At 39.3% G+C, this 72,089-nt stretch overlaps 2 protein-coding genes across 6 annotated transcripts; one reads left to right on the plus strand and one right to left on the minus strand.

The window, feature by feature from the left end:
* Nucleotides 1–16,559: 16,559 nt before the first annotated feature.
* LOC110368250 lies at nt 16,560–20,767 on the minus strand. The gene is made up of 4 exons (XM_036136347.1): nt 20,450–20,767; nt 20,180–20,239; nt 19,299–19,356; nt 16,560–19,090 (listed from the first exon to the last, which is right to left on the minus strand). Exons 1-4 carry the CDS (start codon nt 20,530–20,532, stop codon nt 16,826–16,828), a joined length of 2,466 nt encoding a protein of 821 aa, XP_035992240.1. The 5' UTR covers nt 20,533–20,767; the 3' UTR covers nt 16,560–16,825.
* A 436-nt stretch (nt 20,768–21,203) lies between these two features.
* LOC118562971 (eukaryotic translation initiation factor 5B-like) lies at nt 21,204–27,160 on the plus strand. 5 transcript variants are annotated; one of them, XR_004930929.1, is made up of 14 exons: nt 21,204–21,649; nt 21,924–22,066; nt 22,265–22,354; nt 22,464–22,556; nt 22,719–22,784; nt 23,925–24,072; nt 24,626–24,669; nt 24,830–24,886; nt 25,007–25,093; nt 25,278–25,313; nt 25,542–25,686; nt 25,857–25,928; nt 26,026–26,431; nt 26,810–26,845. XR_004930929.1 is itself a non-coding variant. In XM_036136350.1 (14 exons), the coding sequence occupies exons 1-14, from the start codon at nt 21,436–21,438 to the stop codon at nt 26,865–26,867; spliced, it is 1,275 nt and encodes a 424-aa protein (XP_035992243.1). In that variant the 5' UTR covers nt 21,204–21,435; the 3' UTR covers nt 26,868–27,160. The 5 variants fall into 5 exon arrangements, 4 of the variants coding, with proteins under 4 accessions (XP_035992243.1, XP_035992241.1, XP_035992242.1 ...); XM_036136350.1 differs by having other exon boundaries at nt 26,026–26,047; nt 26,810–27,160; XM_036136348.1 differs by lacking the exon at nt 26,026–26,431 and having other exon boundaries at nt 26,810–26,980.
* Nucleotides 27,161–72,089: the final 44,929 nt, after the last annotated feature.

Raw genomic sequence — 72,089 nt, forward strand, 5'->3', positions numbered from 1 at the left:
GGATGGAGTTTCACTGCCCTTTATGCTCACACTTGATATAGATATTTGTGACTGAGATACTAAGGTTCAAGGACAGTGGTAGGGTCATTGCAGGGATTTTTTTCCCTTGTCAAGTCCAGCTTAATGACAAGCAGAATGGTGCTCTAGCTGCTGTAGTTATGCCACAAAATATTTGCTTTACCAAGAGAGGCTTAATACCTATAAACCCTCCCTTGAGGCCCGACCCTCGATGATATATTATGTTGCTGTTAAGATATTATATACAAACTGATGCCAAACATAACAGGGGGAGAAGTGAAGAAGGATAACAAGAACAGAGTAAAAGAATGCGAAAAAGGAGAGAGACTCGAAGAAAACAGAAGAAAATACAAAACCTGCCAACTACCAGTCCTCAGGAGAAGGCCTGTCTCATACTTGAGAGGACCCACCTCTTTGACCGCCAGCCAGCTAGGGCTGGTCAGCATGAGCTGCAGGACCCTCAGAACAGCACCAATGAGTCTACAATGATCGCAGATAGGTGCTGTAGTGAACAGCCACCTGCACCAAGGACAACAAGCCCCAGACCCATGGTCAACTAAGTGCAGCAGAGTGGGTACACCTGGGGCCAACATCATACCCACTGGTGCAGCTACTCACAACTCCCCACCCCCGGAAGCATTCATGGAATGAGGTTAATAATACATTTTCTTCAAACTCTAGGGTCACTTGTGGAGTATCACAGGGTTCAGTCCTTGGGCCAATTCTCTTTACTACCCATCCATCCATCCATCCATCCATCCATCCATCCATCCATCCATCCATCCATCCATCCATCCATCCATCCATCCATCCATCCATCCATCCATCCATCCATCCATCCATCACACTTGTCCCTTGTGGAGTCGCGATGGGGGCTGGTGCTTGTCTCCAGCATTCAATGGGAGAGAGGCAGAGTACACCCTGGACGGGTTGCCAGTCTGTCACAGGGCAACACAGAGACAGACAGGGCAGTGAACCAGTAACACACACACTCACACCTAAGGAGAACTTTGAGAGGTCAATTCTCTTTACTATATATATATATATATATATATATATATATATATATATATATATATATATATATATATATGTGTGTGTTCCCGATTGTTGAAATTATCAGACAGCATGAAAATCAGTATGAGGGGTTGCTGCAAAGCCAATCATCAATAAAGAATTTGACTACTTTGAGATGATGTGTTGTCAAGTGGGACTGTATAAATGAAACTGAATTTAATTCATGGGGCGAGGTTAGAGAACCCCCACCCCCCTTTCTATCTCCACAGTCTTGCATGTAGGAGGAACTAGCGTGTAATTAAATGGGAGCAGGAATGTGGAGGAATTTGCCCTACCACTGGGAGACAGTAGAGCTTCTCACCACTCCCACCCAACTAGAGAACTTCAGTTTTAAGCAATGTCAGGGGCAGGGAACCCTGCAGAAGATAGGATAAGACAAGATAAGAAACTCCTTTACTGTCCCACAACACATTAAACCAGTAAGTATTGAACAGTTATTTATAATAAAATAATATACCATATTTAGTTAGAAATAATATTCAAGTTAAATGGAGGAAAGACAGCAGCAAATTTACACAATGATGTGAGAAAATACATTGTATTGCCAAATATATTTGCTCACCCATCCAAATTATTGGAATCCGGTGTTCCAATCACTTCCTTGGCCACAGGTGTATAAAATGAAGCACCCAGGCATGAAACCTTTTTTGTATAGTTTTCAGGTCCTCCCTCCTTCCTGTCCTGAAAGCCGTCTTCTTCTTTTTAGCAAATCTTTTATCTAAGGATTTACCCAGGGCTTGCTGTTTGAGAAGCACCTAAAAGTCATTGGGGGTACAGTAGTTGATATAGTCTGTGATTCATTCTGTTATTGCATCTATGTCCTCCCCGTGAGGACAGCAGAGTTTATTCCACGCAGTGGAGCTGAAAGAGTCTCTCAGGGCTTCTTTGGCCTCCTCATAGCATTTCCTCAAAGTGCATGTTACAACTGGTTCTCTGTGTACAAGGGGAATATACACAGGCTGGAGGTGAATCAAGTTGTGATCTGAGCAGCCCAGGGGAGGGAGGGGTGATGAACAGTATGCCTCTTTGCAACTTACATACAGGGAGTCTAATATTTTATTGTTTCTAGTGTTGCAGGTAACACACTGATTAAAACTTGGAATTGTGGAGGACAGTAATACATTGTTAAAGTCCCCTGAGACTAGAAAGAGAAATGCTTTGTTTTCATTCTGTTCTGCTCAAAATGGTATGGATGACATCATTGGCTGCTTCAGCATTTGCAGATGGGGGCATATGGAGCAAAACCAGTGACAGTTTGCAGCGATATTGAAAAGAGATTAGACATTGAAAAGTCAAAGATTCAAAATACAAATATCGAAAAGGAAAAGTCAAACACTGAAAAGTCAAACATTGATAAGTTAACATTGTTAGAAAGTAAAAACTTATGATATTCTGATTTTATTTTTTCAATGAGAGATGTTTTCAGTGTCACTGCAGATTTCCTTCAGCTATTATGCCACTACAAGGTGGTAGTGTACTGTTTTGCCGTCGGGGCTGGGGCTATATTCAAGGCCCCTTCATGGGCCTTCCATTTGTCCGTTACTCCTCGTGATCTACCTGCAGTGAACTTACGGAAAGCTCCGGTCTGCTTGACCACATGAAAGGGTATTATTTTCATGTCACTGCTAATAAAGATAATATAGGACACCGGACTCACCACAGTGATCTCGTCCGGAAACATCACTACCATGTTTCTGGAGTGGATAGCAGAACAATCGTTGATGAAGAGGTTGAAGAGAACAGAGCTGAAGACACGAGCCTGTTGCATGCCAGTTTTGAGGATCAGTGGGGCGGATGTACGTTTCCCTGTCCTCACCACCTGGGATCTATTGGAAGCAAGGTGTTGAAGGCTTAGTTCAGCTCATATGTAAAAGGGGACCTTCAGGCTACCAACTAATGGTTACTGCTCTGATGACTGCTTATTGTTTCCAGGCTGCTGAGTCATGCTCTCAGTAACAGTATTGTAAGAGGGAGACAATTGGAAAACTAATGATCAGTTGGTAGCCTAATGGTCCTCTTTGCAGCTGAGCAACCAGTTTTGGTTGTCACAGTTAAACATGATGCACTACTATGCAGAGGTACTTTTTATAAGGTTGAGTTTACCTAGAAATCTTCAGACTCTTAGAGAAGAGACAAAACGTTTCAACAAAGAAGAACTTATCCAAAGGACGTACTAAATTTCTTTCTTTTTTTTAGGTTAAACATATTGCAAGCCGGGGCTGCACAGTGGCGCAGTGGTGGTAGCACTGTTGCCTTGCAGCAAGAAGCTCCTGGGTTCAAGTCAGCCATAGGTCTTTCTGCATGGAGTGTGCATGTTCTCCCTGTGCATGCATGGGTTCTCTCCGGGCACTCCAGCTTCCTCCCACAGTCCAAAAACATGACTGTTAGGTTAATTGGTCTTTTTAAATTGTCCTTAGGTGTAAGTGTGAATGGTTGTTTGTCCTGTTTGTCTCTGTGTTGCCCTGTGACAGACTGGCGACCTGTCCAGGGTGTACCCTGCCTCTTGCCCAGTGAATGATAGAGATAGGCACCAGCACCCTGTGACCCCATGAGGGATAAAGCAGATCAGAAAATGTATGGATATTGCGAGCCAAAAGTCCCTGATGAGTTACAAAATAGATGTTGTAGATGTAATTCAGGAGCAAAGCGGAGGGGAAAAAAACAAACTTTTAGCCATCTTTTCAATTCATCATGATAGGAATTGTTTTTATTGAACTGTAGATGTGCCAACATTGCACATTGATGCATATATTTCTGCTAAGCATTTCCACAGCACTTGAATGCAATTATAGTCACCTGGTGACATCGTAGAGCTGTGTGTTGTCTGCATAAGAGGTCCAGACCAAAGGGGAAAACAAATTCTAGTCCGTATAAAGTAGACCAAATGTGGCAGGTGTGAATATAGCCTAAAACGTTCCTTTTCCACCTTAACTATTTTATCCTTTACCAAGGTCATGAATCCTGTTGCAGCTCCAATGATTTGTTAGACTTAGAGGTAGACAGACTTTATTGTCATTCAACCGCACATTCACAATGTACATTTGAGCAAAATTTTTTTTGCAAGGCTCTAGCTAAAAAAGACCAAAGACAAACATTACAAATTTATGTCCAATGTAAAATAATTAAAAGTATAAAATTTAAATAGAAATAAACAGCCTAATGAAAATATTCTGACATTTGTGAGGAATGTAGCAGCAACCATAAAATACATTTTATATGTACAGAAAAGTTTTGTGTAAGAAAATATGAGTAGTGCATGTATATCTAGCAGCAAGATGTATTGCAACAATAAACAATGAATGAATATGCAGATAGTACAAAAAACAGGAAGAGACGATAGCTTGGGCCAGCGAGGTGTTAAATATGTCCGCGAGGACGTCAGCCAGCTGGTCAGCACATTCTTTGAGTGTTAGTATGTCAGGATCCCCAGCCGTGTGATTACTTAAGTAAGCTCCCTGGGGATTTTGCAGTCTGTTTATATCACTGTTTATTGTTCACCCTGAGATCCTCGTGTTTGTCACCTGTTTAGCTTTCTGTTAGTAGTTAGTTTATGTTTAGTTGTTCTGCTAGACCCTTTTTTTATGTTTTTCCTTTTATTCACTTCCTTTCAACATTAGGTTATTAGATTATTGTATCTGTTAGATCCAATTTATGTTAGGTTATGTCTTCTCATTAATTCTGTAGTTTTGTCATATCTGTTTCTTAGTTTAGTTTGATTCCTTCCCATGTCTGGTCCATTCTCTTTCCCCTGTAGGTTCTGTTATTTCCCTGCATCTGTGAGTTCATTACCCCTCCTTTGCTTCAGTCTGATTGCTTCCCTCTGTTCACCTGTGCCTAATTACCATCATATTGCTTCCATCTGTCTCTTCCCCTTTAAGTTTAGTTCACATTGTCAATAACATTGTCAGGTTGTCCGTATTCTTTTGTGAATCCACTATGTTCTGGTCTTTATTCACCATGTTCCTGGATCCTGTTTTGCTGTGTACTTTTAAGTCTTTATTTATTAAAGTTAATCATCTAATCAACATATGCCTCCAGAGCTCTTGTCTGGATTTCGATCCAACTCCTGAAAACCTGACACCATCCTGGTATGTGGTCAAGGCCCACTGCTTTCTGTGCATTGAGTCTTCTCAATGTTCTAAAGGACATCAGCTGTCTCAAGTCTGAGTGTTTGTTCATCTGGGTGGTGTGTGGATTTCCTCACAGGAGTGTTGAGTGCTTCAAACTACCCAAAGTGATTATTGGGTGTGTTGAGAAAGTCTCTGTTGTCATCCCAGGGAAAATGAGCAGCCTTGTAGTATGTGGTGGTCTTGAATCCTTGCCACATGCATCTGGTGTTTATTGGGTCATGGAAGAATCCCTGGATTTTCTTACCATATGCACTTTTTTGCTGTTCTTATGGAAATGTTCAGGTTGGCTCTGGCTGATCTGAGTACCTCTCTGTCGCCTGTGCATCTCTTTAAACATATAGGGAGATGCTGATGCTCCCTTGCTTTCCCATCACACATATCTGATACTAGTAATCAGATGAAAAACAAGAATAAGGCTGCAAGTCCAGATGGTGTAAGCCCTAGTGTCCAGAAGGCCTGTACTTACCGAGACACTTCATTCAAACTGAGCCTTTCCAGAGCTACAAAGGTTGCAATGCATTAGAAGACACCTTGCCTCATTTCAGTATCAATGAAAGCTCATCAGCCAGTTCCTAATACCTACAGACATGTGATCTAACATCACACAAGTCCCAGATGTCCTCTTATTGTCCTACCCGAGTAAGCGAACCAACATCTTTCAGGACCCTCTGCAGTTTGTTTATCATCACAGAGCTGTAGTTAAAGACTCTGTCATGCACCTGGTCATTTTCATCTAGACAAAGCGGGCAGCAGTGTGAGGATCATGTTCTTTGAAAATATTATTGCATTTAACCACCTGGTTTACTGTACAAGAAATGCTAAAGGACACATATGGATGCCCTCACAATAACCTGTATTAATGCACAATAACCTGTATTAATGACTACCTGACAAAAAGACCACAGTTTGTGAAACTTAAAGACTGTTACCTAACCAGATGGTCAGTAGAGCAGGAACACCACAGTACTTTTACCTTATACACTTCATGCTTCCAGTAAAAGTTAGAGTCCGGTTCAATCCCTTGCTCTGACCATCTCAATTGTGACCTTGGGCAAGACACTTCACTCACTCACAACCCGCCAGTCACAGGTCAAAATCCCTAACTCTTTTGCCACCCACATAAATACAACAGATTGGACTTGAGGTGCCATAGTAAAGTTGTATACAAGACAGGGCAGAGTAGTCTGTACTTATTAAGGAAGTTAAAGAGAGGTGGCTTTCTTTTGTGCACTCCTCAAGAACCTTCAGCGCTAATGGTGCTGTTATAGATGGATATTGATGATGTTAGCCTCTACTAGGTACTTATATGTGAAGAGACATGATTATACACTCTGTATTTCTATAGGATATATGAAGAATTGCTTTTGCCTTATTTGAAACAAGTTTATGTTTTTGCTTTGTATGCACTTAGCTGCAGTCCATTTCCTTTGAGGAAACCAGTTAAAACCTTAGCTGTGATACATATAGATAAGGCTAACACACACAAAGAGAAATATCCTGACATGATGAAGTTTATAGCATAACAAAAGGTGGAGTCTGATGTTTTGTGGCATAATTCTGCTAGTTCTTCTAAAGATAGCTTAGCTGTGGTCCAGCGTTGAGGGTAAACTGATTCTCTGTATTAGTCACATTGTGTACTTATTTTGTTCTTATTATTTAAAGGCATACTATGCAGCATTTTTCAGTTAATGTGTTCCATACCGTTTTGGATGATTAAATGAGTCATTTCAGGTCGAACAAAGGTTTTCTCGGCCGCCCTGGTGGTCTGTGGGGGAAATACCGTACTTGCAATTGCAGGAGCCCTCGGCCCGCACACACAGTCTCGTGCAAGACCGCGAGAGTCGGTCTTGCTTTACGGTGAGAACTCCATGTGTTTTTGCCCTGCCATTCACTATATGCACGCGCGAAAGCAACAACAAAGAACCGCGTGTTAACGTCAAATAAACATGCAAGCATATCAAGGTTTTTTTTTATTATTTATTTATTTATTTTATTTATTTATTTATTTTTTTTTTTAATGTTGGCGAGGCGGTAGCGGGAGTTTGCGCTGCGGGAAACCCTGATGTTCATGCTTTCCCTGTGTTAGTCATTGTTTGTACTGCCGTTTTTTCGACTTTTCGTTGCGTTCGCCTGTCTGCTAAGTTCAAAACAACCGCGCCTGGCTTGACGGAGAAACCAGAACAGCTGAGCATCTTTATGACAATGCACTTTTACTTGCGCCCTCTGGGGGGAGCCTCGCTGGAAAATCAACCCCGGTTGCATAGTATACCTTTAACCTATTATTGTCATGGTGCAGCCTTGCCTGCTGCACCATGGACATTTCATGGCACTCTCCACCTTCCATACAGCTCCTGATTCCATGCTCAGTAATCATCTACACCTGTCAGTCGCTAATCAGCCAGTACTCAGCACACCTGTCAGCCTCCCTATTTAAGCTCCCTGCATTCAGTCCTCCCTTGTCGGTTCGTTCTGTTGGTTTCTGATTACTCTTGTGGATTTTGCTCTTTGCTGCTCACCTCATCTTGTTCTCATCCAGCCTGAGTTCTCCGCCTGTCTGCTGTGACTCTGGTCCTGCTCTCACTCCAGTCGTGCAAGTATTCATCCAGTCATGCTGCTGATCAAGCCTGGTTCCCAAGTCTCCATTCTGCTGTGCTGTTGATCAAGTTCCGGTTCTCAAGTCTCCATGCTGCTGTGCTGCTGGTCCAGCTGTCTTCATGCTCCGGCTCCGTCCTGCTCGCCAGCTCCAGCCATTTACAGCTCCAGCCTGGTCTGAACTGGTCATCTTCCTCCACAATTCATCATCTTCAATAAACTCTCTTTTTAACTGTACTCTGTGTGTGGTTACGTTCGGGTTCATCTAAAAACATGACAGAATGAACCGACCATTTGAACCCGAAACCCGAACAGAGTTTCACTGCAGGAACCGGCAAAATGGATCCTGCTCTGTTCCCGGACAGCAGCGCAGCGGAGCACATTCTCCAGGAATGGAACATTCTCCTCATGGAACAGGTTCGAGGTTGCCTGGATATGATCGCCACGCTCAGTCCACCTTCGAGGCGGGTGAGTGCAGTGGCTCAGGTGCGGAACATGCTGAAGAGTAAAACAGAGCTCTTACCATATTTTGAATTCTCGGGGGTGTACGAAGAGCTCGACTGGAATCAACGGGCTGCAGTTTCCCAGCTCTTCAGCAGGCCACTTCCACCCAGACCTCCGCCCTCCAGCCTGTCCGTCTCGGCAGCTGTTTTTGGCTCTGCTGATTTGGCCTCCTCCACGTCAGCGGCCCCTGCTGCACCTGTTGCTGAAGCTGCTGCTGAGTCTGCCGCTGTTCCAGCCACGGATGTTCCAGCCACGGATCTGTACCTCTCGCTGTTGAGGCTCCTACTGCTGCTGTCTCTGCCGCAGCTCCTGCTGCCTCATCACCACCCCGTCCCTCCCGGCGCAGACGGCGGGTCCGCCGGCACATGACCTCCCAGCCAGATGCTGCTGTTGCAGCCGCACCAGCTGAAGTTGACGTCACCTCTCTTCCCCTGGTGAGTCAGTCCGACAGCGTTGCGACTGTCCCAGCAAGCCAGAGCAGAAACCATCTTGTTCTTCCTCAGCTCGGTCACCACCTCCACGACACTCAGCTTGCTCCCCGGGTGAAGTCTTCAGCCGCTGCTCGGAGGTCCACGCCTCGTCCAACCAAAGCGCCCCAGATCCATGAGATCCAGCTGTGGGACTTCTTTTACGGGGATAGGGATGACCTGCTTCCCTATCGGGCCACACCAACATCAGAGGCTGAGGTCTCCGTAACCCCGCCACCGGCTTCATCAGAAAGCCCTGTCCCTGCTCAGCCTGCAGCCAAAGTCTCAGTTCCTGTCCAGCCCGCAGCCAGAGCCTCTGCACCTGCTCAGCCCGCAGCCAAAGCCTCTGCACCTGCTCAGCCCGCAGCCAAAGCCTCTGCACCTGCTCAGCCCGCAGCCAAAGACTTAGTTGTTGCCCAGACGGCCACAGAAAGCCCTGGTCCTGCTTCGCTGGCTGCATCAGAGGAGCATGGTACAGAGAATCTGGTTGACGCCAGTACGGCATCCGACGCGGGCTCAGAGCAAGCCTTTCTGGCGTCTAAGGCGGCTTTCGAGCACGGCAGTCTGCCGTCCAACGTAGGGACCCAGGAGGGTCCGTCGCCTGTCTGCGATGTGGAGACCCAGTAGGGTCCGTCGCCTGTCTGCGATGTGGAGACCCAGGAGGGTCCGTCGCCTGTCTGCGACGCGGAGACCCAGGAGGGTTCACCGCCTACATGTGACGCAGTAACCCAGGAGGGTTCACCGCTTACCATCAACACCGGGACCCGTGTGTCCGCCGCCCGCCGTCGACGCAGAGACCCAGGAGGGTCCGCTGCCTACCATTGACGCGGGGACTCAGGCTGGTCCGCCACCTACCATTGACATGGAGACCCAGGAGGGTTCGCAGCTTCCTGAAGCCTGTAGCCAGGCGTTTCCTGAAGCCTGTAGCCAGGCGTTTCCGGAAGCCTGCAGCCAGGCGTTTCCTGAAGCCTGCAGCCAGGCGTTTCCTGAAGCCTGTAGCCAGGCGCCTCTTGTATCCTGTAGCCCGGCGCCTCTTGTATCCTGTAGCCCGGCGCCTGCTGAAGCCTGTAGCCCAGGGCCTACAGGTGGACGGTGAGAACTCCATGTGTTTTTGCCCTGCCATAAAAACATGACAATTATAGAATATTATTAATCATAACCTTTCTCTTTTTTGCATTATTCGGAGAACTGATCCCTCTGGAATAAAAAAAAAACCCAGGACAATATTAGTGAAAAATCGTATAGAGCACAGAAAAGAAAAATCTGAGGCTCAGTCCACACAAAGACAGGTTTTCCTGTATCCAACACAATTTTTCGTCGGATGTGGGTGGCACTCAGATGAAGTGGACACAAAACTGACAACATTTGACACCGTCTCCCAGACTGAGAAAGGTTGAAGCTGCCCATCATGGCGGTCCCATCTGGACACCCCTATCTGCATAACTGGCTACAAACATGCATACGCTAACACAAACAAAAACAATGTTGGTTTTCAGAGTTGTGGTTTTGTTTCAGACACTTTTCAATTCATTGTGGATTTTGCACCAACACATTTTGCCCCTTTACGTGTTTTGTGGACAAATGGACAAGGCTGTCCACACAAACAACACTATTCTCTCTCCTGCATTTATTGTTTTTGCCCTTCTCTTCTTCTTTCTTGACTTCTGTGGCAGCATTACTGCACCACTCACTGGTGTGGCATAGGTAATACAATGCCTACTGTGGCTCCTCCAGCTTTGCATGGTTTCTTGTTTACGCTCAAAGCTTTTCTGTGCGGATGCAGCATTTGACTCTGTGAGGATGTAGTCAAAGTGTTTTCAGTCAAAGGTTGCTTCAGATTCTTTGTAATGCAGGCTGCTATTGCAAATCCTCTTTTCAGAAGCTTAATGAGAGATAAAATATTTAATTTCCAGTCAGGATTAAGAAATTATTTATTTTAATTTAAAAAAACCTTTATATCTTGTAATCTATGATATTCAGTTCAACAAAAGGCTTTTATTTGATAAAACCATTGGGCAAATGGTTACTTTTGCTAGTGCATAATCATCCACCACTGAAATTGACTGCATACCAAATCTAAATCATCCAATCCCTTGTTTAAGAAACAGGAAACCAAAAAGAAAATATCAGAGAAGTTGCTAATATTAAGCATGATCAGATTTAGGTTAATTCATGTTGTAACTTTTATTTCTTATATGTTTTTAAATATGCAAAAAAAAAAAAACATATGCTAAAATGTACTATACAGATGTATACAGTTTTACCATTTTTGCCTGTGGTTTCATTTTCTTTTCTTTTTTTTCCTTTTTTACATCCAACTCTTTCTTGTATTTTGAAAATCAATTTTGCTTTTTCAAAGGAGATAGGCATGATAATAAAAAGGGCACAAAAAAGTCTCTCTGAAGCGATTGCTCATTCCGCACTGCTTTAATGGCCTCTGAATCAGAAGGACACCTTTAATATTTGGACTTTCACGTCACTCTAGGCTAAATCCCTAGCAACCACCATAGCAACATACACGGAGTTCAACGTGAATTGCATGCCAAGTTGCCTCCTGCCATCAACCAGAGAGAAAAGGAAAGAAAATAATCACAATGAACAGAGGTATATGTGAGAAAGGAGGAAAATTGTGTGAAGATAAGAAAAAAACACCACACTATAGATGGGTCCACATAAAGAAAACAATGCAAATATTTGCCACAAAACTTAAATAGATAAACAGATAAGGGTTTATTTCATTTAGATAAATCACAAATTTGTTCAGTTAATGCACTTTATGATAAAGACCCCAAGAATGACAACAATAAACATGTTTCTGAAAATTAATGTTGCAATAACAGAACAATAATAGGTTTACAGAATAACAGAAACATTGCATGTATGAATTTGTTTTGAGACAGAGCATATAAACACCCAAATGTAGACCGACAGCCAAAGACAACAGACTTTAATTTAACTTTAATTAAATCCAGTCCAAAAGTATTGCTGGGCAGAGTATTAGCAAAAAACTGAACAAAGGAATCCATTTTTGTTGAGTCAAATACTTGTAATTGGAGAAAACAAAACAGAAAAATCAGGTTGTTATTTTGTAGTGCAGAACACAGGCCAGTTGTGACAATTTGCAGTCTATTGCCTAGTGTGAGAGAGAGCTGAAAGCAACATAAACTAAAATACATCAGTAAACAGCTGAAAAAAAAAAAAAAACGAATCACAAAATGTGCCAACACAACATAACATAACATCAGCCTTACATTTTACAAGCTAAAACAACAACACCAAATAAGTGCCTAGTCAAAAACAAACAAAAAGCTTCCATAATTTTTCATAAAAAATAAGACTGGTGCAGCTGACAAAGCTGTCAGCGTTAAAGCCACAAATTACAGCCAAAATTGATTTTTTTTTTCACATACATCAAAAAAACATTACAGTTAACTTTTTGTCTCCCACTTTGGAGAAGATATGGAACAGAGCAATACCCAAAAACTGCTACTGGAGCAACACCACAAATAGATCTACATCTAATCTTACCAATAACACCTTTTGGCCCTCCCATTTTTAAATGCACTTCAGAACAACATGCAACAACACAACATTTGAGCAGGCGGTGGCCGGCTTGGGGTCTTTCTCACACCTCAGGTTTCCCACTGCCATCCAGTGTTTGGAGCCTAGAGGAGGTGCAGGCCACCTAGTCGGGGTCTGGGTTGGGGATGGGTGTTGGGTCCCGGGGGTCGGCTGGGGCAGGCACTTCTGCTCTCTCCCGGAATATTGGGATAGTATTTAAGTATGGAGGGTAGGGTGTGGGGGAGGCAGCATCTGCGGGATCGCGAGGTGGGCTCTGATTGGCTAGCCCGTTTGGTTCATGTTGGCCCTATCTCTGGGTGGATGGGCTTGTGTGTCTTCTGGGCTGGGATAAGAGTGGGGGTTGGGGCAGGAGTATGGACCAGGTAGGTTGGGTTGTGGGGACTGTTGGGTTCGATGTATGCATCTGGGTGCACTAAAGTGGGAACGTGTGAATGTGACTGTGTACGTGGTTTTCTGTCTTTTTGTCAGGTTGCGTTTGGACTGCCCCCTCTCCTGAAACATCTCAGGTCTCCACTAAGTGTGCTCCCCTCTGTTGGCAGATGCCTTGACCTGCTGGTGTGTTTGTGGTCCTTGGTGTCCGGGGCTGGGTGCTCAGGTGTGTGCTGACTCACTCCGGGCAGTACAATAAAGTATAACAGGTACCCCCTCTATCCTGGCCTGGGACAATTGACCCGTCTAGCCCCCCCTGTCAGCGGGCGTGATCACAATTAGGCAACATTTTTACTTTCTTAATAAGGGCAGAACCAATATCTAAAGGACAATTCAGCCATCACTACTCCCAGAAATTTGGCCTGATCAGTAATTACTAGGTGAAGCAATAAAAGCTGTCTGATAACTTTTGATCGCCCTGTTGGTCCAAAAATAATACTAAACTGTTTGTTTCTTATAAAACTGTAGACAATTGTGGCACATTCATGCATTGATTTCTTCCAAACATTTACTCAGCGCTTGAATGGGTTCATAGTCACCTGGTGACATTGTGATGCAGTGCTGTGTGTTATCTGCATAATTATGATAACTTATGTTGTTGTTCTGCAGTCTCTGAGCTAGAGGGAGCATTTTTTAAATTCTAAATACAATTTTATTTATGTAGTGCCAATTAACGACACATGTGATCTCAAGGCACTTTACAAAGTCAAATTCAATTAAATCATACAGACAGATTGGTGAAAAAGTTTCCTATCTAAGGAAACCAAACAGATTGTATTGCACTTTGAATCGTCTTGTTACAGAAAAGTGCTATATATAAATAAACTTGCCTTGCCTTGCCTTGCCTTGAGTCTTGGCAATCAGCATTTATTCCTCATGAAATAGTGTAGAGCCACAGGGACAGTTATTTACATTGTCCATGCCTTTGCAGCAATGAAGCGACAGTGGAGAGGAAAACTCCCCTTTAATAGGAAGGAAAACCTCCAGTAAAATCAGGATCAGTGTGAATGGTCCTCTGCCTCAACCGACTGGGGGTTAGAGAAGACAGAGCAGAGACAAAAAAGCACAGAAGCACACATTGATCCAGACCAGGTATATCTACTATGGAGAGAAAAAAGACAGAGGCAACATAAAGTTAAAAGTTGAAATAACAACCAACAATGCAAATTGTGAGAGAAGTGAGAGAAATAGATCTTCATGTCCTCCTGCAGCCTAAGGCAGTAGCAGTATAATTAAGGAGATAGATCAGGGTAACCTAAGGCACTCTAACTATAAGCTTCATCAAATAGGAAGGTTTTTAGCCTAGTCTTAAGAGTAGACAGAGACCAAAACTACGAGTTGGTGCCACAGGAGAGCAGCCTGATAACTAACGGATCTGCCTCCCATTCTACTTTTAGAGACTCTAGGAACCACTAGTAGACCTGCAGTCTGAGAGTGAAGTGCTCTGTTAGGAACATACGGGGTGATTAGATCTCTGATATATGATGGACCTTGATTATTAAGATGCATAGACTAGTTTTTCAACATCACTTCTGGACAGAACATTTCTAATTTTGGCAATATTCCAGAGGTGAAAAAAGGAGAACATAGAAACCTGTTTAATATGGGATTTAATATGGGAGCCTGTAGCATGCACTGTAGATATTGAATAGGAAGGGACCTAGGATGGACCCTTGGGGAATCCTGCATGTGATTTTTGTGGTCTCTGATGTAAAGTTACCAAATGAAACAAAAAGCTTCTGTCCTTTAAGTAGGATTTAAACCAGTTGAGTGAAACAGTCATGTAGATGAGACAAGAGAAAAGAGGAGTAACAAACAGTATCAAATGTCACTGTAAGGTCCAGAATCAACCAAGCATCACAGAGCACTAGTGAGTCAACTAACTCAACAACGTTATTATGAACTTTTATTGAAGCAGATTCAATATTATGCCAGGACCTGAAACCTGACTGGAATTTTTCTAAAACAGCATTCAGTGAGAATATTAACTATAATGAAAATTATTCCTAACTGTCCTGAAATAAACAGGAAAAGCAGCAGCGTCAATCTGAAGATGGCAAACTGTTATATTCAGTTTGCAACTGTACACACTATAGTGCATCAGTACAAGTTAATGCAATAAAAGGCAGTTTACATTTACATGTAAATCAGAAAGGATTATTTGGCAAAACATTTAGCCTTTGAAGCAACAAAGTCTTTACGAAGAAACAGATGAGAAGGGTTGAAAACCAAGGCCTGAATCAAATAGATTGCATCCAATTTTAAATGTAATTAATGAGTCTCACAGAGGAGGATTATACTGACAGGATTATTTCTGACAACAATGCCACACCCGCTACCAGCCACTGACACACATACTTGCTAGTCATGCAAGCACTAACCCTCTTTAATCCAAGATCACAACAGCTTTCTAATGAAAGAGCACACATGCCTTTTAAAAGTTGAATCTCTGTAAAGTGACCATTTAAATACTTTCCTTCTTACTTACACTGATAATTTTTTTTAATATTCTTCTTGTGTTACGTGACTCCAATTCTGTGTTTTTAACTTTTTACTTGGCAACACAATTCTTTAAAGGTCTTGCCAACAACAATCTAATGCTCAAACAGTGAAGTGCAGGGAACTCAGCCAAGTCCTGTGAACTTTGCAGACGAACAAAAATGTTTGCTTTGCTCCGATATTTGATCTCATGGCCCAGACTAGGATCTCAAAACTGTCTGCAGGCAAATGAGAGCTGTCTGGTGTTTGTCAGGGCAATACAAAATCAAATTAGTGAAAGCCATGTTAATTTCAAGCGCCATTTCATTAAAAAGGAAAACATGATCAGAAACAAAGAGTTCATGTGTGTCTGATTAATCTAATAATGCTTAGTTTGTTTGCTTTAATCACATTTAACAATTAAGAGGCAGAGACAGGTCTAAGTCATCTAGACTGAGGGATTTCGTAATCTGCTCGTCATGGCAACTGTCTGATTTCCTGCCATTCGTCACAGTTTGGATGGGCGGGATGAGTGGATGGTGTTCCAGCACTCCATTTACACTGGAGAGTTGCTCTAGCCTCCCCACATGGAAAGAACCTATATGAGGATATATGCGCATATATGAAACCTATATGCGTCATATATGCGCATATATGCTGCATATATACAGCATATATGTGCATATATGACGCATATATATGCACATATATGCTGCATATATGCTGCATATAAGCTAGATTGAGGCGCATATATGTGCATATATGACGCATATATATGTACATATATGCTGTATATACGCTAGATTGAGTTGCATATATGTGCATACATATGTCCATATATGCTGCATATAGGCTAGATTGAGGGGCATATATCCACATATATGATAATATATATGCATTTATATGCTGGATATAGGCAAAATTGAGGTGCATATACAGGCCATGTAGGTCTCCGGTATTGCCTCTTTATATTCACATATAAGCCCTATACAGTATGTGTATGCAAGATGTTGACAGGATCTGGTCATTTTGTAGCTCATATCTCACTTTGGCAACTGTCATACATGATGACTAGCTAATTTTCTATTATCAAGGCAAAAATTATGCAAGGACTTATGTATGTGCGAACACATGAAATTGGTATCTCTTGTAATTGGCATGTTATGGAATTTAACAATTGTGAGAAAAGTGAGAGGAAATGGAAAGCTATGATGTCTACATGTTTTCCTGAAACATTTACAAGGTCAATTCTTCTGTAAAGATAGTGGAAAAGAAGAGAATGTATAGCAAAACGGTTTGTCATTTTTTTATTTTGTCAATCAAGGGCCCGCCCCCCCCATTTCAAGTCACTTCAAGATTCACATTACAGCTCACACATATCCACAAATTAACCATTACATCCACCAAATGCAATGCAAAATGAAATGTTTTCTGTATTGTTTTGATACATTTTATAGATGAATTATGCAGAAAGATCATTAGAGTCTAAATGTATGACAAAAAAAGAAAGTACATAGAACCTACATTCAACTAATCATCATCCCACATCTATCTGAGCATTTCACTGTGGTTAATGAATTTGAAGACAATGTCAACATTTCTGTTCACAGTTTTAATAAACAGACACTTTTCTTTTATCTGAGATGCTTGTACAGCAACTAAAGGCCCAATACTTTTCCCTACAGGGATGAAATAACAAGGATTCTTAAATGGACTGCAGATGTCTTGTTTCACTTTTTGGTAGTACTTCCCCACTGCATAACATGTCTCCCCCTGCCCCAGATCACAGACAATAAATGTCTTCACAGAGAAAATACTTTCCTCTCGATCAGAAAGAATGACAGTGTATGAGTTTCTCCGAAAAGTACGCGAGTAGTTTTGTGAATGAACTATTTCAGCATTAACAACTACTCTGCTAAAATACTTCACAGTGACTCTATTTTCAAGGTTGCTGATGCTATTCAATGCCAGAAAATCATCATTTCTGATCATACAAATCTTAGGCCTACCCAGAGATGTAACACCATGAGAGCGACTTACTTCCTGCACCATTTTTTTCTCAACTGAAAAAGACTCTAAGAGAGCCAAGTAATCATCAGAAGCTGCCACCATGGTTTTTTGGGAAAATGATGGAAATGCAACCTGTAGCCAAACTGTTTTCATTATCTGCAGAGAAACTCCCTGGCTGCTCTTTATCATATCTAAAAGGATCCCATTGTATGACTCAAACACAAATGCAGACTGTGCCCAGAGGGGACCCCAGTTTCTCACAGTATTGGGCAGATGAAGGCACAAATGTACATTGAAAGTGACATTATTAATCCCATAAATGGTCTCCATTTCCTGAACAAACTCTGTTAGCAACCCCTCAGATTCTGATAAGTGCAGTGTTGATATATTCTCACCAAGTAGAAGAGAAACCCCCTTTACCAACTTAAACCAGTGCTTCAGATATTTTTCAGGCAAGACGTCTTTCAATGTTGGTATGCTGTAATAAAACAACCACATGCTCCACTCGTGTGCCTTCCAGAACTTTTTCTCTTTCACTGAGCGGGGAACACGGGAAACATTACAGGGGGGTTTAATAGAAGTTAAAATGTCATCAATCTGTTCTGTTGAGCGTCCGATATACCATGGTGATTGGTGGTTTTCAGAATTAAACCACAGAGTGGTGATGCTTCTTGCTACACCCAGCAGCACACTGTGCATATAATCTGGAACACAGCCATCAATGATATTAAAATCAGGTAGGCAAGACAAAATGCTAGGCCCTTTCACTCCCTTAGTGGGGTTTCCAGCAAGAGCTTCTTCAACAAGATCATCCGTCTGGGAGGGATTCCTCAAATCTGTTTTTTCATAGGGATAAGCCCTTACACGTCCCCTGCGTTTTAACACACTTGTTCCTTTCTGCATACAAAAAGAACATCCAAACTCGCCATTAAACTGTTTAAAGTTCTGAATCAGTGGCCGAGCAACTGAATCTGCCACCATGGTAGTAACAACTACTTTACTTGTTACAACTTCCCCACTTTCCCTTTTCCATATAAGACCATCAGAGTACAACTCTATGGATTCATCGACAAATGGTTTCATGTACGTGTTCATATTTGGTTTGTTTTGACCAAACCACAGGCCACTAAGCATAACATGTTTTGCACGTAGTTGTATTGGCAGTTCATTAATAGTACACAAAATTGGCCACAAACTTTTTGTGTTTGATTTGTGTACTGGCACTCCGTCACAGTTGAATGTCAGAGATATGCTGTCTGGGGATGCAAGGTGCGATTGTTTTTTGTATAAATGTCCATCGTATATATCTTTGATGGAAGCATCCTTCTTCTCAAAACGGTGTTCCAGGTGTTTCCCTAATTGGTGGTCCTCAAGCAGATTTTTAATTTGGTATTTTAGTGGCAAGTACAAAAAACACTGGTCTTTTTGTGCATGCACTTTTGATGTGTCCTGGTCACAGACTGGGCACGTGACATTAAAGGGACCTTCCTGCATGCTTACATTGCAACTCTTGCATACATAATGTACTTCTAATATGTCTTTCACTGAATCAAATGCTTTATAGAAAAGGTACTTTGAGCCACTAACCACTTCCCCACCAGGACCAGCACTAAAGTTGATAAGATGCATGATGTCCTCCAAGGCTCTATTTGTTAATCCGTGTTTGAGTTTTAAAGCAAGCAGCAGGAGTTCCACCTGTTCTTTTGTTGGTTCCTGATCTAAAGTTTGACTTGTGGGGTCTTCTAGATGTTCCTCTACTGGCTCCCCAGGTAAAGAGCTAGGTCCAGGTATGGGTTGGTTCATCTGGGAATTTAAAACATTGGATTAGCAATACCAAATTTGAACGGACTCATAAAAACATACCATTTCATGTGGTTGGTAACCACCTGCATTTGGAAGTTTGTGTTGTGGAATTATCTTATGATGATTTACAGTAACTAGTGTGCATACACGAAAAAACAAAAGCAAAAAACACCTAATTTGAATTTTTTTGCTATTTTTTGTAACTTACTATGTCATCAGAAGCAGTAGACACCAGGTCATCCTGACTGTCCTCTTGGGTGAGATTCCTAAAATAAAAATACATAAACATGAAATATGTTAAGTTATGCCTACGTGTGTTAGGGGTGGCGAAAAAAATATAGATTATTAGATGCATCACGATTCGGACATGCAAGATTCTGAATCGATTAAACATCAAGCATCGATTATATAATTTTCTTTCTAACGTAATGCTGACGGAACGCAAAAGACGGAACTCGTAAGTGCGCGACTGCATTGCCCGGACGGTCTGCATGCACACACTCACCAGACGAGAGATGGCTCAGCAGGAAGTTTGACCTGCTCCCTCGGGATTAAAAGCAACTGTATGGAAGCATTTTGGATTCTATGAAAACCAAGCGAAGCGTCAGTTGGACAAGAGCAATGCTGTACGCAAGTTGTGTCAAACTACCTCCCAGAGGAAGAAAAAAGCTGCCGGTTGTAACGTTAGCTGCAAACCAGACGACATGAAGCAAGCGATGTCAAAGCTTCCACCCGGAGGAAGAAAAGGCTAAGAGAATTACACATTCGATTGCAATATTTAGTGCCTGGGATTTGCGTCCCTACTCGGTTGTTGAAAACCAGGGTTTTTATCTGAGCAATTCATATGTTATTTATTGTAAAATGCTTCCAATTGTTGTATAAATAAATATTATTGGGAGTAAATTAATCGTGAATCATTACAAATATTTTGCTTTAAAAGTACAACGCAGTCGCTGATAAAATTCGGTATTGGAAAAAATGTATTCATCAAGATGTATTGATAATCGTTTTATAATCGAATCGCAGTCGTCAGAATCGTAAATGCCCAGAGATTCCCACCCCTAATGTGTGTGCGTGTTTTCTACTTACGGAGTTGTAGAAGAAGAGGCCACAGCTTCTTCATCATCACCAATATCTTCAGAAAAGTGCCTAACAAAAAAGTTGTGTTAATGTTAAAACACTTCATGCATCACTCAATATAATGGGATTCAAATGGCTGATTGATTACAACTATAAATGTTTTATTTGGAAATTATGCCACATACGTTTAAATAGTATAAGAAATGATCTGTAACTTTATCTGGTAATTAGCTCGCTAACTTAGCAAGCTAGCTTGTAGCACGTTTTGTTAATACTTACTTTCGTTTACGTCTTCTCTCTGTTCTTTCTGGAACAGGTGCTTCGTCGTCAACGAGGTACCTTTTGTAACGTACTGGATCCATATGTACTACTTTTCTTTAAAGGACCTTCTTGTGCTGCTACCTTGTTCTGATGCTACCTTCTTCTTCTTCTTCTTCTTCTTCTTCTTCTATTGAGTTTTCTGGCAGTTTACATGCTTTGTGCATTACCGCCATCAACTGGACGGAGATGTAATTCAGAAATATATTGCCTATATATCTTTATATTAGCCTCGTGAGACCATCCTGATCTCGCGAGCTTTCAAAGTTTCACTCGCAGATCAGTCTGGCTACTCTCCGTTAAAGAAAATGTGGAGCCGTTCACCAAACGAACGTCCAATCAGCGTTGGCTTTGAGGCGGGTTGAGGTGTGACGCAACGGGAAGCGCGTCAGTTCAGTCTAAACAACATGGCGGCTTCAGCCGATGAAACTAGCGTTAGCGTGGCTATCGAGCAAGTTTTATCGGAATTACAGAGTATTTATTTGCTGAGCTAACGAGCCTTTACCTGCAGCAGCAAGAGTAGCTTGGCTTGTGGTTGTGTTTTCGTCGTCGCTCGTAACAGAGCGACGACGAATCTGATTGGTTCATTTGGCCCGTCTATCACCAACATAGGCCAATCAGCTAACCAGTATTTTCGCCCCTTCCCAAAATTACTTCAACGGAAGGTTTCCAGATGGATATGCGGAGCAAATTCATCTGGCGGACTCAGGTAATCTTTATATCTTCATGAAAATAAATTATATCTATACTTACAAAGGTTTCCACTATCACATGAAAAGATCAGAAATAAAACTATTTGATGTAAAAAAAAAAAAAAGTATGAGGCCAAAAGGCACCCAATTCAGAGACGATCGACCGCTACGGCTTCCCGTAGTTTGATGACGTCATCATCCATTTGACTTCATCGGATAACATTTCGCGCCGAAAGATAGCCGTTGGGAGCAATAATGGCGATATCAGCGGGAGAGATCCGTTATGTTCTTCTAGAATGGACTGAGGGTGAGGACGGAGGGGCGCATAGTATTTTGCCCATCGACTGTGTCCGAAATTTTTCATTTAAAGAATTTCTTATGAGGACCGAAAAAACGGAGAAGCTGGTGGAATGGCGAAAAGGCCGCCAACCGTGGCCGGTGCACCGAGCCAGAATTGTTGAAGTGGCAAGTATGTTACATGCTAACTTCATCTGATGTTATGTAGTTAACGTTATATAACGATACAATATTAAATGGTTTTGCTCGCACTTGAAAAAGTGTAAAATGGATCTTGCTGTGCCGGCTTGCAAGCTTAGCATTCTGGCTCATGTGAGCTAACGTTAACATTACTTAATTTGCTGATGTTAGCTTAGTCCAGTTGGGAGTTAATGTTCGATTTGGTAACGTTAAACATGATTAGACACGTTTGCAGTTCATGATAACGTTTCTATTCTTTGCACCAGAATTTGAAAAAACTCTCAAAACTAAACTGCGTGAGATCGAGATGGAGAAAGAAGACACACAAGGGCAAACAAAACGTCCTCACATCCCAAATTCTAAGTACAGTGAGCAGCAGGGGCTAACTGAGAAGGCTTCAAAGAAAAAGGTAACATAAACTGACTATGCTTAAAGTTATCTCCACCTCTCTCTCTTGTTCCTTAATGTGTATGCATGTGTGTAGGTTTGTAATTGTCTTATCTATGATGATTTCATGTGCTTTGTTGACAAGATGAGCAAGTGCAAGGTCATGTAACATAAGTTAACATAAGAGTTGGGATAAAAGTCAGTCTCTCTGTCACTCAAGGTTGACAATCAAAAGGGAGGGGCTTCCAAATCCAAGCACCAGGAGGGTGAGAAGCAGGAGGAGGGTCATGACATACTTTCAAAGAACAAGGTACACAACCAGTCTGCATCCTGTGTGTTTTGTTACATTACAAAACAGCAGCTGTTATAAGGTATGAAAGCAGCACAATAGGGAAATTTGTCCCCTTTGTCCCGAGAAGCAGGAGAAGGTGGCAGAGGAGGAGGAAGAGGAGGAGGGTGAGGTAGAGGGTGAGGAGGAGGAGGCGCTTCATTACAGATCTTCAAAGAACAAGGTACACTAGCAGTCTGCAACCAGTGTGAGTTATTACATTGCAATACAGTAAAGATAAGTAAGACTTTTATAATAAAGTGCATTACCAGTAGCTGTACCAGGTATGACATCAGCCCAGTAGGCAACTTTGTCCCCTCTCTCTCTCTTTCTCTCTGCCTACCAGCGGGCCAGCGAAGAGGAAGAGTGCATTGGGGATGAAGAGGACATAATACCACCCTCTAAGAAAAAGGTAGCCTAAATGATGACATCCATTGATTGGTGTATTACATACATAGATTACATGAAATACAAGATGTGGAAATTTCAAATTGTGTTTTAAGTAAGGAATAAACACAAGGAGGCCTGACAACCAGTTACATATAGCCAAGGGGAGAGGTTTATGCCCTAGACTCCTAGACATCCTCCCAGCCACTCTGAATCAACAAGGGCTGCACGATATTGGGAAAAAAATGCATTGCGATATTTTCTCCCCAACGATACATATTGCGATATTGTGAGCCATATCAATTCAGGCAAAAGTCAATAATTACCATTCCATGATATTAATAATTTAATTAATAAGCAAGCTTCATTACAGTGCAAAAGTAAAACACTGTTGGCCATCATCATAATTGCCGTTTTAAGTGATCATACAAATTGTCAGCGTTTCCCAAAAAATCCAAGCAAAGTAACGTTACCTCTTTTTGGTGAACATCCTCCTTTTTGTAGCCGAAACAGTCCCAAACAATGTTCCTCGAAGCTGCGCGCCTGCGCAATCGTGCATTGCTCGCACATTCTCAGTGCACAAGTAAAACTATGTAGTACATAAAATATAATTCACCATAGACGCATGAATTAATATTTAATTTAGACCTAGTCTAATCAAAGAAATGAGACTAAAAATGCGCTTTTCAGGACCGTTTTTCAACGTAGCAGTGAGTGACAGGTGTCCAGCCAATGATACGGTCTATTTATGCTACGTAGCCAATCATAGCATTGATAGTGCTTGTGTATGTGCCCTTCCCGTACATGCCGAGCAGGTTAGCTACAGCTAACAACAACACAGCGGAGTTATCCGCCGTTATAGACGTTATAATAGATCATAGAGGTTATAGACGCAACCCGTTATAATGGCGAAACGAACGGGCAGGAGCACACACACACACAAAGCTAAAGTTAAAGAGAACGAAATGCCTGTCGGAGTGTGTGTGTGTGTGTGTGTGTGTGTGGCGACAGCGTGCACATCACATGTTGCTTGCAGTGGTCCTCAGTTTCCTCAGGGGGCTTGTGAATATCGTTCAGCCCTAGAATCAACCATCCATTTTAGAAATGAAGTTATAGAACGTTTCAATTTTGTTCTTCTCTCTGTCTCTCTGTCTCTTTTTCGTAGACAGCTGCTGAAGTTAGAAAACACCTGGACGAACAGATGTGGGAGAAAAGAAAGCTCGACCAAATGCAAAGAAATTTGCAGGAGTTGAGGAATGAACTACAAACTCTTAAAAATGAAAATAAACGTCTGAAAGACATTATCATCAATCGTAAGTTTTTCTAATTTTATTATTATTAGCAGGGTTTTTTTAAGGAGATGGATTTTTTGGTGGCAGAGAAGTATAAACTTAAAAATTTTATGGGCTGAAACACATGTTTGGAAAAATAAATGCTATGTTGTTAGCTGGTGAAGTAGTGATAGTGCTCACATAGCCACTCATAAGATTCAAATTAGAATTAAAGCTGCAAGCAGCGATGGACGGGCCCTCGCACGTGCAGCTAGTCGGGGTGTGAGCCGGCCTAACGGTCTTGAAGACAACACAGACCTATTTAATAGTATTTATATGTTGGGAGGAGGACACTACACAGTAAAACCTGACATTTTGTGGTGCCAGCAGGTGGCGCTATGGCAGTGGATGAATTCCCCTGAGGAATTTGAATTTGGGAGAAATTGGACAAAGAAAATTGTGTTCTGAAATAGGTTTCCTCTGCAGTGCCTTATCAATGGGCTAAGGGGGCTTGCATGCTCTTTCAAAGACTAAGTTGCTGGGTGCTATTTTGATTTGAGTATTGTAATTTATTCTTGGTATAACTTCTTTCTAGATATCCCTCAAATTAAAAGTGACCTCGCCATTATTGCTCAAAAGGTAATTTCTTCTGATTGTAATTGTTTTTTAAAATTGTTTCTCAGGCAGAGCTGTAGAGAATTGTGATGTTGGGCTAATTTATAGTGTTAATTATTTCATGTATTTGCACTTTAATGTATTGAAGTGACTACCGTAACTTTATTTTTCTTTTATGGACAAGACTGGAAGGACTCCTGTGGAAGATCTTGATTCCTCCTTCTTGACTGTTGTGCAACCGGTGGGTAACCAACTTGCATTTTTATTTATTTATTTAGTATACTGGTTACTTAAACAGCTGTATGGATTTGTTGATATTGATTCGTATATGAAAATACGGTATCTTTCTTTCTTCTCTAAGATTCCAGAAAGGAGATCGAGCACAGAGGAGACCGAGCCCTTTAAAAAGAGTCACATGGTGACTGAGCTCTTTGGAGAGACACCACAGGTGTGTGTAACCCTTTTATACCTCAGATTTTTCTGTACTTATTTTACTTAAGGCTCCAACTGAGCTATAAGGATTTTTATATTGGAATAGTTGTTGGTAATATATAATTTACTTGCCCCACATGCATAAAATTGTTGAAGTTTTACAATTGTTGAATTTAACAATGTTTTTCTTCTCAAACAAGACTGCATCAACAGCTGAGACCTCAGCAAAAACACAGGTGAATAACATATTATGTAGTAATACATATTATGTGCTTTGTAGAAGCCAATTAGTGTTATAAGTTTAGGGCAATGATATTTTTTTTTGTTTTATATCTTTATCATTAATTTGCATTTATAAAACCTAATTACTATTGGGAAACTAAGCATAAGAATCAATATGAAACATCAAAAGGTTTCTAAAAGTTGACAATAAATGAATATTGTGATTTGAAATTATTTTTTAGATTGAAGTTATAAAGGGCTCTGGAGTGTTTTGCAAGGCAGAAGCATGGAAAGCAGCCCGCCTTGCCACCTCTGCTACTGCCATGGTGCGGAATCTACTAATGGGCACCTTTGTCCTGGAGACTTTGCTGAAAAGCAACCTAAATGGTACAAAATACAATGTTCCTAATCTCTTCTGTCTTAGAAAAAAAGTCAGTCATAGTCTGTGGAATTAAGTATGACTGTTATGTTTAATAGCTCAAGAAAACATGATGTGTATATTAAAAAAAACTAAAACTCTTACTTTCTCCACCGTCATTTTGAAATATTATTTTAAGGTGGGAAGCCAACCAGAGGGGATGGGGAGCAGCTGGTCGCCCTTGACCAAATTAAAAAGGCAGCCATTATTGGTGAGTAAATGCATAATGCGTTGACAAGGGAAAACAAAACTTTAAAGACTTTATTTCACCACTTTAACCATAGCATACTTGTATCAATGTTTATTAGGCATCAACAGAGAATGTATAAGGTAGGGCACCCATTATTTTGACTGTATCTGCTTAGCACCTATAATACCAATTCATCGTTTGCTCACTTCTTGATCCTACCTTTTGTCTTCTTAAGCCACATTTCTGGGGTATTGCACTGTAAGGTGTGTTGTCCTCTATTTTGTAGGACATACAGTGTTGCAAATAACTTCATGGCATGTTGTCGTCTGAAGGGTTAATAAAAAAATCATATTCACCCCTCCTTCACCCTTAAACCATTCTGTGCTGTGTTTGTGCCTTAGTTTGTCTTTACCGGTAATGTATTTGCTTGATTTTAATGCGTATCTTATTTCTCTTTGAGTAAACCTATCATGGCAGCTCGCCAGTGGAGTGGGTCAATGGGAGGCCATTGTAAAGTATTTTGGGTACGGTTGGGTGCAGAAAAAATGCTACAAAAGTGCAGTTTATTGACAACGATATATGTTTACATGTGTAAAGTTTCTTACATCAGATTAAAAATTTGAGGGATTAGAAACTCTGAATCACTTTACATGTTAACAAATAATCCAAAGTGCATATGCATCAAGCCTTATTCAGAATAATAGCATGTGATGTTTCCAATCAGAATTCATTTTAGATTTAGAGTCCAATCAGAATCTTTCAATTGACATGTTTACATGACATATTTTTTATCATGGTGAGCCCTTTATCCAAAATATGTGTCCAATCGCAGCAAGCAGTAAGCACTTTGGGTTCCTGATGAAGTGGTATTTTAATATATTTTTTTTTTTGGTCTTCTCTAGATGCTACATTGAAGAAGTGGCCAGCAGCCAGCCGAGGGCAGATAGGCACATCGATTAATTCAAAGCTCACAGAGCTGAGAAGATCCTCAAGATAATTTCTTGGGGGGTATTTCTTTTTTTTGTTCTTGTACTTTGATTGTTCTTAAGTTAATAAATAATGTTAAATTTCTGCATTTTGGGCTATTATTTTTATAATTTTGCTAATACATAGGTAAACAAGTGCATATATGTGTGGATTGATATAGATAAATGTATCAGCGGATATAGGTACATGTATGCACATGATCTACACATTTAGGTACATGCATGCACGGGTATAGGTACACATATAGGTACATGTATGCACGCATATAGATACACACATATATATACATATATGTACATATAATATAGGAAAACTGCCAATTTTATATATGTACATATATGTGGTATTACATATATGCACATATATGTACATATATGTACATATAATATAGGAAAACGGCCAATTTTATATATGTACATATATGTGGTATTGCATATATGCACATATATGTACATATATGTACATATAATATAGGAAAACGGCCAATTTTATATATGTCACATATATTTAAAACCTATATCAAAACCTATATTAAAACATATATGTTTATATAGGTTCTTTCCATGTGGGTCAGGATGAGACTGCTCATCTTGAGATGAGGAAGCTAAGGTATCAACTTACTTTAAAGAGTCTCAGTGCTCTGGTGCCAGTATGAAATTCTGATAAAATGAAGTATCACTGATTTATTTCAGTGGTAACAAATTATCACTGGAATAAAATGAGCTCAGTATCTCACACACTCCTGATGTCAAGCTGTGTTAACAACCACTTTTAACTGTATAAATGTCACTTTCAGTTTAGCTTGTATACATTGTTGGGTCTTGAAATATCAGCCACTAACTGTTTATAGATCATACCTCCATACACAAATGTGGATAACTCCTGTTTGCAGGGTTGTTTATAAATAACGATCAGAGTACAGAATTTCTGTTTGTACTGTAAAGAGTGTCAAATTCAAATGGCAGTATAAACTGCATTGAACGATTCTACTGGGGACAACAAAACATACCTTTTGAGAAATAAAAGATAAACACTAAAATCTGCTGATGTCTTTCTTTAATCAAATCCTTGGACCAAATTCAGTGCACAACAAAGTGAGGATCAAGCTGCTAGTGGAAGAGCGGGTCTGAGATGGCTCTCCAGCTGTTAAAAAACAAACTAGTTTGTTGCTATAGAACTACTTACCTAAAACCCTAGTGTGTAAGGTTTTCACACTGGTGCACCATCTATTGGTGCTCTAAATGAAATACAAATGACCTTGCTGACAAGCGTGTAATAACTACTACAGAAGCCCTGGAATATCATAAATGTGACAATGTCAACATGTCCTCTGTGTATTTGGAACCAAGTTACTGCTAATTGCTAATAGCTATGGTCATTGTGGGAAATGGTTTTAGGCACTGTTGCCAAGTCTGCTTGATTTTTTCCCAAAGTGGCTTGTAAATGAGTCGTGTTTTTTGAGGGTTCGTTTATGAATGCACACTCACTTATTTGGGCTCTAAAATAAGCGTCTCTACAAATGCTCTTGCTGATGCGTTACGGATACCGTGAACCGGCCATCTTAAATATCCCTCCGCCTACACACATAACTCCCTGAGAGACAAAAAGATGAACAAACGAGCCATCTCTGCCAGGAGGACAGAGTAGCTGCTAGACCACAATGCCCTCTTTCTAACATAAAGCCAAAATAAACTTCACTCATATTGAATTAAGTTAATTCAGTTAACTTACCTGTTCAGCCAAAAGTCTGCAATATCCGCATCCGTTTTTAATCTCTGCTCCCTCATGAATTATCTCCACCTGGTATTAATAGTTTTGCTGATTTAGACTAATTTCTCCCGGTTATTACTTTTTCTTTTCTCGGCAAACAGAATGATCTTCGGTTGTCTTTGCTTGTTTATATCCCTTCTCCATTGAAAGCATGTCTTTGTATAGCAGACAGAAAGGGAAATCCCATTTGGCTGACAAGTTTGTCTCCTTTCGGCTACTGAAATCAGAAATGCGGCACAACATGGCATCTCCCAGTGGGTGCACCGCTACCTATGAACATATTTATAAACTACTAATTCTAAGGTATGAGAACACTTTAATTTTTGGTTGTGATGTTATTAGACTTTGCTAGAATATACTAGCAATACTTGATTTTTGCTAATTAAAAGCCAATTTAGTTACACACTGTTCCTTTAAGGACTGGAAAAGGAAGATCCCTTCTATGGACCTAAAATTACATTGGGGGGGGGGGATGGAAAACATATGGTGTCCTATTTTTCTTGTCATTCATAACAAGAACATATCACTTGTCACATATTTCCAGTTATATTAAGAAGGAATTCCCTTTTTTGCTTTCGCAATTTCAAATATAGATTTTATTTATTACATTCAAAGTTTGTTGATTTTGTTTGTTCAATGTATATTTAGGAAACCTAAGTAACCGTGACAGTCTAGAAAACATTCTGTTTGTAAAATGTTTTGTTGCATCACAAACATTTTTCACAAACATTTTTTTTTTCTGCAGCTAGACTATAGAGGGAAGAGTATGCTGAATAAGGCAAGGGTGATGAAAATACTTATGTTGAAATTTTACAAGAGCTCGTCAGATCCTCCTCCCTCAGGAGGAAAAAAATAAAATAAAAACTCATTCCTCATCAGTGGGTGCTATCACTTGAATGGAATCAATCAATTGTGTTCCGCTTGGCTTTGCTCTGCGTTTCCAAATCCAATCTCTTCCATGTCATCTCAGAGCACATTTATAAGGGCCCAGCTTCTTGATTATCTCCCTCCCTCGCCTCAACTCCCTCACTGCTGCATGCTCCAATGTATTAAATTAAATGAGGTGTCTGTCCAGGTCACCCTTTACCCCAGCTCCCAACACCCCACCCCCACCCACCCCACCACGCTGTTCTCAATGCTGATAATCAAGGGAGAAGACCCTCCCTGTTAGTATTGTGCCAACCTAGCTGCATAAATTAGCATTAATGAGAGGTGAAAAGACCTGCAGTAAAGTAGAAAAGGACTGGAAGGAACAAAAACCAAACGGGGAGAGAAAACTGTGGCTTTAAACTTAACACTCAAAAAAGGTTAAATTTCTGTGTGGTCATCATACCATTTCTTCTCTTTTTCTTTCTTTCCAATCTGTCCATTTGGACATTCTGTACACTAGCTTTTAATTTTCTATAGTCTATTTTCTACAGGCGAACCCCAAACAAAGCTCTGAGGCAAAACAGCTGTGGCCTGGGTTCTTGTAATAAATGAATCATAGATGAGGCTTTGTGAACACCGTTGTCATAATCCCATGGGTTGATCTTAAAATACGACTGGGTGCAAACGTTTTTGTTGTTCATCAAATATTGACGCATACATAATTATTTGAGCATAAGTGTGCAGATTGTGTGAATATGCAGATGCATGTCAGTGGCAGAGCCATTTTCAGTACAGGCTTTACAAAAGAAAATCTGATTCAGGTGGATTATATTAGACTTAATCACCTTAGGGATGGATATAATTATCTTGTCATAACAAAGCATTGAACATGTGATGTGTTTTATATCGACCGTATTTATATGTATTCAGTTGACAGTGATGCATAAAAACACTGTCAAAGCAGCATGTTAATATAGATTGCATTGTTACTGCTAACTGCTCTCTCCCTTGCTGAAGTCTAATAATCGGCAATAGCCATGATACAGGAAAGAATTACTGTATCACTTCATTCTGCTGCTCCCTAACTTTAATTGCTTAATGCATCCTTTAATGCAGCACCATTTTGCTTCTCTCAGTTCCCGACTCCACCTCATTTTTCCAACTTTCCCCTCCTTTTCCTTATCTGCTCCACTGCCACCTCATTTACTACCAAGTTCTTCCTGGTAATTAAGGTTGAACTAAAGGTCACCCTCTAGTTTGAGGATGGCAAATTGGCACAATCACCCAATAACTGCCCAGTGCAGTGTTTTCTTAAGAGTCACACACAAGCGACTTCCAACAAGATTTTTAATTAGAACCAGTGTAACATCAGTTTCCCACGTTTAGTCATATGACCGATAGAGTTGTGCATATGATGTATTAGGACCTGCAATGAAAGACTAATCTAATCACTGTTCTCATTACCAAACTGGAAATGGCAGGAAATAACTTAAACTGCACTGAAATTTAGTGTTTTTCAAAAACAAGTTTTTTGGTAAACTCTTCTCTTTTTTCTTTTTGACAAGATATATATATATATATATATATATATATATATATATATATATATATATATATATATATATATATATATATATATATATATATACACATATGTGTGCTGTGTGCCAAGATGCTGCACTGCACAGGTGAAAGGGGGTATAGCTTTGCATGTAGCACCATTCAGCATTTAATTTTTCTTGTTTTGTGGCTGCCTGGGAAAGTTACTCCAAACACAGCTTCTGTGTTTATCATACATAAGACCCAAAGATCAAATCAAATATTCTCCCAAATATGTTGGACATATAGTAGTGTATAATATCTGTATATCTATTCATATAAGAACAATTTTTTATTTAGAGAAAAGAAAAAGGGATGTTTTGAGTTGCAACAGCATATTCTGTTACACCACAACTTAGTTGACTAATTAGACTATAAGGTGTTCACTGGGTTCATTACAGACAGCCTGTTGGCGGTGTGGTGGTTACTTTTTTCTTTTGTACTGTCGACCTGGGGGTATAAGTCGAAATAGTTTGTGTGCAGGATGTGTGGGCTCTGCAGAGATGCTATCTAACTATAGACCTATATAAGTGTAAAGATCGGGAAGAGAGGACCCAGAATTCAGCATGTGATGGAGGATGTTTGGGTGGATGATGTTGAATGCCAAGCTGAAGTCCATAACAGGTTCCTGGTGTATGTCCCTGGATAGTCGAGGTGGTGCAGGATGAAGTGGAGAGGGGAGACAAGACTGCCTGATCTGCTCCAAAGTTTGCCTCACAGAGTTAAACCACACAAAAAAAAAAAACGACAAAACCACAGACTTTTGACCACAGTAAAATAATTTGTGGATATTAGATATACGTGCTGTGCTGATTTGACTTTTCCTTCTTCCGCTTTCTCCACTGCTGCCACAGGACAAAAACAGAGAGCCTGCTTGTCCCTCATGCACACTGATTCGATCAGTGGCCGTGGTACAACAGTGTGCACTCTTCAGAGGCAAAACATAATAGTTTTCAGTGTTTGTAAAATGAGAGAAAGACTCATTAAATCTATGGATCTGATTTAAGTACCAGTCTGCGTATAGAAAGCTGAAACTTCACACAAACTGAGGTATGATGTCACAGTGTCAGTTAATTTATATAGTGGTCAGTGGATGAAGCTTCAAATACACTCCAGCTTATGTAGTCAAAGTAGGCCTGTAGCATCTGCTTTGACTTATTAATTCACTTCCTAACAGTCCTAATCACAAGATTGAGAGGTTTTCAGTTATTGTCACTAAATTGGAATGAGACATTGGTCTGAGTCCTACAGCTGAATATGAATCAGCTCTGTATGAATCTTTTAAAGGGGCCTTGTCACATACTATCACTTCCTAACTTTCTATGCTAGTAGCTCACTATGGTTGCATGCAGAGGTTTTCTACTTAAATTATCAAGTCCTGTTGGCTTACTGTATTTTATTTCCCGTTTTACACTTGTGTATATTTACCACAGCAAAACCATGTGTGCACAGTGAGAAAAGGGCAATGGAGGTCAGAGACATATATACTATGTTATAATGATGTTTTAATGAATAAATACAGTCATAAGTAAATTTTCACTCTTACTTGTGAAAGATAATGCCAGTGCATCTGGTTTGTACTGTGAATTGTTTGGTACAATTCCACAGAGCAATGAATGAGGCATCTTCACCAAATAACTCCACTATACCACTTCCAATATGGTGGCTTCATTGACATGCAATCCACCTTTTAACAAGGCATCTATGTATAGGCATCAATATACGCATGTGTGTGATGGAGCCAAGGAAATCAGCAATGCCCGGCGGAAGAGCAAAAAAGAAAGAGGTAGAGTAACACTGACCCTGTAAATTGTATTGGTCCTCAACCACACCAAGCTGTTACTTTACTGCGAGGCATCGCAGGAAGGTCCACAGTCTCTTACAGTAGCAGAGCCATTTGTCTCCATCTTCTGCTATTTCCACAGCACTGCTGGCTGGCAGATGGCAGACAATGTTTATGTTTGTGTATAGTGATCAAGCCCAGTACAAAGTTCTTTTCAGACTCAAAAAGGACTGAGTAAACACTATCAGGACGTAGGCTTTGTATATATTGTTTTATTTCTGAAGATGACTATATGGGATTTTTGTGTTTTCTTTTTATGGTCAAAATATGTGACTGGGCCCCTTTAAAGCTATGTAACAGTAATCCACAGTATTTTCATCACTAATGGGACACTTACAAAACACAGTGCACATTTAAGCAAAGACTCGATTTCACAAACATGTAGAATTTGCCACAGATGGCACAAACTGAACTGCCAACAAAAAGAAGGACTTTTCTGAAGAAATCAACAAGCTGCCAACAAAAGCATTTGATCTACAGGGATTCTGATTAGTATGTGATCCCCTTCTCTGGTAGCAGTTAAAAAAGAGCAGGGGTGTTTTGGAAAAGCTGCAGCCAAACCACTAGAGTTATAAGCCCAGAGTAAAGTGCAGAGCAGTAATCTAAGCAAGTTGTAATTAAAGCATAGATTCAAACCTTTAGTCAGCTGTATTCGTTTGACAAAAGCTGGTCCGGACCACAGATTTTAACAGATGATCAAAGTTAAGATTATTCTCAAGTCTTATACCAAGGTCTGTAGCAATATGTGTCTTTAAGTTCATAAGTTACACTGATGTTAGAGACATCAATGGGCCCAAACAACATTAACAGAGTCTATTTATTATTCTGGTGTAAGAAGTTTATAGGCATCCCTGATTTCTGCAATACATTCAAGAAATGTATTTACAGAAAAGTTATGTTAAATTATGAAAAGTTTCCACTGTTATGCTGATGACACTCAGCTATATTTATCCATAAATACTGATGAATTCAATCAATTACTTAGAGTACATCCGGGTTTTGATGTCTTGATGACATCAAAACCTGGATGACTTTAAACTTCCTGCTTTTAAATTAATATTGTAAATGTCTATGCCAAAACTCTAGTGGTATACCTGCCATTGCTTTTATGGAAGGAAGAGGTTGTGGAACGATGTTTTACTTTTTTAGAAAAGAGCATGACGTTTCAACATTAAGGACTATTCTCACACAAAGTAAATCAGATTGAACAGCGTCAAAAGCAGACTGCAGACACCTAAGCACAGCAGTAAAAGCTTTGGCATGACAGTAAACCAGTGTCATCAGCATAAAATGTTTATAGCCATTGGTAACATTTTCACTGATAATTTGCATGAATTGAAAACATAGTTGGACCTAAAATGGAACTCTGTGGCATACCTTTTGTGAAGTTTAAGCATTCTGACAACAGACCAAGGTGTTTCACACACCAGCTACTATTTGACAGATAATTAGAAAACCAAAATACAATGTTGTATGATAAAAATTATTTGGGTTATTTAAACATTTTGTAGTGTTGAGTTCAGAGCTGACTTTTTCTATGCAGGAGACTTGCTATTTTAGCGGGGAACCAGATACTCAACCCTTTGGATCTCAACCCTTAACTGAAAAGGAGAATGCTTGTCAATAAAATGACTAAAACTATCCAAAAACTAGTCCCAGGCAAAATAAATCTGCCATCAAACAGATAAATGAGCTTCCAGTAATAATGAAATAAATCATGAGGGAAGGTCTGTTTACTAAAATTGTCTTTTTTCAGACAAGAACAGGCTTAAAACTGCACCCACTCCACAATGGTGAAAAACCACCATGGCATATTTATGTGGCATGTTGGTGATGGAAAGATCGAGTGTATGAATGAATCCTTGTCAGGTAACATTACAAGCCATGTAAAAATACAAATCATCTCATATCCTCAATTAAACGGATATACTAACTATTAGCAGAAACTCACACTGAGTACATAGATATACTGTACAGTATGTTTAGTATATATTTAAACAGAACAGTTAGTTGTCTAATCACTTTAATGGATAACAGGTAACCTATCTAAAAACAAAAGCAAATATCCCAACCACATTCCAATACCCTGAGCCTAGAGCAAAGCCCACAGTTTTGTGATTAGTAGAATTACTTTTTTAAGCCATAATTTATACTAAAAGGTCAGAAATAATAGCTTTGTGTTTTACATTTTTTAAGACAGCAAGCATATTGCAGCACAAGGACAAGTACTCAGATCTAAAACAAAATCAAGTTGAATCTTTTGTTCATATGAAGTATAGATGAACAATCTTGAGTTTACTAATCTGTCACGAGAAAAACATTGTTTTACCGACTTAATCTTCTGACCAAAACCATGCTGTATAATTCATCTGCTGACTACTTCAAAAGCAGAGTTATGGAACTAATTAAATATACCTTTTAGAGCCTGAAATATTCAAACAATAAAGAAACAAAACATGAACACTGACACTATATACTAAATTCATAAGAATGTAAGAAATTAATCTCCTCATGCCACAAAAATACAAACATTAGGTATTTTAATTGTACTATTCATGTAAACACTATCTCAAAGATGTTAATATGTACAGAAATGTATGTGCGCACAGATAAAAAGGGACCTTCAGATGCATTCCCAATCCTCATTTTGTTGGCTAATTAATGCATATTGACAAAATAACCAACACCCACAGAACAAAGACTAATCTACAAAAACATCAATTGGCATCAGACTCTTTTAACAAAAATGTGCATGCATATTAAAGATTTTTCTGTTTTTAAAGAAAGGAGAGGCGGATCATATGAACACATGGTGTAAATAAGGCAACTTTGTGAATACGCATTTGTATATTGTATATGCATATTATAGCATGCAAGTTAAAAAGATTAAATCAAGGCAATTTTATTTCAGTACACACCTAGCTTTTATCCACCAGGCTTGAGTTAAGGGCCGAGCTGCATAATTTGGAACAGACCAAAGCAATCACAAGAGTTTATCTTTACAAGTGCTATCTGGCGATACAAATGTTCCCATGGTTTACTGTAATCACAGCAATTAATACCATTTACATGCCTTTAAAAGAGCTTGCAATTAGGTGACTTTTGCAACATTTCTAAACTATGATAACCATCAGTGGAGAGATAATCAGGTAGTGTCAGTATTAGGCAAATAAGGGTAGTATTATAGTCAGAACCATGTAAGCAAAGACTAAGAAATGGTTGTGTTCAGAGTTCACAGTATATGAAACCGGACTGAAACTGGGATCAAGATAAAACGGAACAGAAAAAAAAAATCATCAAAAAACATGCATACTGTTTTATTGTATAAACTGTAATATCAAGCCACCAAATGGCTGTCTTGAGCGTCTTTCACTGTTGCTCTTCTATTTAATGTGTATAACCCTTGACTATCATTGAACCATACTGACACTGAACGCTAAAGCAAAATTAACCTTGAGAAACACAATGTACATGATAATGTTCAAGAAGAGCAGGACTTCACATAAATACTTGATAATTCTGTACAATAATTTTCTTTTAACACACCAGTTCTTGGTTATGGCAGGGACAGTATAAGAACTACAGAAAAGGAAAAAAGGAAAAGTCAGGTGTTGAAACTACTCCTGGACCCTGTGAATTACATGAGAAGGGTATATAAGAAGGCATTAAAAAAAAGAAAAGACAGCAATGACCGCAGATAAATGGAAAAGAAGTGAAGGACTGAAATATAAGCAAGGAGAAGCGAAAAGATTGAGAAGTGGAGACGAGAAATTAGGTTATGTATATTGCTGGCAACTCACACATGCACATTCCATCTGAGATCCCATCAGCTGTCAAATTGGGAAAGGGATGGTGATTTGGGAGTGGTAGGAATCTCAACGAGGCTGGGACTAGGCACACCACTGAGACCTAATCAAAACACAATCACGTTTGGCGCCTGAACAGACGCACACTGGCCCACACCAACGCCACTTAAAGTCTTCACTCACATTCACACCGAGCAACTCTGAGGTCATTCTTTATCACACACATAATCATGCACATCCACACAAAGAAACATTAGCTTGAAGTCACACATGAACAAACACATTCTGTCCCATGTAATCATAGATTGGCCCATTTCAAACTAACCTCTGCTTTTAGGTTTCGAGATGATGTATAAAACTTCCCAGGTAAGGATGGCCTGTTATCGCTCTGTATGACCTGTGACTTGAGTTTATCTCCATTATGCAGTGGTTCATTTCAAAACCTTCACCTCTGTTGCTGGTTACCGGTGTGGCAGACACAGATAGGAACTGCAGTTGGATATAGGAAAAAGACCAAATGCTTCTTCAACTGAATTTCCCTGACCCTTCTAATTCCCTGTCCCTCAAGACAGCCCTCATGTTCCCATAGTCAAGTCCAAAAGCCTACTCACTGAGGTGTGACAGCCTCACCACTGACCGGCTCCCTGGTCAGCATTCTCACTGTTAATCCACAGAGATAGGCCAGATGCTGACCACTAGCAAGTAATTGCTTGGAGTAGGCTCTAGCAAAGCCACTTGGATGTGGGAACAACTGTCTGAAAGGAAGAGGAGAGTTTTTTTTCCTGTAATTTTCTCCATTCCGCTGATCTAAGGGCTTCCGATGGGTAGATGTCAGTGATAAAACTAGATTTGCAATGCATTTGTGATGTACGTTTTTTTTTGTGTATATGCTCCAGCCTTAACGCAAATACTAAATGTTTACTTTTCTGTCCAGGAGGAAAAAAAATAATCTTACTGTGTAAAGAGCAAAAAAATGTTCTAATGGGAAAGAAGCTCAGACTTTGAAGCCTCTTCTTATTTACCACCTCCTATTGACTTCGGCATCATTTCCTGAGAAAACAAAGAGGGTGAGTTGTCAAGACTCAGCTGTGCCAAGAGCCCTATCACATCCTCTTGACTTCAGCAGCAAGGAGTAAGGCAGTGTTGAGAAGAAAAAACAATAATGTGATAGATGCTTTTGAATTTCTAAATACATAAATGTAATAAATAAATCAGAATTTACTTTTAAAAGGAAATTTAGCAGATGTAACATCTCCTTTCTTCCCCTCTACATGAATTGCTTTGTTGATGTTCAATGATGTGTGGATTTGGCCATTGATGAAGAATCATCAGTCTAGATCTAACAACAGGGATCTTAAGGGAGGTTAATGTAGTGTGCACTTCTGCAGTCAGATTAAATACCAATGAGACAATAGCAACAATCTCTACTAAGCTATTGTATAGAATTATTGTTTATTCAAAGACCTTATAGTCTTATAATCAAACAAAGTTCAACCAAAAGTTTTTATTTTTATTTTTGCAAATCAACAGTTCTATCTGACCTTCAGTGTGACAGCAGGTGTATGGAACAGGCAGTCTGAAAAAAAAAATGGATAAATGCTTAAACCACCCAAAGGCTTCAGTAGGTCTTTTGGGGCAGAAGAGCAGACTAAAAACACAAGGGAATTGGAAGAATAAGGAAAAGAAGCAAAAATACTTGGTTTAAAAAAAGAGCAGTGAATTTTGAGCGCACATATGCTTAGCTGTCCCTTTGAGACGGATTGTGGGGTTTAAGTGCTACAGTGTAGTTTCAGCTATACTAGTCCACAGACAGCACCCCAAAGCTTGGTATCAACTTAACACTGACACACCACACCATGGCTTCAGAGATTACAGGGGGTCTAGATGTGCCTTTTTTGACACAAAGTGCAGTGGTGTATACTTTAACACTCGTCTTTCTCTTCATTTTCTTTTCCTCTCATCTGCTCTTGTCTCCCTCGCAGAACCTTTCTGTGAAGTGGCACAGAAGAGAAAGAGTTGAACGCCTGTGTCTGCTTACTGGGGCAAGTGAACATTGGAAGTGACAGAGGGTGATGCTGGCTTGAGTGCTGGAGAAAATGCCTCTGAGCTAAGTGAAGGACCATTAGGAAGACAGCGATAAGATGCATGCATGTAGACAGGGCTTACAGAATGTTCACCTTGAACAGTTTGGTTTCATCGGGTTTGGAGAGCTATCACGTGGGGGGAGTGCAGCATCAAACTCCAATCAAACCCCATTTCAGCTGACGACAAAATCAAACTGATGTACACTCAGGTCAAAAGGAGCACCGACCCACACAACCTGTTATTACTCATGCACAGTGGTTAGCTATTACTGAGATGCCTTCTCACGTTTGTCTGCTTTTTGGTGTTTAGCAACAGAAACCTTTTAAGAGGGGCCACAACACTAATGAAGTGGGAACTTCAGTGCCTTCTAAAAGTAATTACTCTCTTTGGCATTTTTTCATGTTTTGTTGCCTCACAACCTATAATTAAAATTAATTGTTTGAGAGTTGGCACCGTTTAACTTACAGAACATGCCTACAACTTTGAAGATGTGTTATTTTTATTATGAAGCAAACAAATGGGATACAATAACAGAAAACATCGGCCTGCAAAATCCTTCACCCCTGCTAAAGTTAGTACTTTTTTTTGATCACTCCTCAAGGCAAAATAGCTCCAGATGCCTCCTGTTGGAACCGGGTCTAACCACAGATTCTCAATTGGACTGTGGTCTGGACTTTGACTAGGTCATTCACACACATTTAAATGTTTCCCCTTGCTTTAACATTGTGCTTTGGGCCATTGTCTAGCTGGAAGGTGAACCTCTTTCCCAGTCTCAAATCACAGGCAGACCGACTGTTCTGCTCAAGATTATCCCTATTTAAATATTTGTATTTAGCACCATCCATTTTTCCCTAGCCTAGGACCAGTTCCCAGTCCTTGTTGTTCAAAAAACATCTCCACAGCATGATGCTGCTTTACTGTGGGAATGGTGTTCTTGGATTGATGGGAAGTGTTTTCCTTGGTGGCTGAAAAGGTACAATTTAGTCTGATCTCACAAAAACAACCTTCTCCAGACATTTGGGGAGTCGCCTACATGCCTTTTGGCAAACTCAAAATTATCTATTCCTTCTTGCTTTGGGCAACAAGTAATGTCTTTTTTCTAGCTGCTCTTCCATAATGTCCAGCTCTATGGAGGGTATGGCTTATTGTGGTCCTATGGAAAGATCCTCATGTCTCTGCTGAGGAGCTCTGCCCTTTGCCTAGGGTCTCTGTGGTGACCAAATTAATGCCCTCCTTGCTCGGTCTGTGAGTTGGGGTGGGCGGTCCTCTCTTGGCAGGTTTGTTGTTGCAACTGGGTGCTTTCCATTTGATAATGATGGATTTGATGGTGCTCCAGGGTAACATCAAAGATTTGGATTTTTTTCCATAACTACACCCTGACTTGTACTCCTCAGCAAATTTGTCCCTGACTTATTTGGAGAGCCCCTTGGTCTTAATTGTGTGATGCCGCTTCCTTAATGATCCGGCAGCCTCTAGGGCATTTCAGATAGATCATGTGATACAGAGATTGCACACATGTGGACTTCATTTCACTGGTTATGTGACTTTTGAAGGTAACTGGTCGCACCAGCTGAGATAGACTGGTGACCTGTCCAGGGTGTACCCCGCCTCTCGCCCATTGAAAGCTGGAGGTAGGCACCAGCAACCCCTCGTGACCCCACAAGAGACGTGTTAGAAAATGGATGGATGGTTGCACCAGAAGTTTGAGGGGCTTCATATCAAAGGGGGTGGGATACATATGCACAAGTCAATTTTTATTTAGTTTATTTTTTCAGTCCTTTTTTAAATATTTTTTCACTTTCACTTTTCCAACTTAAGACTATTTTGTGCTGATCCATTGCCTGAAAATAAGAACAGGTAAAAGGAAAAAAGCCAAAAGAGTTAATACTTTTGCAAGGCACTATACTTGTCAAAAGGTAATACTTTAAAATGAAGCAGAAGAATGAAATGGTATATATAGATAAAACACAACCTGTGTGTATGCTTTTACAAGATTGTAAATATATTTCATTAATATTGTTATTCCAAATTGATCTCTCCAGGGTCTATTCTCCCTCTCGCTCAGTGAACGTTAATTTAGGCTCTGATTCCCAGTACTTTTGACCTTGAACAGAATTAAGTTTGAACCTGAAAATTAATGGAATTTTATTTGTCAATGGAATTTGCATGGGTACTTTTTTTAAAAAACAATAAAAATCCTCACCTGTTTTCCCGTTTTCATTTTAGTGATATAGCAACACCAGCACAAAGATAAAATATAAAAAAATCAAGCAGCGAACGGCCCCTCCATCTTCTCTCTTCTAGCCAGTTTTTGCAGACTTTGAAATATCTTAAATAATTCATGCTGTTAATAACCAACTTGCCCTCCCCTTGGCACAGAGCAGTCCTGTGCAAATATAGCGATGTGCCTTTGTGTACACTTGTGACGGCCCAGCAAAGTGAAAATAGGACTGTGTTTGAACAGTGAAGTGAAGGTGTATGTATGAATGAGTATGTGATTGGAGTAAAAGTTATCAGAGAGTCGGCAGAATTGACTGATGTGATAGTTGACAGTGGTTATTAGGTGGGTTACTGAGTCAACACGGTGGAAATCACAGATCCCCTCCAACAAAGAAAAAACTCAAGGTCACAAGCTCAGCTGTTTTTGCAACCACAATGTAGCTAGAGCAATGATAATGGTGTGTACAGACAGTGCAATCAATGACAAACTAGAAGGAAAACTCAACAACTGCAGTCCAGATAACAAAGTCCCTTAATGAATCTGTCGTTACTGTCATTGTAACCAACATCACATTATCATCATCTTTCCTAATTCAAGGCTGTTATTGTTCTGTATTACTTGTATTATATTCTCTTTGTTACAGTCTTACAATCAGTGTACTTGTGAGCTCACCATTTTTTAAGCCCATCTGTTTCTTAAAGGAGAAAAACGGATAACAAAATGGGACACATTCTCTGCAAACATGACCTTGGCGCTTGATTTGCAAGGAGCAGCAGTATCAATAATAATGAAGGAATTAATAAGCCGGTGCACTGGCCTGGGGTCCAGACTAAAAGAGGCGGTGGAAGGGGGCATGGCTAGCAGAAAAGAGAAAATGGAAAAAAGGTTGTCGTGGTGCACAAGAGGGGGTGGTAAGTGCACGATTTCCTTCGCAGCAGTATGGTGCTGCAGTCCACGCTGTCACACGTCAAAGAGGGAGCAAATCAAAGGCAGCTCTTTTGATGAATATAAAACAGAGAGTCATGCTGAGAAGCACTCTCCCTCCCTCCCATTCTAATCACACAGCCGCAGAGGAGACTGGCTGCACCAATTCAGCCCCCCACCCTCCCACACCCCAGCACAAAATGAAAGGCGAGAAGAAACAAGGAGAAGGGGACAGCAAGCACACACAATCACAACAAAGGCTGCTTCATAATAGCAATAAACACTTGCTCTCTCTCGAGAAATCTGCACAGAATGCTGGGTGTGGCGTGGTAAGATACAGGAGAATCTGAAAAGGCATCAACATTTTTTTTAACCCCCTCACCAACCCTGAAAAGGTTATTTTTCTACAAACAAACCAATATTTCTCTATGTATAAACTGTACATTTCTCCAAGTCTTAAGAGAAAACACCTGTTTTATATTTGCTTTAGAGCAGCTGAACTGCTAACAACGCTGAATCTAACATTTTCTCTTTAGTAACACTAAAAATGCTAACTGAGTAACACTGTCAAAAACATTTTACACTGATAAGAAACCCAACATCTTTCTACAAACAAAGCTAATGTTCTGGCTTGCACCTCCAAACACCAGTTAATGAGTATTCTGCTACATATTAGGCACAATCGTATGATGTTTTGCAATTATACATCCTCTCTGATTCTGTATTTTTTGTATCTGTCATAAAAGCTATAAATAGGAATCTTCTATGGTATCAACCAAATCTCGATGTGCATTATGGCTTCCATTCCCCCGAGTTTCTTTACCATTGGTCCCCAGGCAATATTTGTGTGTGACACCAAAGCCCACTCCCACCCAAGTCCCGAGCCCAGAAAGTGACACATGCATGGGTGTCGCTGCCGTTTCACCTCCTGCCTGCTGAGGTATGAGGCAATTTCCTCCGAGTGGCGCATGGTGAGAGAGAGTGTAAAGGGCTAGCCGCAGCCCAGCGCTACTGCTCTCTTTGATACTGTCAAGGAAGAGTAATGGCTCTCTGCAGCAACAGCCACCACCAAACTAATGTAGTGTGACTTTGGTTCTCCTTTCCGACAGAATACCACTACAGTGAGGAAGAAGGGGATGGGAAGATGACAGCCAAACTGTGAAACATATAAAGAGGAATACAAAAAAAAAACAATGCAAGGACAGAGTATGCTCACAGCTAAGATTTGAATTTCTAAGCTTATAAAGCTTCTTTGTCAGCAAAATATCTACAGTTGCCAAATTCTCACAAACCAAACAAGATCTAACTCCTGTTAGTCAAAACAGCTCTTAATGGTAATTTGCCAGAAATATGGCATCACAATGAGGACCACAGCAGCAGGGTTAACAGTTCGAGCAAAATGTGGGTATAGTATTTTTTCCAGCAAACACGGAAGTCAAAATGACTGACAACGTGAAGGTTGTTTCACTCTGCTAGATGTGGAAAATGTATACAAGACTTATTTGATGCTCTTATGTTGCTGTTGGCCCCAGACCTCGAACACCCAAGAACATTTTAATGCAGTCAAACAAAGGACCACATTTAGCATTTGAAGGGTGAATACAAGGAATCAGAAGCAAGTTAGACCAAAGAGTAAATGCCGAAACATGCCACTTGCATCCAAACCTCCATGCTCCAAAGAGATTTATTTTCTAGACTCATTGGCTGCATAGAGGGTCCGTCTACAGACTGGCAGGCTCACAGGATGGAATACTCACGTGAGAGTATGTGCCGGAAATTCAACCAGCATAACAAGCCGGGCAGTAAATGTAAAGTTGCAATTGCCGCTTGAACAAGCTCACTTTTTCACTTTCTTCTCTGTTTTATGTAATTCTGAGTTCCTACCATGGGTAAGTACACTGTTTATTGAAATGATTTATTGATTATTTATTGAGCTGTGTGTTTCCAGGACAAACATACATGGGGACAACCTGGCTGGAAATTGTGTACAGTTTACCTTGCAGTTAAGAGATTGTATTTTGTATTTTCCCCAAAGCAGATGGATTTTACCTTGCCAACGTGTCCTCTTCCTGTCTGGCTAATGACTTTCTAGTCAAATTGCTGCGTAGTTGTCACCAAGACACACTAGGGGTCTACCTTTGTCGGAACTGTGCAGACATAGTTTGCAGAGAACTGCAAACGGTTTGCTCGCCACCATCACGTTAACCAGATGTACCTTCTATGACTGTGGAGATAGACTGCTGTTTAGTTTGCTCTTGGTTCCCACACTGTGTGTGTCATGTACCACTATTAGAAATACATTGAATAAGCAGCCTATTATAACACACCAGGGCCTAAGTCAACCATTTGCTAGGAGCTTATCTGCAAAACATTTGCATAGACGTCTGGACTATTTCTAGTTTAGAGATTGTGCCATTAATTATGCCTTTTACATGGTTGTAGGCAATATGCACATCTGCTATTTCTATTTTGATGCTCTAATTAATGGAGGTTTGTTTAATACAACTAAATAACTAAAAATGTAGTTTCTAATTTATCAAATTGGGTTTCAAAAGAATATTTCAGTTTCTGAAGTAGGGATTGTTAAGTACTTATGAATAGTCATTAACTAACCTGTAGTTAGCTGTGGGGCCGATAAAGTTTAAAACATTTTTATTCATGAACACTAGTTTAAATAGTCAGACAATAGTGTGAATTTAACAGTAATGAAAAGAAAGAATCAAAGTGAAATGGAAATGGTTCAAAGGAGAATCGGATGAGGTGAGTTTAACAAGGCAGGGGTTGTCTGAAGCCCGGGGCCCACGGCGTTGCATGGAGAGATGAGCATGTGTGAACACTGCAGGGTACTGTCTGAATGCTGGGGCTCCTCTAACAACTACAAAGGCCAGGATTTCAGTGCAATGGGTCACAACCTACAATATTTTGGTATCCTTACCCATGTGTTCCAGTGAGACATTAAAAACACAGAAGACAGTAAACAGAGACAAAAAGAAACATCCAATAGAAGAAATAAACACATCACAATCAATGCATTGTGAAATTGTTATTGCATTTGCAGTAAAGCAAATGCCTTTTGCAAATAGCAGACTTTCTAGTACCCACAACACTGTTTTCGTTTTTCAAACCAATGTTGACATCCACCTCTGTCAAGACCTTCCACCTACACCTACACTTTATTTGTTCAGTGTTGATTTGTGCAACACTGTGACCTGCATTCATCTATACCTGGGATTCTCTTAATCTCCTGCTTCCCTGAGGATAGTTTAGTAAATCAGAGCTTCCACTGCATAATGTCCACATCTGAAGAGTTTTGCATCTTTAAAGGGCAATTATACAATGCTCATTATTTCTGACCAGCTACCCACAGCAGGCCCAGCTCACTGCCTTAACTGGGTGTTCTAGATTACCCTAAACCTCATCATTAGGAAGGTTCTTTGATTTCCCCACTGTGACAAAACAGCAGCACTAGTCTTCTTAAATGAACACCAATTTTATGCAGCAGGAAACACAACAAGTAGAGCTGAAGAGAAAATATGCAGAACCTCTAAAAGTAAATATTAGGGAAAAGATGGGGAGATACAGCTTTGAGATTTATTAAGATCAGCTGGAGGTAGACGTGTGATTCAAAATCACTGAACAAAAACCTAAAGCCTCATTTTTCACAAACTATTCTTGAAGTTAGGAGTTTATTTGATAGAAGTAACTTTCCTTTTGTTATCTTGGAGGAGTGATGTGAGCAGTACAATTCTGTTCTGAGAAGGCTAAAAGGTTCAAACTCCCTTGACACAAGCTTAATGTGTAAAACCAAGTAAAGCAGACTTGGTTTTAAATTTAACAGTAGTTTTGATTATTTCTGTAGCCAAGTGCAAATCAAGACACTAAAGATCTTTAAAAACAAACAATACCTCAGTTGATGAAAAATTACTTTCTGGTCACGACTAAATTCTACTTTTTGTTTAAACATGAATTTTTGTGTCTTGTAAAACAGCCACTAGATCAAAAGCATATTTAGAAGTAAAATGTTGCATTAAAGGGGTGAGATCACCTGTCAATGAACTAGACTTCATCACATTACCGTCTGCTATTATAATGCAGTGTTCCCTTCTCTAACATGTTCAGGCTATAGTGAAGTTAATTGACCTGATTTATTTCCACTTCAAATACTGCAGTTATTTTGAAAGCCCTTGATATCTCTGGGTTGAACACAACAAGAACTTTGGGTTTGGTGCCAACTCCTTCAACTAATTATTGGAAGTCACACATTTTTCTTAGTTCAGAGTTAAATCACTCCGATTTTGCACAATATTCATTGAAAGCAATTTTGAACATCATACCAATGATCTTTTTCCTAAGTCACCAAGCCTTCATTTATCACCACCTCAAACACTTTCTCTTCTAACCAAACACTCCAGGGTAATTACCAGAGGTCCCTACTTTCATAGTGAAAGAAATCAAAATGATAATGACTCCTTATTAGAAATGATATGTGGAAATGCACGCAGGAGACATCAAACGGTTTTGACAGGGTTTGCCAGGGCCAGTGATGGGGCTAAATCATTATTTACATCAAAGCAAAAGCTCAGAGAGGTCATCCATTGGAAACCCAGACTCAAACTGGTGCAGCAAAAATAAATACCTGGATAGCAATTCTACAATTGGGATAATTCCCTCCTCTAAAATTGAAACATATTATTGGTAGCCATTACCAAAAGGAAAAAGCACTTTTAGGGGATGGGTTTATGAGTCCAGTTGAGGGACTGCCAGTCGAGAGCGAATATAAATGATACTCACACAGTAAAATCACATAAAAGAACTAATAAAATATGGCACCTAGAGGAACCATGATGAACGTACACTGGAAAATGTGCACTTCAGTAAACAATCAGACGATGTCAATTATATCAAATTGGGCGGGCTATAGAGCAATGCTATTCTGGCACTGGCGCAATCAACCTTTTGACAGCAGGCTGTTGGGTGACATCTATCTGTTGTTCTCCAATTGGAGTTCCAAACCAATACATTTTTGCATTTTCTCAGCTTAAGAAAGCCAATTCCTGGCAACCTGACAGCTGTATTCTTTGTATACATTTCCATACAATTCTTTTGTTTGTCTGGAGCAAAAAGAAATTTTGAGATGTGTATTCCCAAGACACAGAGGAAAATTACATTAGAAAATGCAACATAATTCCAGTGATTAGAGATTAAGTGATGGTATTGACCTCTTCACTGACTACACATTTTACCCCTGAAATAGAAAAATGTGTACTGAAACGCCAAATTATAACATCATCTTTCAAAGTATCTACGAATATCAAAGGCCTAAGTTGTTTGCAAGGATGCAAACAAGTAAAAATGTCATACATTTTTATGTTTGTGATGTTTAGTACAGAGGCATTCCTATAAAGAAATGTCTTCTAGTAACAGCACATTAAATACTCCAATCAGAAAAATATATTGTGTGATTAGATTGTGTCATTATTTTCTTCAACAAATAGGCTACAGGACCGCCGACTGACAAAGATGCTTTAGGTGGCACTTATACACCACTTTACAATAGTTCTTTCATTAAAGAAAATCCACCAATTTCAATTATAAGTTTGCCTTTCTTTGCACACAAAAATACAACAGTGTTGTGTAGAACGCAATGGGTAATAAGCATTATTTATTTAGGTCTACTTGAAAAGTAAAGCACTGATAAAAAAGACAAGAGATTTTTTAAAAAAAGCTGTTTTTGGGACAGGTTCACAATGTGTTATCATAATCTGTATCAGTCTAAATTGGTGTACGCAAAAGAAAAACTGTGGTCATGAGCTCAAATCAGTAGTCTATGGTTGTTCTGAGTGGGAAATGCACTGAGCATCAATTTTAGACTCCCACAACCAAAGAAGACCTGCGACAAATACCAAAATATCTGGTATATATGGGAAAAACATTTTTTGTCCATTTTCGTCCTGACATGAGAACTTCTGTGCCATGTCCTTTTTTCCCCTAAACCTCTCCCTCTTTTCAGCATCTGAGTGATATCAGACACAACAAAAACTAAATGTAATGGTGCTATGGAACAACAATTACAAAATAAAAGTTACTGTAATTTACCACAGTAACTGAAGAAAATATGTTTTAAAGTTACTTACATTTAAAGCTATTTACATTTCTTTAGTGTCGTGACGGATGATTACAGTGTAATGTTCAGATTGCAAAGTGTAGGTGAAGGCATCATTGAATGCTACACAGCTGTGTTTATTTAAACAATGTTTTAAGCTAATTTTTTGTCAGAATGCAGCCAAGGTAACGGTAATTATTGCTAAGAACAAATATATTTTATATTGAGGATATAAAGTTACAACACTAAACTAACTTTAATTACCATGAAAAGTTAAATGACTTCCTAAAGATCTGCTATGTTAAAATAGTTCCAAAACTCTGTTAAATGAGATCCGAATGTAAAGGTGGTGGTCATAATTACAATATCATGTAAAAGTTGGGGGTTTTATTAGTAGTCAGTTATAATCAACAAAATTAAAAGAAATAAAGAAGAAATATATCAGTCTCTGTGCAATGAATGAATATAATTTACAGATCTTGCTTCTTGAATGGAATTACTGAAAAAAAATCAACTTAGTTCTTCTAACTTATTTAGTTACTTGAAGAATGTTTTTGTTTTTCCTAATAGAAAACAGGCAGAGTATGGAAAAGGGAGACAACAAAATGATGGTAGTTTATTCATGGCCTGTGGTCCGCAGACACTGGCATGGATAAAACCTAATCACAACGGACTAGCAGTGCTTCAAATCAATCATTGTAATGCTTTGAAAGAAGGCTACAATATGCAGATGCTCTCACAGCAACCTAAAGGATCTCACCAAGCAGCTGAAATGAATAATCCTTGGTATCCATTTCAACAGTGCCATGAATATGCTCCTTGCACCAACATATGTGTATGCATTGGTCTCCCTGATGGTGTAGGGCTCCAAACTAGAAAGAAGTGTACAGACCTCCAAGTTACATATATTGCTAAGAGGGAGAGTTTTTGTCAGCAGTTCAAAAACAAATTGTATAACAGGGTTTATAAAATAACTATTATAATCGTATAATCCTAATATATTAATTGCATACTTTTATTTTTGCAGAGCAGATCATGAAAAACACCAAAGGTTTCAGTGCAATCAGCTCATGGTAATCAGTGAAAAATTGATTTGGGATTTCGTGTGCATGATTCCTGACTGCACTATATGAAATATGTGCAGAGAGCAACGTGGCAAATTAAAAGTATTGAACAGGAAGACATGTGAAGTGCTCTGTGCAAAATCCTCTCTTGACTGCATGATTTCAAACTGTCCAAAACACTGATCTGAAGTAGCCAAGTGGTTATTGGTTAAAAGCTGAGATTAAAAGGAAACGGTTAACAAATACAAGCAGTTTGATTTAAATTTATCTGTAGCACATCTTTAAATTTTGCAAATATGCAAACTATATAGGTGGAGAAAACGGCCATAACATGGTTTTTATCAAGGTGGTCAATGCTAATTTTTGCACCCAAATATGCTTGGAAAGAAATATTTAGATAAATAACTACGTATTTGGCAAATGTGACCTTGGAATATCATTAAAAACCATTCAGACATTTACAGTTGTACAATAATACCAAATGTAATGCTTTATCATTAAGATAAAGTCAGATCTTTAAGATTCTTTAACAGCATGTAAAGTCAAATATTAATTTGTATTTATGTCTGTAGATTTTTTAAAAAGTTGGTTTCACATTGAAAATTACATGATGCAAATTTAAAAAACAAATGGAAAAAGATTATTAAAATAATGTCCTCCATTATCCTGTGGACTGTACACCTGCAAGAAGCATAAAAAAAGCATCAAAACAATCCTCCCTTTGTCCTTCTCATGCTTTTCATTGCATACTATCCTCGCACTTGCCCCTAATAACCTAACTCTCCACCTACAATCCCCATACTGTAACACAGCTTGGGAATTTCAATCCTATTTCATATCCAAGAACAAATTCCTTCCCTGATTACTGATGCAGGCATTTTTACATTTTCAGACCACTTTGTTTTAAAAATTTACTGAAAGCCTTTATGCTCTTCCCATGGGCCCCTTTTTACTCTTCTGCAATGGTCTTATTACTTTGCCTCTCCTACTGCCTGCTGGGGGATTCACATCCCTATTCATTTTCTGTATCTCTGACATCTGTGTGGACGGAATTCATCCGACCTATCCTATGTTCTTTACATTACTTTGGAGAAAACTAGCAACTGTCTGGTGCAGCTATTAAAACATAAAGACAAATAAATTAAATGTAAAGGTGCCATGGGAAGCCAGAAATCTATCTATTTAAATTCTGTGGGCCACGTTTAAAATTTTGTTTCTAAGTATCTCTAGGCATCCTATTTAGTATTGATACATATTCTCAATGCAAATTGTTGGAATGAGATGAACATATTAAGATGGGGAAAAAACAATGCTGTGATTGGAGTTAAAATTCTCATTTTCATGACATTTTCAGAGAAATACTAAAATATTTAGACATGATTGTTTTGGTTTTCAGTAACTTAGAAACAAAACATAGAGATCTTGCAGACATGAAAGATTAAGCAACAGTTGGTAGCACTGTTACCATAGTCTGTTAGGTTAATTGGTTCCTCTAATTTGCCCTTAGGTGCAAGAGTTTGGATTGTTGTTTGTCCCGTGTGTTTCTGTGTTGCCTTTGATGGACTGGCAACCTGTCCAAGGTGTAATGTGCCCCTTACCCAGTGACCGCTGCAGATCCTCCCACCCTGACTCCACATGAACAAGTGAGTATAGATGAAGGATGGATGAATACAAACTAAAATAATTTTTTTTCTGTTCTGTGAAATGTAATAAAAAAATAATAATTCTTGGTATGTATAAGTAGCAAAGAACGGCATATCGGCGAATGGGTTGCCTTGAAGCTTAAAACTCAGACATGTATTTTGTTTGGCTTCTGACTGTTGAAGTAAGAGTGTCTGAGCTATCTGAGGCCCTCGGAAAGAAGACCATAACTATGTGTCCATGTGACCGGCAAGATCTATGGCATCTTTGTCATCCACAGAAACATATATGCTACCTTTGCACACACACTACACTCTGTCACCCGTTTGTCCCAGCCAGGAACGCATGAGGGACATTTATTTTTACGGTTTGTCTATAAAGCTGCACTTCTGCTTTGTCATCTTGTAAACAGCAGTACGGTTCAACACTACCTAGCTGTTCAGTCTGTGCCTGGAGAATAACCACCCTCATAGTAGGAGCTCAGGCACAACATCACACAAAGGAAAAGCTACAGTATTCTATGTTTCACAACAGTTAACTTGAGTTAAGATGTTAAAAAAAATAACGAAAACTGGACATGTTCAATACTCTACGAATTCCCTACCCCCACAACAAAATGTAACAGGTGGACCTGTCCAGGCTAAAGCGGATGTACGGTCATCCAAACTTTGTTTGGTAAGAGCTAAAATCTAAATTACGTTTAAATTTATAGTTGATGCAAGTATACTGTTCATTTGTTTCCACCATCCACTAAGGGGTTTGCTCATGAGTAGGATAACTGTAGAATAAATGAATGAAATCTGAAGACAGATTTTTCAAAAAGAACAAAAAATATACTCATGGAGACAGAAATAATTAGTCACAGAGCAAGTTTTTTTTTTTCTTGTAAGGTCTTTCATAAAAAGTCTGAGTCATTGGTCCTCTTCAGGAAACCCTGCAAAGAACTGTTGGAGTTGATGAGCTTGTCCAGCTGAATGATATACATCGCAAGCCACAGGCGAGAGCTGTCCATTAGTTAGCAGGGTTCTTGTAATGCCCAGCTACAGTACATTATTTCCAAATGCATCAGTCAGCGTTGTGCAGCACAGATAAATTCTGATGCTTAGGATCTGTAATGCATACACTCAACGCTTCTATATTATGCGACAGGTTAGAAGGGCAGGAAGAGAGAGGGGGGAAAAATGTAATTTATTTTTTACTGCAGCCAGTATTCTTCCCATTAGCTTCAAACGTGAGATAAGTTATGGGCTTTAACGAGCACCTTTTGCCACCAGAGCACGCTGCACACAAGACTGCAGGAAGAAGAGGTGCACTAAGGGGTATGGGAGGAAATATTGGCAAACACTGCATGGAACTGATGACCAGGCAGACATCGCCAGTCCCATGTGAATACCGATCACAAAAATAATACATTCCAAGGTGTTCACTGTTAAATACCAAGAAACTCTAACAAAACCTTAACACAAGTTGGACCAAAAGGTTATAGAGCAAAATAGAAAGAACCAAAAAGCATGATACTTAAACAATAACACAAGATTAAAACTAATATTTAAAGCAAGTAGCTACCAGTTTAGTTTTTTTAAACAAAATTTAAAAATCTGGACAATTTGAAATCTAAAGTAATTATATACATACATATTTAAAATAAATTGCAAGCTTTAATTTATAGTGATAGAGTTTTCAGTACTATTTTAACAACCATGCAATTCAATACAATTATCAGATAAACTGTTTAACTCATAACTGATTGCAATTTGCTATCAGTTATGAGTTAAACACACTTCAGAAATGGTACTCTGTATGCATGAAATACAACAAAAGTGGCCAGTGTACATCCTGCAGAATGTATATTTTATTAGAGCAACCAGTAAGATCAAGTAAGCTACCTTCCCACCAAACAAACTTTAATGGACATACATTATTTTATTTATTTTCTGAATGGCTATTTTAGGCTGGCCAATCATTGTAAGAACAAGAAACGTGTTGACAATTTAACATTTTCAGCCCTGTACTGTATGTGCTGTGATACCATTGCCTAAACTAAGATGGTTATAGTCAGGCTTAGAAAATGTTGTAAGAAGCAACACTTACACTTTGCTTAGATGAAGAAAATTAATATATATTTTTTTGTGAATTGGAATTTTTGTTTTAAATGGGTTTGACGCAAAATATAAGGAAAGTTGCCTTTTGTAAAATAAAGACAATAAACTCTAGAGTCTCTTTTTAACATTCACTTTAACCAAGCATGTGCTAAAGAGAAAAAAAAAAAACAGCACTGCGGTATACAAGTGTCATGTTGCCTTATCTTACATCTCATCATGTGCCCGCTCTGTTTATTCCAGCAAAACTGCTAAAGCTTTAATGAAGATAAATTATGGAAGGACTACAAGAGTCTTAATAACTTAATCCAACCTGTATGAATAATGAAAGACTGTTTACAACTACATTAGCATGCTTGGCATGCAGAAGTTAACTGTTTTACACAGACATGAACCTCTTTGGACTGGTGAGTGTTTCACAATTAGTCTCATCATAGATGTGCATGCTGGTGTGAAAACAATGATGTGTAAGCTTCGTTTAACACGGCATTCTAAAAATAATGGGTGGCACCAGACATGTTTACCCTCAAGGCACTGATCTGTGGGTAACTGAGCAGGAGAGGGTGGGAAATTTGAAAGAATATGCTTGTAAGAGAGGACAGCGGATTCAGGCAAATGCTGACTGTTTCAATATGACACATGAATGCAAAAGCGTGTTTAAGCTCCAAGTAAGGTGAATTTGTTTTGCAGCGATGAAATATATATTAAGCATGAATAACAGCTTCACTGAGTAGATTCTTTAAATTTCTGCAACATGAAATTGGGGGTCTTGACATGCTTTTAAAAGCAAACAAAAGGACCTGTATGGCCTTATATTTACATAAACTCTTAGTCTAACGTTTGAGGAGTTGGATAGTTTTAAAAACACTTTCATCACCCAGTAGGAGAAAGGGTCATCCACACAGAACCCAGCTTCTGCTCAACATGGCTTTGTCAGCTCCCTCGTTACAACTGACAACTTCTAGCGCCACTCCAAATCCTGTGTCGTCTTGGTTAGGAGGTATGATACATGGCAGAGGAAGACCATCTTTTGTTGATGCCTTCCATTCTTCACCTTGCCTGGGTTTTCTAAAATGCTTCTCTGTGCTTGCTGATCATTTGTTGGATCAGCCAATGAATGAGGATCTCTTCCACAGCAACTGCAGAGCACTAAATATCATTTGCAATATGCAGAAAAAAGCACCAAGGTCCTCGTGATCCTATACACTCTGTCTCCCCGTGACCCAACATCATACAGCTGTCAGAGAAAAGATGAGCTGCAGGCCACCACATAACAATGCAGGACCCAGCGCTCCTTTAAAAGTTAACAACTCTAGTTCCAAACCACGCAGTTCCCACCAAGACTTGTTCACTATTCCCGTCACCACTCTTTTGGTAGGGGATGCGTTATTCAGAATTTCATATTTTTTTAATTGCTAGTATGAGATGTTTTCTGGCAGCCACTGTTAAACGGACTCTCAAAAAGATGCGAGTTTGTTACGTTTCATCCTTAGATCAGTTAAATATGTGATCATTCATGAGGAAATAAATTATATCACCAGCTGGGAGTCTATCAACACTAAGCACAAGTTTAACCAGCTCTTTGACTTTTAAAGAAGCAACGGTATGGCTGTATCTGTTTAAGCCACCTGCTTTCTCTCAACACCAGGTGTTATGCTGTCTGTGTGGAGGAAAGAGTGATTCTATTTATGAAATATGTAATGAATTAAGTTTCTGTACAAACAACACACAGAACTTTTATGCAATAATGGTTTGAAATGCTCATGTCAAGACGGTTCTGTGCTTCCTTTGGATCACTTGACCATGGAAATGACTATTAAGATTACAATTAAACATATCTGTAAAACTGCTGGATAAAGTTGCCGTCAAGTACTTGACATGTTTTCAAAACTGTTTGTCAGAATGTTTCATGGTGTCAAGAATGATTTATCAAGATGTAAACAACTGTTTAGAATCATCAATATAAACCCCTGTTTGTATTTCCTTCTTTGAGAGACAATGAACGTTCTGATGGGTTATGTAAACTGTGTATGGCATAGGCAGATAAATGGTCTCTATGATGAACTGGACAAATTTGTTATGCAGAATCGTTATATAATATACTAATACAAAGAGATAATAGAAAAAGATTTCCATTGCGTGCAATTCCTCCACGGACCAATACATGCGGTTGATATATTTCAGCTTTATTGATAATTTCAACTTGTTCTGGAAACGTATTGATTTGAAATCCTATTCAACCAAGCAAGCAAGCAAGATGATAGCAGTTAACGCAAATGCTTACCACTAACATCACATTTGTGTGTAATACTATGAGACATGGCTGTTTATATTGAAACATTTCCTCCTTTGCTTCTTTGGCTACTGTTCACACTACAACTCCAAATCTCAACAGAACCATTCTGCCTTTCTCACCACAAAATTGCCACAGTTTCGTCTTCCAAAGACAAATCTGAAATTTCCCCAAAATCCAGTTTATATCTTAACCCTTATTGCTTTTTTGCAGGAAGCTACTTCATTGTAAGTCACAATAAGAAACAGAAGTCTACCAGAGCCTAAACTTCCAACACACAAAGTAATGTCAACTCTAAATATAAATCCTTTTCAACACCTTGACGAAATGCAGCAGTTGTTGAAACTTCAAAAAGATCAGACATGCTGAATGTAGGCAGAGAAAAACTAAACACCTGCTTATTTATACTATTTATAGTCTTCTCGTGATCTATAGTTACAAAGAGTGGATGTCTAACCAAGCAGTGTTATAAGATCATTGAAAAGGCAGATTATCACCAAATGTACTGAAGAAAATAAATTCTTTATTGAAGTCAGGTTTTTGGCCACACCAATCCGATGAGACTTTATTGGTCAAAGTTTTGAATTACATGCATCTAAATAAATCCAAACCTTCTGACTTGTTTTTACTGGGATTTCAGCATGGTTCAGGTCACTTTTAGCAGGTCTTGCTAATTATAAATTTGAGCAAACATTTTGGGTATCCTTGATCAACACTGCATAACTTTTGACCACTAGGGGAGCTAGACCTGTAAATTCCAGGTTTAGTGTCCCTGAAGGCCACTGGCAACACTGTCTCTCTCCGTGTTTTGGAATCTGATAGCAGACCACTTTAGACCGGCAGATTGAGAAGCCATCGAGTTACTTGAAAGACAAGGCCACATTCACACTCTAGATTAAATCCTACATATGAAAACCAAAAATATGTCTGATCAGGTAAGTGTCAAATCTGTTTCGTCTCTACGTTGGAGTCATGTTAGTGTGTAATGTAGCCTGGGAGCTCAGCATTTACCTCCTACAACACTGAAAAATATAGGATTGGACATTTTATATTATTTAATTACATATTATGTATACAACATGTAAAAAGATAATTTACCAGTCTAATAATAATGATGCAAAAATAGGCAGGTCTTGCATCCTGATTGCTCTTTCACCAAACACCAACGGCCAAATTCTTTCATCACTGTACATCAAGTGCTGTATATTCACCTGAAGAATAATTTTATATATCACAAATTAAGCTTGTACTTTAGTAAAAAGTTACACAGTGTTGCTTTAAGGCTGCAATGTATTTTGCATTTTCAAAATCAGAAAATTCACCCTAGCTCAGAATACGTAATATTACAACAGCTCTTACACTACCTATTCAGATGCAACATAACTTTTTATTTCTTCATCAAAGAACAAAGACTCACAAATCAAGTTGGTATGAGGAGCAAGTTATTTTACTTTTGCTCAAAAACAATGAAAACAAGAACAAAATCAGTTTAAAGGGATTAATCTTAATTCAATGTAAAACTTGCATTATAATTATGATTTTCATCATGGACTTTAGTGTTTGATATGTAAAAGGAGGGTTTAGGACATACATTTAAGCCATTTAGGTGAGAATAAAGGACAGTGGCTCACATAAAAAAATAAACATTCTTTGGATTTTCCTAAAATTAAATATTTAGCATCCAGATATAGACATGCATTACTGTAAACATCACATCACTACCTACAGTACCTTGTGTATGACTCAAAATGGGAATAACATTTATAGATTTTGTGTGTCGTTCTAAATCTCAGTTTGAAGAATGTTGCTTCTTATTTTGGAAAATTTTAAATGCTGCACCTCAATCATCTCATTTAGGGTTTTTATTTTAAAACCTCAGCAGTCTGATGTTGGTGACTCCGAGGTTGCATAAGCTAATTAGTGACTTGTCTTGACACTTGTTATCATACGTGAATGTTTACACTCAAGTGGTAAAGAAATCCATATGATGTTACATTATGTTTTTGACCACTGTCAGAGATTATATTTCAGAACAGTCATCGTTATGTTTTTATACCATTGTTGCATAAACAATAATGTTTTGCCTTACATAAAAAGCTAAGATTCCTTGTCTAACAGACCTTTTATGTTTTACCACAACACATTTCATTGACTGAAGCGACTGAAATATTACTAACCTACAAACCATCTTAAAAGATAGCATTTCTTTGGAAAGCTGTTGTTTTTGAAAGTTCCTACTGCCAAAATGGTTCAAATTTGACATCAAAAAGCTAAATCTTGAACACATCCAAAATCTAAGGATAACTTTTTTTCTCCTCATGAATTTAAAATCACTGTTCTCAAAACCCTGCTGCCAAGGGTATTAGGTTATTGTGGAATGTATCTATCATAACTGTTCTATGTCTCATGATGGAAAAAAGGGAAAACATTTTTTTAGAGTTCATCATTTGTTTAGTGAGAGTTTAAGGTCTCATCTGGTGCTTATGACCTAATATTTTTATGAATCCATATTAATCACTGAATTATCTTGACAGCAGCTGAAGGACTACTTTCTTTTTTAACTCACTCCCGATTCTTCCACAAAGGAACAGGTTGTCAGGTATCTGCTCATCAGGTCAAAGTTGCCTTGCTGCTGCAGACTCTCCATAAGGTGAGCACTGATGGAGTATGATGTCTCTATGCTTAAAAAGGGAAACAACTTTTTTTTTTTTTTTTTTACAAATATCCATTGCTAACACTAACCAAATTTAAACAGAGTCAGACTTTGTGAGCCTAGTGTTTAAGGTTCCTACAGAAAAGCCACAATGGAATGCTTCGTAGTTGTAAAACCTGTAAAAAAAAACGTATATCCTTCTCTACACAGGTACTGTAGACAGATGCAGCAGCCTTCCTTCTCATGCTGTTCATAATGAGTTTAGTAGCATTTCTTGGCTGCTGTTGTCTGTTAGAAAACCACTCCATTCATGACTGGATGCAACATTTTAAAACAAAGTAAGTGTTGTTTAGCTGGTACTTGTAGCAGTTTATTCACAGTAAACCCAACTCTGGATAGTCATTGAACGTGTGACCAGCCCATTTTTGATATTTAAGGGGCTCAGACTGTTCATATATTTTGTCTTCAATCATTCTCAACAGGTTTGTAAGCTTTTAAAACATCCTTTCCCACAAGTCCCTCCTTGCATGACTGCTGTGGGTCTATGGAAGTATTACACTGGGAAGCATGTTGATTAAAAAGCACACACTTATCTATTTTCAGGTGTCCATCATAAGAAGCAGCCATATTAAAGAGAAACACAGCTGTGGATACTTTGTTGGAAATTCCATTGCCCAAAGTGTTGCTTTTACTAAAAAATAGTTAAAAAAGAAAAAAACAATTCTTTCCTGCTAAGCTTTGTGTGTCAACTACCAATTAAAAAAGTTACGAAAAATAATAAGAATTCACTTAATGTCCCGCAATGGGAAAAATTCAAGTGTGACAATGGTAAACACATACAATTATTAGTGATTCGGAAAATAGAATAAAAAAGAAAAGTAAACTGTCTAATCTAAAGTTAGCTCTAAAGAAAAACACCAAGAGTAGAATATAAGGGTAATATCAGACTAAATATTGTCCAAAGGAAACACAAAGTTCTTTGATAGTGGAAAAAAGAACTCCAGCACATTTACCTAACACATAATAATAGAACATGCAATATTTCCATACATACAATTCTGTAACGTTCCAAACTTATACAAAGTGCACTATGTCCAGCAATATCCCAGCTAAAGCGTGAGCAAGTTACCCTGGCATCTGGGTAGAGTGTAAACCATTAATAGCTGAGTCAGAGCCTGTGCAACAATCTGCATGATGTAGACATCTTAGCATCTTAGAACAGTGTTAATAGTTAATGGTTGGGTTATAACCTGTACAATTATTAGCACAATATAAACAGTTATCTTGGCATTTGGAAACAGTGTAAACAGTTAGCGCTTGAGTCGGAACCTGTACAACCGACGAGGAAGAACAATGGGGATAGTTTGTGGACTAATTTTAACAGTAAAAACATCACAAAAAGAAAAGACGTTGGTTAAAGGAGTGGAGACAACACGAACGGGGGGCTCCACATCTGCTACACTATGATATGGAGGAGAGCTGGGTTTTTTTTCACACTCTGGGTTTCCCCTCACCTCGCTCTCCGATGGGCTACATGTCACATTCAACATGTTGTGCGCTCATTTGTCCTTGGGGGATACCACACACGCTTGGATATTGAGGTAAGACAATCCAACATGTTGAATATCCCATATTTGAGGTCGTAGTGGTCCTGGCGTTCTTCTGAGCGGACCAGATCAATCTTAACACACCACACACAGCATGACTATCTCTTAAGATTATCTTACGAGCCACCCCGACAGTCGGGCTTGTCGGAAGGGGAAGATTAGGGCAAAAATTGGTCTAATTATACTTCTGCATAAACCAGCCTTTAGGATTCTTTGTGAATACATGCACTGGTTCCCAGGTAGGACTCAAAAGTGGGATATGCCAGACAAAATTTAGGTATCAAAGATCTGAGAATAAATTCTAGTTGTAAACACGAGAAGTTAACATGAAGAGTTAGTTCGCATTTCATGTACAGTGGAACTTCTGTAAAATAATCCTATGAGAAGTGTATAATATATTGTTTCAACTATGTTCTGATTCTGTTGAGGGGTTTTAGAAGTATACTTTAATTTATACAAAAACATAAACATTTAAGTGCAAGTTTTATTACAAAACAGACTTGTTAATGTTATCCAAAAGGTTTTTATTTTATTTTTTTTTTGTAATTCGTAAGTCATTCAGACAAGATTATTCAGACAGGGATATTTCAGAACTTTGAAGGGACCTAACTCTAGCAAAACATCTACACTTGTGTGTTTCCTCTGTTGTAATGTAAAATATATGAGTAACAATAATGCTTGCCAGTCCTTGCAAATAAATCTAACAGTACTGTTGTAACATAGTTGAAAAACCTTTTCTTCAATGGTTTAGTTGCTTACTAGTACTTTCATAGTTGTATATTTTTGTGTGGCCTGGTAAACAGGGTTTCCTGTATGAAATTCAACAAATGCCCTTATGCTTGCACCTTGTGTACCAACCTTGAGCCTATTTCTGTTTTGGACCTGTGCACCACAATGATCCTCTTTTTCCATTTGCAAACATTACATTTTAATTACAATCTCAGTCCACACGACATTAGTAAAAACGGTAAAAATGGTGTAATTACCAACTGCCATGCCACATGTAGGTGGTATACTCTTTGAAACTCAACAACATACATAAGCCTACAAACACCCCATGCTTAAAAAAAGGTGCCACCAGGAAGTCAAGATCCACTTGAGCCAGGCCTTCCTGTGCACTCAACAATGGAGATGGGGATGTTTTCAAAACATTACACTCTGGAACCTGTTTTCTAATAGTACTGTTGTCAGAAAAAACACGCATGATTGCGGTTAATGTCAAACGGTGCATTTGCAGCTAGTAAAGTAGTAATAGTAAAATAGTAAAATCATTCTCAGAAATATTTTTAGACTGTTCATATTCAGTTTACTGTGTAAAGGAATCCACAATAATGGTAATGTAAAGTAAATATTGGTGCAAAGACCAAAGCATAAACAAAGTCTGAAAAGTTATTTAGCATGCATATTAATATGACAGGACCCTGTTCTGAAGTCCTAAAGACATACATTCAAGACTCCATCGTCATCATCAAACATTCAAAAGAGATCAAACAAGTACATCAAAAGCAAAAAATAAATACTTGTGGAATGCTAGTCCAAGATTAGACTGCCCATATGATTAACATGTTTACAGAAAATGTATTTATTGCAAGTGCTGTTAGGTGCCATGCACTAAAAATAACAACAACATAAAAATTAAATGTTCAGGAAAGGTATGGGCTGAAATTACATGGGTTTGAAAAATTATTTCCAATGAGTAAAACACTGCATAGAATAAGTTATATACTGATACAAACTGCCCTCATTTCAGAAACCTGTCAGTGTGTGTTCAGCAATGAAGTGAAGATAGATGCGGAATTACATAATGCAGTTTCCTTTTGTCCCTCATTGTCCTTTCCGCACAAACCGCATCTGGTGCAACGATTAGCAGCAAGAAGGGAAGAGTGTAACAGAAAGACTGATACAACTGATTTTGTTCTCGAAGAGGTTGTCTTGGCACCGCCATAGATGCATAACCGCAAGCATTGCAGTTTCAGCGTATTAAGAAATGATGAAACTTACATCTTCCAGTTCACAATGAACCGTAAAAAAATTTCAACAATCAATTTTTGGAAGTTTTCTGATTTGATGGACTTAAGAAGAATCACAATTTTGTTTTTTCTTTTAAGCGTGTCCTAACGGCAGATTATTTTTCCAACGCTGTCCTCGGTAGATTGTTTTCTTCCAGATTACGCAGAAGTGTCTTTGTCTTTCACCTTGCATTAGATATGCAAAACAGACTAATCATTACGAATGATTTGTAATCGCATAATTACTGCAATCACGATCCTCCGCCCAAACCTTCGCAGTTTATGTCACACGCGAGAGTGTCTGCTTCTTGTCCCCCTGGAAACAGCCTTGATTCTCTGATCTGGTCTTGGCTGGACTGAGTGGTGGCATTACAGGGCACTGGAAGAGACTGACTGGAGCCCACACACGTGCCTGGAGACATAGCCTCTCTCTCCTTCTGCGCTTCCCTTTCCATCCCAGCCAGGTGCCACCATTGAACAGATTCATGAAGAAATCCTCCGCAGCAGGAAAAAGCTGCCAGCTCCAGTCGTAAGTAAAAAAAAAAAGAAGAAAAAAAAGAACGGGCATCAAAAAACGGACTCAGTGCACAACATGTGCTCTTCCCACAAGCTAAATAGAAAAGTCATAAACTGCAGCTGTTCTCCCCAGTTGAAATCTTCTGCCTCTGTTTTGTGTCTTCATTTATTTGGTCAGTTGTTGTTGGTCAGAGAATCAGCATTTTCTATTGAGCATTTCAAGTGGGATACATGTGAGTCCCCGGCAAATTTCGCCCATGCCACCGATCTCCTCCCCTTGCCTCCTTGTTTCCCATCCATCTGCCAGACAAGTTTTCCCAGTCAGTCACAGTACCCAGCCAGCAACCCCTTTTGTGGGTGTGCTTGTTTAGTACACGTCTGGTCTGTGAGTGTGGCGGACACCATGCCAGCCAGTATAGGAGGGGAAACGTGTGAAAAAAAACTCTTTGTAAGTTATGAGAACACTGAGGGAGACGCAGGCGCTCATAAATTATACGGTTCATTTGCATATTCGGAGCATAAGACATTATGCAAATCCCATCAATTTGCATAATGAATTCCTCTTGTTGCCTCAATTGCCCAGTTGCTTCTTTTTACCTAATAATATAAATAAAGATTGTCGAACAATAAAGAATGGCATGTTTGAATCCTGTAATGCCCCATGAGTTTCAAGAAGTGGAACATTTCTGCAATCAAACCTTTGTCTTTGAGTGAACAGCTAAAACAATCACAGAATGTAAACAGAGCAAACACATGATGGAAGAGCATCTAAGAGTTGGAAAATAATCTCGTGAAGGCTCTTGGTAAATACAAGCAGACATCTATTAAATACCCAATTCTGTTTTGGCTATTTAACCAAGCTAGTGCGTTGCTAATTAAGGGCACTCAGCAATTCTCTCAAGAGAAAATGTCATTTTACCTATTAATTTAACCAATTCAGTTGCCTGTTTCAACCTCATAAACTCAGTCAACACAGAAAATACATAGAAAGAGAAAGCAGTTGTGTGTGAAACAGTTACTTGACAAAATATGTAATGCTGAATGACTGAAGCTAGAAAGACTTATATGCAGAGCATTATCAAAAATTATGCAATAGACATTTATTTACAATTTGTTTATTCTTAGTTCTTACCCAGGTCTCACAAAAGTAACCGTAATGCATGGGATTAAAATACATCTTTATCAGAAATAAGTGATTGTGATAAAGATAAAGATACCTAATGAGATTGTTAGCAGGGGGAGGGGGAAGTACCTAGAGCAATAATAAAAGAAGGAAGACTTAATTAGTAAAACTGCAAGACAAGAGGAGGGTAAAAGAGGTGATTAGAGAGATGACGCTAATAATTAAACTGCTTGAGTAATATTGTGCAGTAGGATCAGCCAGTAAAAGTCCACTTTAATCAGCTACAGTCAGATAGCTTGAGACCCTTCGCTTTGCACTGTGGCTCAAACAGCCCACTCTGGTTTCACTGCACCAAAGTGAGGGTTGTGGTTTACGGATTCAAGGACCAGTGCAGAGGAAACACAAAACTAAAAAAACACTAATGCTAGACATCAAGGTTAAAGGGCTAGTCTCAGAGCAGACCTGCTCCAAAACGTATCCAAAAATTATCGATCGGCAGCAATTAGAACCAATTAACACAAATTGTAATTAATGTAAATCGGAGGAAAGGAAAATGTAGGCGAGGAAAGATGGTAGTACTGGGCATGTGAAAGAAAACTAGCAAAGAGGAGGAGGGTGCGTAAGAGAGGGACTGAGATAGAAAGGGGATGGGCAAATAAGGGAAACAAGAAGCGAATACGCCTGATGGCAGGGAGAAGTTGGCACAGTGCCATCCATTCAGTGCTAGCACCAAGACGGACTTCTGTTCGTTCAGGGATTTGCTGATAGATATAGCTCGGAAGACAAAAGGGCTACTATAATTTTCATAGCCCCAGACATCTGGATGTTTTTATTTTCCTTTTTCAGGATAGCAGGCCGTCGTATGAGAAGATATGGATCAGACAAACCCGTCACCCTTTCTTCAATGCCAATTTGGAGGACTAATGAACATCTTGTGACGAAGAACTGACGATATGACAAAATGATAAGATGAACCGAAATGGATTATTTGGTAAACTCAGCGCTAAAATCTTGGTAAAGATGTTCAGCCCTCTAGAGTGCAACCATAGAGTTAATTACAGAAGATGTGAGACAGGAAGTCCAGCCTCGATAATGGATGCCAAGTGCACAAGAAATGGGAGGTGGAGACAGAGTTTAAACTGGATTTATGAAGAACAACATCCTATAAAGAGGAACTTTCAGCTGTTTTGTTGTTCTGTGAATAACGGGGAGTAGCGGTGGCACAGAAAACTCCTCCCACTCACTTGTTCTCACTCTCTCACTATCCATCTGAGCTACGGCTTGTGATGCCAGTCAGCCAGCCATCTGGGCAGGAGACGCCATGCCAATCCATTCGTTAGGAGTTAAGGACGTACATTTGGAAAACGATGAACCAGTCTCACGTTGGCATTTAAATAGGTAGGCAAAAATCCCTACCTTGGAGGATCGCCAAGGACAAATAATATGGCAGTTTCGAGTCTCAATTGGTTTACCGGCGGAAACGCTATGGCATCTGGCACGAAAACTGGCAATGGACTCAGGAGATATACCGTTATTAGACCTAGTCGACACAATGGGATACCCTTCGCGTACCAGCCGGTAAAAACAAAAGAGAAAGAACAAACAGGAGGAAACCTTGCAGAGTAGATAGGGCTAATTAGAGCATAATTAGCGTCGTTAATTAGAATGCGTCATTCAAATATTCAATCTGAACATTTAAACAAAAGGTTTCTCATCGAAGAAGAGCAACACCATCAACCAAAATCAAAGAGGAAGAAATATCTCAACGAAAACGGCAGAGTTTGACTTTTAGCAAAGGACATAAACCGAGAGCTTTTTTTTTTTTTTACCAACTCCCTCCCCTCTTTACTCATCCTTTTCCCCAGTGTAAACTGCCATTCTGCACTGCACTGGCTGGCAGCAACGTTCAATGTCTATCACTGCAACAGATGCCACCAATCTGCCAGTGGCGTGTTTTCATGTCTACAAAAGAAGGAGGAGGGAAGAATGGACCTGCGGGACTGTGCCTAAAGCTCAATAGCAGCTGTTTATAATACCGAAGACATGGAGAAGAGTAACAAAAAAGGTGCCAACATGAGGATGCATGTTAATTAACTGCAAAAACAAATTACGAATGGACAGCTGGATATACCGACTGTTTAAATAAAATGCACTTTTTCTGCAAATATTTTGCTGAGATGGTCGTCATCTCATAGAGGGAAATATTTCTTCACATAAAAATAGCAAAGTGTAATATGAACATTTTAGTTGAATAACTATATTCAAAGCAATAATCAAGGACTTTAAATTCAATGGATTCAACATTAGCAGCATTACAACAAAGTGAGATAGTTGGCATAGAGACTGCTGGGAGTTTCTGGAACGGGCACATAGGAGATTGAAATGAGGAGGAAACCTGAGTACAAGAGACATTCAGGGGGAGGTGCTGGCCTGCTTGCAACCACACTGGGGGTACTGAGGCCGTGGGAACTCATTACATCCTCCACACCCACATCGCTTTGACTTTTTTCTGCCCCTTTCTTGCCAACCACCCAAAAGAACTGAACAAACTCCACCCTTAGAGGATTTTCCTTCCTGCGCTAAACTATCATAAACAGATGCAACACAGACCTAACAACTGGTCTGAACCACAGCTAGACATACTCTCTGGGTCGCAAGGAATGTTTCTCTGGTCCCAGCAAGCTCAGCTGGCACCGGGCACAGATGGGCATCGCTGCAAAGACACAACGGAGGATTTCATCAATTACGGCATCATTATTAATGCGCACATGGAATTAAAATAGTAATTAGCAGCGCATGGATATTCATCAACTGATCCTCTTCAAGCGGCATTTTTTTTTTCTTGGATTTATTTGGAAGAACACCATGGTTGTAAATATGAATAATTAAGAGGGTCAATCTAAAAGGAGGAATTTTGACATCTTTTTTCTTTCTACAAAACATTGGAGTGATCAATATGTCTGAATCTGCCAGCTGCACTACTCGAGAACGATTGTTTAAAAGATGGCATCTTTTCGGGAATTTAAAAACGAACTAATCAAGATCGCGACAAACGCGATTAACAATGTAATTAGTAACTGCTGGCGCATTTCTTCTGTATTCATCAGACGGAATCACGTGGATGTTTTAATCACTCGGAACTAATATATGCTGGATAATCACCCTTTTATTTGATTCCATGGGGGATGTTAATTGTGGAGTATCTTCATTGCACAAATGGATTACAAAAAAAAAGAGGGCTTGCACAAGAGAGCAGGATGGAATGGGGGGTGGAGTGTATCTGTGTTTGAGAGAGGGAGAGAGAGAGAAGGCAAGAACGGGGATATTTTTCTTCCTTCGTTATATGCCAGTAGTCAAATAATGCCTCAATACTCACAAACACCGGAGAGAAAAGCTCCTGCATTGCGAGTCATGTTCAAGGCACTTCTTCCTGGGAAACCTGGTGCTGTTGCTTTATGCCTGCTCTTTGGAGCACCATCTATCATGTTTGAAGATATCTTCGTAACCATGGCTCTGGATCTTACAAAACTACGCTCAGAAGAAACCTGACGGGGATCTTATTTCTGTCAAATTGGATCTTATTTGTGTTATTCTCATGATTAGTGCATTAGCGTTGGTAATCTTTGAAAGAGTGGCGCTTGGCGAAAGTGGAATGCAGAAGAGAGAGACACTGTAGCGGGCACTGGTTAATGTCTCCTATGCTTAATCATCCTACAACAGAGCGGTTTTATGCATATTTCATTTGCATATCATTAACCGCCAAAGCATACGGGCAAATGGCAGAGGAGAGCAAAGGAGAGGAAACTGAAAAGCAAAAAAGAAATTAAAAAAATAAAGAGGAACAAAGGCAGCTCATTAAGCGATGACAATCTTCAAAGCAAGGCGATTGATTCGGACAATCTGCCAATTTGTTTATTCCGAAACGACTTGATCAAAAAATAACTGCAATCCAGCAAGGAATAATAAATCCCCTTATAATCTGTGCAAGAGGCCATCCCAGATACAGCGAACGTCTGTTGATGTACAACGAATGGATGTTTGTAAAATGGAACAGAAATTTGATTGTTGTAATATTTGACTTTTGAATAGTAAAATCATGGCTAAAAAAAAGACAGTAATTTCTGTGATATCACTTGCAATGGACTCACACAATATATGAATGAGATTAGAGCACTGCAATTCGCAGAGGTTGCGTGTTTATTTCGAGTAAGCTGAAGAATAACAACAAACCTTTTCACTTAAAAAGAACAATAGACACTAATTTCTTATGATCTTTACACAACAACTCCAAATTATTTCTCATATAAATATGATCAAAATATATTTTATAGCTAGATTCAAACTTGATTTACGGCCTTTTGATATTTGAAGTACTTTTGATTAATCAATCAAACACACACACACGCACGCATACACACACAGTATTATTACTGTAATCTGCAATATTCAGAGATTTTTAGAAAGCAAAAATCCCACCAGTAAAAGATGAAAAAAGAAATGCATCGATTTTTAAGATCCTTAAAACTTCAAATCATTCTAGACAAAATAAAAAGTTTAAGAAAAAAATCTATTATTTATTAAATATTCAATTAAATTAATTGCTTAGTTATAACTTTAAAGTAATTAAAATTGTTCTCAACAATATCATACACAACAGTGTTCACCATAAAAAAATTAAAACACTGTTTTTGTGTTTTGTACTCCACTGAGATCAGTAGTTTTAGTTGTACACACCCTCTCACCAACCTCTCCCTTTCCCAGGCACACTTCTTTAATTCTCCTCCCTCTGCATGGCACCCCCCTAACCTCTCTCCCAGACAGAATATTCAAATTCAGCGAGCTCTACGCCTCATACAATTAACCATGTTTGGTAATTTGAGAAACGAGTGCCGCAGGGCTGGGGGGCAGGGTTGTAGAGATGAGTAGCAGGCTGGCAGGGGGAGGCACCGTGAATGGCTTGGGTATGAGACTGGCGCTTTGTAATCATGGCACATGCAGATGTCGCTGTAGTTCTTCGAAAAACATCTACTAACTGAACGGGAGGGAGGGGGGTAACGAGGAGCTCATTTGGAATCGCATACGTCCACCATGCGTTTCTAAAGGGCGGAAACTGGTGGTGTGTGGGGTAGAGGGTGGCAGACGGGGCCAGTGAAGTCGACATGGGTGAGGATGGGTGTAGAGGAGATCTCTGCCAGTATGAGAGAATGTGGACGCAAATAATAAAGCAGGAGAGGTTAAGCAATACCAGTGAGATGTCAGTGTATTTCTGAGGCTGTCATAAGATGTAGACATTATGCAGAGTGCTGGTATTAATATGCATGCGAACCCTCTTTATTATGCAGCTCAATGTGAGGTAATATTACCAGCCTGTTCTGCCATGCCTTGGCTACTCTCTGAATGTTATCTCTCTCAGAACAAACAGAGCCCTCATTTCCTCGCTCCCCTATCAAAATGTTTAATTAACCATCATATCCAGAGGTCAATATGAAATGGAAACACAAGCTTCATCGGTAACAAGTGGAAAAAAAAAATCACAAAGTTATATATCTCAGCAGGATAATAGGGTCTGTACGTTATGACTTTAATTTCATGCTTACTTTTAGCAGCATGAATTGCCGACAATTCTAACTCGTTTAGGGAAGGTCATTTGCATCAGTTCACAGTAATAAAAAAAACTTAATAAGAAAAATGAAACATGAGAGAGTTTACACAATCATTCCCATAGCACTAAATAAACAACATGATTTTACGTACAATGATTGTAGTCAATTATAATTAAAAAAAACAAACTAAACCGATGATATATAAACATAAAATAATTAAACTTCAAATGGATTTGTCACAATCGCACTTGACTTCCATACACCCTGTAATTATAACATGTACAACAAAGAGCCACTTCATGCAAATGGTCTGTGTACTTTAGCAAAACCTTCAAAGAAAATGTTGTTTTATTGTTAACTGCACACAGCTCTTCATGCTGTTCAGTAAAAGATTATATAAAAATTGCAACATCTACGTAGATTAATGACCAGATGCCTAGTACTGATTGTCTAAAAATATGACATGTCTTCTGTGCCTGACATCTGGGTACTGTGAGATGTCATCTAAATTGTTTTTGTACCCCCTTCTCATTTCTTGCATTAGTGAGCCACCTGTACAACATATTGGGCCACTGTTACATCATGTTAGAATTTGCAGAGCTATAACATCTCCCTTTTGGTTATCACATAGTTGACAGCCATAAACTACAGCTGCAGAATAAAATGCATCTAAATTTTGGTCAGAGGCTTGCATACACTCGGCATAGGCATCAACCTAAAGTTATTAAGTTATTCTTCTACAGTAAAATGATTATGATTAGACATCAGAAAACTTGCTTACAAAACTAAGAATTGGGTGCTCAAATCGGTATATATTTAAGGGTTTCTGTGATATAATTGGGCTTCTCTCTCTCTCTCTCTCTCTCTCTCTCTCTCTCTCTCTCTCTCTATATATATATATATATATATATATATATATATATATATATATATATATATATATATATAACCCTAACAAAATCACACAAAGATTATCAATGGACATCATATTTATTAACCCATGGAGGTCTGGATTTGTAGCCACACTCAAAGTTAAGGTGGAAAAACACTCTACAGGCAACTTTGATGTAATGTCCTTAAAACAAGTCAAAATGAGGCTCAGTAACGTCTGCGTCCTCCACATGCCTGTATGACCTCCCTGCATGCCTGGGCAGCTCCTGATGAGGTGGTGGAAGGTCTCCTGACGGATCTCCTCCCAGACCTGGACAGTCTGTGATGCAACGTGGCATTGGAGGATGGAGCGAGACATGATGTCCCAGATGTGCTCAGCTGGATTCAGGTCTGGGGAATGGTCCATAGCATCAATGCCTTCGTCTTGCAGGAACTGCTGACACACTCCAGCTACATGAAGTCTAGCATCGTCTTACATTAGGAGGAACCCAGGGCCAACTGCACCAGCATATGGTCTCATAATGGTTCTGAGGATCTCATCTCTATACCTAATGGCAGTCAGACTACCTCTGGCGAGCACATAGAGGGCTGTGCGGCCCCCCAAAGAAATGCCACCCATCACCATTACTGACCCACTACCAAACCGGTCACACTGGAGGATGTTGCAGGCAGCAGAACGTTCTCCATGGCATCTCCAGACTTTGTCATGTCTGCTGGATGCAAGGCTTTGGCATTACTCCTCATGTTCCTCCTTGCACAAAGGCAGAGGTAGCAGTCCTGCTGCAGGGTTGTTGCCCTCCTACAGCCTCCTCCACGTCTCCTGATGCACTGGCCTGTCTCCTGGTAGCGCCTCCATGCTCTGGACACTAGGCTGACAGATACAGCAAACCTTCTTGCCACAGCTCACATTGATGTGCCATCCTGGATGAGCTGCACTACCTGAGCAACTTGTGTGGGTTATAGACTCCGTCTCGTGCTACTAGAGTGAAAGCACCGGCAGCATTTAAAAGTGACCAAAACATCAGCCAGAAAGCAAAGGAACTGAGAAGTGGTCTGTGGTCACCACCTGTAGAACCATTCCTTTGTTGGGAATGTCTTGCTAATTGCCTCTAGTTTCCACCTGTTGTCTATTACATTTGCACAGCAGGAGGTAAAATTGATTGTTAATCAGTGTTGCTTGCAACATTTGGCATGTTGCACCAAATGATATTAGGTATGGTTTATTTCTCACAGGCTGCTGGCTACCCCTCTTGGCTGGTATAGTCCATCTAAATTAGTTGAGTTGCTGTCAGGGTTCTGGCTTTTAAGAGGAGTTCTCAACTTTTTAATCAAGATCTGGACTTTTGGTAGGCTATTTCAAAAACTCAATGCCGTCCTTGCTTTTTATGTGCCTTTCAGCCTTCTTGCTGTTGACCTGTGATGAAGTAGAAGAATTTAGAGGTTGCCATCTTTCCATCAGAGTCGCTTTGCGTGATGCAACAGAACCAGAGCCATTGACAGAAAAAAATACTTCAACCACATTACTCCTATACCATGCTTATTGCTTGGTACATTATTCTTATGTTTAAAGCTGTACTTTGGCTTCTGAAAATACTTATTTTCAGCTTAGTTGCGTTTATCTTAGCAGACCATATATATTTAATCAAAAGGTATGCACATTGCAATTGAGCTCTAAGGTGTTGATTTTGGACCAGGGGCTGCTCTCTTGGATGGTAAAGGACATGTTAAACTGTCTTTACTGTGGTCAGTGACAGAGTTTTTTCAGCATCCTCCAATTCATAATAGTCTTAAACCTACATAGGCTCCATCCTTACCAGTTATTTTGAATCTGAGGGGGGCAGTTTAAGAGTTTTGAACTCTAAACACTATTATGGACACAATGGAGTGTTTCTACACAACAAACACATCAAAACTGTTTTTTTGTGAACAGAATGCAAAGCTTATGGATTTTTAAGTTCTTGGTGAAAGCCAAGACCTTGAAAATCTGTGGACTATGTTTAAAAGCCAGGGGAGTCACAGGACACCAACCAATTTAAATAAAATATTAATTCTGCTAAGATGAGTGATCAAATATGTAGCCATAATTATGCCAGGAGATTAGTTGATAGCTGCAAAAAGCTTGTAATCACAGTGCAAACTGCTTATGGAGATGTGATCAAACTGGGGTTGTATTTATATATTTGACCTTGTGAGGATTAGAGAAAACCCATTATATATTCAACCTTCTGGCTCTGCTTTTTAAAGTATTTAAAGTTTTGGATTATATGATCCATCCTAATGGTTAAACTAAATAATTTAAGTCTAGAACCACCGTGACATCTATAACTATGATGAGTAGATGAAAACTTTTCACAAGGACAGTATGTGTGAGAATTGCTTTGTCCATACTGAGCAATAGCAATATTTCCTTAGCCACTGTCTTGTGTGAAGTCTGTAGATTAATTGGTTCCCAGCAATTCTGTCAGATTATTAATA

Source organism: Fundulus heteroclitus, chromosome 4, assembly GCF_011125445.2.
Source record: "Fundulus heteroclitus isolate FHET01 chromosome 4, MU-UCD_Fhet_4.1, whole genome shotgun sequence".
NCBI classification, from domain to species: Eukaryota; Metazoa; Chordata; class Actinopteri; order Cyprinodontiformes; family Fundulidae; genus Fundulus; species Fundulus heteroclitus.

Bases quoted from the DNA above. Each gene is read 5' to 3' on its own strand.
- LOC110368250 (XM_036136347.1), bottom strand. From the start codon at position 20,532: ATGGATCCAGTACGTTACAAAAGGTACCTCGTTGACGACGAAGCACCT. The intron at 20,240-20,449 runs GTAAGTATTAAC...CTTTTTTGTTAG, and splicing joins GAGAGAAGACGTAAACGAAA to GCACTTTTCTGAAGATATTG. The intron at 19,357-20,179 runs GTAAGTAGAAAA...TTTTTATTTTAG, and splicing joins GCCTCTTCTTCTACAACTCC to GAATCTCACCCAAGAGGACA.
- LOC118562971 (XM_036136348.1), top strand. From the start codon at position 21,436: ATGGCGATATCAGCGGGAGAGATCCGTTATGTTCTTCTAGAATGGACT. The intron at 22,557-22,718 runs GTACACTAGCAG...TCTGCCTACCAG, and splicing joins ACAGATCTTCAAAGAACAAG to CGGGCCAGCGAAGAGGAAGA. The intron at 22,785-23,924 runs GTAGCCTAAATG...TCTTTTTCGTAG, and splicing joins TACCACCCTCTAAGAAAAAG to ACAGCTGCTGAAGTTAGAAA.